The sequence below is a fragment of the Moschus berezovskii genome, chromosome 2 (assembly GCF_049115385.1).
Source record: "Moschus berezovskii isolate FMDL1 chromosome 2, NW_MosBer_1.0, whole genome shotgun sequence".
Lineage (NCBI taxonomy): Eukaryota > Metazoa > Chordata > Mammalia > Artiodactyla > Moschidae > Moschus > Moschus berezovskii.
In genome coordinates, this window is record NC_142461.1 from 9,208,710 (window position 1) to 9,264,648 (window position 55,939).

General features: G+C 52.2%; 3 protein-coding genes across 5 annotated transcripts; 1 reads left to right on the plus strand and 2 right to left on the minus strand.

Annotated features, from left to right (window-relative positions):
• The first annotated feature begins 230 nt into the window (after positions 1 to 230).
• Positions 231 to 21,789, plus strand: EXTL1 (exostosin like glycosyltransferase 1). 2 transcript variants are annotated; one of them, XM_088843665.1, is made up of 12 exons: positions 231 to 337; positions 4,170 to 6,520; positions 12,171 to 12,261; positions 12,551 to 12,658; positions 13,606 to 13,725; positions 14,262 to 14,394; positions 14,593 to 14,699; positions 15,683 to 15,772; positions 16,485 to 16,571; positions 17,161 to 17,321; positions 19,974 to 20,148; positions 20,303 to 21,789. In XM_088843665.1, the coding sequence occupies exons 2-12, from the start codon at positions 5,745 to 5,747 to the stop codon at positions 20,483 to 20,485; spliced, it is 2,031 nt and encodes a 676-aa protein (XP_088699791.1). In that variant the 5' UTR covers positions 231 to 337; positions 4,170 to 5,744; the 3' UTR covers positions 20,486 to 21,789. The 2 variants fall into 2 exon arrangements, with proteins under 2 accessions (XP_088699791.1, XP_055253179.1); XM_055397204.2 differs by having other exon boundaries at positions 20,792 to 21,789.
• Positions 21,790 to 23,601: 1,812 nt separating this feature from the next.
• SLC30A2 (solute carrier family 30 member 2) lies at positions 23,602 to 31,328 on the minus strand. Its single transcript, XM_088841703.1, has 8 exons — positions 31,109 to 31,328; positions 30,236 to 30,450; positions 28,876 to 29,022; positions 28,049 to 28,202; positions 27,095 to 27,269; positions 26,251 to 26,356; positions 24,817 to 24,951; positions 23,602 to 24,320 (listed from the first exon to the last, which is right to left on the minus strand). The coding sequence occupies exons 1-8, from the start codon at positions 31,138 to 31,140 to the stop codon at positions 24,175 to 24,177; spliced, it is 1,110 nt and encodes a 369-aa protein (XP_088697829.1). The 5' UTR covers positions 31,141 to 31,328; the 3' UTR covers positions 23,602 to 24,174.
• Positions 31,329 to 35,705: 4,377 nt separating this feature from the next.
• Positions 35,706 to 53,419, minus strand: TRIM63 (tripartite motif containing 63). 2 transcript variants are annotated; one of them, XM_088843670.1, is made up of 9 exons: positions 53,116 to 53,419; positions 51,825 to 52,000; positions 48,642 to 48,810; positions 47,534 to 47,629; positions 46,129 to 46,362; positions 45,115 to 45,137; positions 44,660 to 44,784; positions 40,449 to 40,520; positions 35,706 to 39,390 (listed from the first exon to the last, which is right to left on the minus strand). In XM_088843670.1, the coding sequence occupies exons 1-9, from the start codon at positions 53,272 to 53,274 to the stop codon at positions 39,380 to 39,382; spliced, it is 1,065 nt and encodes a 354-aa protein (XP_088699796.1). In that variant the 5' UTR covers positions 53,275 to 53,419; the 3' UTR covers positions 35,706 to 39,379. The 2 variants fall into 2 exon arrangements, with proteins under 2 accessions (XP_088699796.1, XP_088699798.1); XM_088843672.1 differs by having other exon boundaries at positions 36,080 to 39,390; positions 51,825 to 51,997.
• Between the last annotated feature and the right edge of the window lie 2,520 nt (positions 53,420 to 55,939).

A 55,939-nucleotide genomic window follows, 5' to 3' on the forward strand; every position in this document is an offset into this window, starting at 1 on the left:
AACATTCATGATCTCATCTAATTCTCTTCCCAGCAAGCCTTTGAGGAAGGAGCTATTAGCATTTTACAGGTGAAGAAGCAGAAGCACAGAGAGATGAAGCCACTTGCATGGAAACACAAGCTTGCTAAGTACTCTTGACCACAGCACTCTACAGGGCGCCAAGCCCTTCCCCCTGGGAGACTAGATATAATCTTTCTGGAAATTTCAGCCCAACCCAGAGAAGGAAGGCCCTAAGGGAGGCAGACTCAGGGTGCAAAGAGGGAACACTTCAGATCAAATACAAAGATGCCCATTTTCTACCTGGGCACCTTGGCCAACATGACCCCTGGCACCTCAGGTAAGAAGAAACCCCATGCTCAGGCAGCCCCCAGGCAGCGTGATGCCATGGAAATGAAACAAACAAGGTAGTGCTCAGAGCTCCCAGATGCCAGCGAGAGCACCTCCTTGTCCCCAGGTCCGAATAAAAGGCCTGCTGCAAACTTACCCTGCAGAAAACAAGACTTCTGCCTCCTCCCAGAAGCCTCCAGGCAGGAGCCAGACCCCAGGCCTTCTGTCCTTCTCTCCTTGCTTGTCTTCCTCCTCCTATTCACTGCTCTCCACTCCTTCCTGCCCTCTCCCTCTTCCCTCTCCCCGAAGTGTGACTTCTCTCCCACTGATCAGAGCCCAGGTATGGGACTGGAACTCCCGGAGGCTTCTATGAACCCTGAAGAGCCTTGGCAGAGCCCAGAGGTATAGTTGTAGAATGAGCCCAGGGCAGTCCTGCCTGGCAGGATGCCCTGCTTTCTCTTCCTCCATCCAGTCTCCAGACCAACTCCATGATTTGCTTCTGGACAAGTCCAGACCCCAGCTGGCCTGAGAGCCCCGCTGCAGAGATGGAAATAGGAGAGGCCTTGTGTACAGATGCAAGTGTGGGTGTGGGCACGAGCCAGCCAGTGTGCCCAGGGCTGGGGCTAGGGGAGCTGGAACAGGATCCGTACCCCACAAACCCCTCACCGGCTGGCCTTGGCCTCCTACCCTCCCAGCGTTGTCCATCATCCGTTCATTCACTCATCAACAAGCAGGCGCTGGTGGTGAGAAGGATGAATGGGGTACGACTCCTAGCCTCAGATCTGAAATCCTGACCTTCTCCCCCTAATCGGCTCCCCACTCAATTCATCTCAGTTGACAGCAGCTCCGTCCTGCCTGCGGCTTAGGCTCAGGCCAAACCTCACATCCGATCTATCAGCACATTTGTTGTTTCGCCCTGGCTCAAAATAGATCCAGGATCTGACTGCTTCTTACTCCTTTCACCCATGTCACCCTGGTCCAAACCACCATCACAGCTCACCTGCCTGACTGACCTGGCCCCACGGGTCTCCCTGCTTCTGTCTCTGCTGCCAAATCAGCCTCTTGCCGGAGTCCCAGTGGTGCTGGGAAAACAAGGTCAGACCAGGCACACAGCAGGCAGAGTCCCCACACCTTCCCCTAGAAACACCTTCCACTTATTCCCTCACCTCAAAGGTCAGCTTTTCCTGCCTTTTTTTTTTTTTCAATATTTATGTATTTATTTAACTGCATCATGCCTCACTTGCAGCACATGGAATCTCTTACTTGCGACATGGGAACACTTTAGTTGCGGCAAGTGAAATCTAGTTCCCCGACCAGGAATTGAACCCAGGCCCCCTGCATGGGGAGCACGGAGTCTTAGCCACTGAACCACCAGGGAAGGTCCCACGGAGGCCTGCCTTTAACATTTAACAGTGCAGGTCCTTCCCTTCTCCAGATCACTATTGCCAACTATCACATGGGGTATGTTACTTCTCTGTTTTGTTTATTGCTGATTTTCCCTCTCAGGAAGATCTTGTTTGCTTGGTTCACTCCCTGAGGGCCTGCCTGGCCCAGAGTAAGGGCTCATTAAGTAGCTGTAGAATGAGTGAGTGACTTGTGGGGTGACCCAGAAAAAAACTGTACCTGCCTCTACTTCTGCCATTTCCTGTCTGTCCCCACACATGCAACCACAGTGATGTCACTGCCTCAGACAGCTCTTCTGGCCCCCTGGGTTAGGCAGCCCCTCTGGGCCCTTCCACAGTCCCCTTCCCTTGTCCTGTAATTGCCTGGTAGCTGACCTCTCTTTCCCTAGGACAGTGAATTTCGGGGGAGGGAGTGCATAATGTTTGTCTCACTCAAGAGCTAGAATGGTCCAGAGGTGAAAGGAATGGACAGCCTGGGTCTAAGTCCAGGCTGAGGTGTGGAAATTGCGTCAAGTTACCTAAGCTGGGGCTTCCCTGGTTGCCCAGTGGTTAAGGTCCTCGCTTCCAACACAGGAAGTGCGGGTTCAGTCCCTGATCTGGGAACTCAGATCCCATATACCAAGGGGCAAGGCCCAAAAAAAGAAGTTACCTCAGCTCTCTGGGTTCATTTCCTTACCTGGAAAATGGGGATAATCAAAGCCCCCTCAGGAGAGGATTAAATAAACAGATATGCTGGCACATAGAGCTACAGATGGCACTGGGCATACTGTGAATATTAGCTACTGTTGTTCTTCAGAATTATATCTCCAGAGCCTGGCACAAAACCTAGCCTGTACTTAGTACTTATGAAGTGTTTGCTGGATGAGGGACTTCCCTGGTAGTTCGGTTAAGAACCCACCTTCCAATGCAGCAGACACAAATTCAACCCCTGGTCAGGGAACTAAGATCCCACATGCCGAGGGGCAACTACTGAGCCGGTGCTCTCTGGAGACCAAACACCGCAAATCCCGTGTGCTGCGACTACAACCAGAAGTAGCCAAAATAAATATGTATATATATTTTGCAAAAAAAAGTATTCGCTGGATGAATGAATGATGTATACAGGCACAGAGGAGAAGGAACGGCAGGAGAACCTAAAGGGGGGCCCTAGCCCAGCCGGAGGAGAGTCAGGGGAGCTTCCTGTCGGAAGGGAGATTTGGGCTAATCCCTGGAGGAGGAGGAGCTAGTGCAGGAAGGTGAAAGGCAGGAACCCCCTTTCTCCCGCTGCAGGAGAGAGCCTGATGCCTGTGGAAAGTCAGCGACTCACTTAGTGACTGACCCTGCAGTGTGAAGAGGCCAGAGTCCCCCTGTGTGGGCCATTTTGAGGACATTCTTGAGTGTGTGAATGGTGCCCCACCCCAGGCTGGCTGCCCCCTGAGGCCCTAACATTCCTGTGGTGGCTCCCTCATCGTATCAGCAGCCCTCTGAGATCAGGGGAAGGCAAGAAGGCAGGAGGCTAGGACTTCCCTGGTGGTCCAGGGGTTTAGAATCCACTTTCTAATGTGGGGTCACATCAGCAGCCCTCTGAGATCAGGAGAAGGCAAGAAGGCAGGGGGTAGGACTTCCCTGGTGGTCCAGGGGTTTAGAATCCACTTTCCAATGTGGGGTCACATCAGCAACCCTCTGAGATCAGGAGAAGGCAAGAAGGCAGGGAGTAGGACTTCCCTGGTGGTCCAAGGGTTTAGAATCCACCTTCCAACGTGGGGGACGCAGGGCCAGTCCCTTGTTGGGGAACTAGGGTCCCACTTGCCTTGGGGCCACTAAACCCGCATAGCAACTACTCGGCCCTCATGCCACCACAACAGAGAACCCATGTGCCGCAGCGAAGATCTGATGCAGCCAAATAAATAAGTAAATATTTTTAAATTAAAAAAGAAAGAAAGAAGCCGGGCAACTGCTACTTGTTGAGGGTCCCCCTCCACCGCACAGGGTAGGCCTGGCTTTTAACGAGGCTATGGTCTTAAAGTGGATATTATTACTCCCTCCCTGAGAAGCAGGGACAGAGGCCCAACATTGTCCAGCCAGTAAGAGACAGAAGCAGAGGCCACCCCAGGTCAGACTGGGGCTTCTGGCAGCCAGTCTGTCTCTCTGTCACTTCAGTGAGTCCCCAGTGGGTGACATCACGCATTCCTGACTCCCCCCGCAGAGCACAGACCCACGAACTGAGAGCTAGAGATATGGAGTGGCTGGGGGATCCCTCAGTGGGGTGTGCACTAATGGAGAGTCAGGAAATGGAGCCTTCAGGGAAAAGAAAGCTCTGGTCACTTAGTCATGTCAGACTGTTGGCAGCGCCTCTGTCCATGGAATTCCCCAGGCAAGAATCCTGGAGTGGGCTGCCATTTCCTTTCTCCATGGGATCTTCCCAACCCAGGGATCTAACCCAGGTCTCCTGCATTGCAGGCAGATTCTTTACCATCTGAGCCACCAGGGAAGCCCTTCACCCTCAGGAAGAACTCCACGTATGGACTGGAACAAGGATCCAGTACTACAGACCCTTCCAACAGAGCTCCAGGTAAGGGCTAACCCATGGGCCTGAGTGTAAGGTGTCAGGAAAGGTGCTGCAAAAGCTGGAGCTAGAGTTGGATTGGCAGAGGGTAAGGGTGGGGGACTGAAGGAAGAGAGACCAATCCTGGGAATAGCTGGAAGCACCTTATCCAATATCACACACACACCCTGAAGCCACTTGAAGCCTCACTTAAATCATCCGTTGATGGAAGGGGTTAAAACATGGAGAGCCGGTATCCCAGCTAGGAGCAAGTCCCCCAGCTGCAGTGACCAGTGGGAAGCTCTAAGGACTCTAGTCAGGAGCTCAAGGTTCAAATCCCACCCTGCCACTCCTTAGCAGGGTCTACTTAGAAGATACCATCCCCTCTCTGAGTTTCACTTTGCTCATCCATAGGAAATGGCAGTGATTAAACCTTGGCCTTGGAAGGCTGATGTGAGATAGAATAGTTCAAGGTCAACTACGAGCTGTGGGCCCTGCTGGTTATCATTATTAGCAATCCAGAAAACTGGTTTGGAAGGGGTTAAGTGGAAAGCTTGCCTCCCAGACAGAAGCCAATCAGAGCTGGCAGGGGAGGAGTCAGGCTGCTGCTGGGAAAGAGATCTAGATTGACCAAACGCTGCCCCGAGAAGGGAGGCGAGACACAGCAGGGCTGGGGAGCCATGGGGCGGGGGCTTGGCCGGGGGTTCCCGGCCTCTGCGCCCTGATAGCTCCAAGCCACAGGGTGCAGGACCAGCTGCTAGAGGTGGAGGGAGAAGGGACTGAGCTGCCTGGGCTGGGACAGCGGCAGGGTGGGAGAGGACCAGGATTTAGAGCCCTCCCAGCCCCCCAGGCAGGGGCCACCAGCTGCACACAGGCCTTGCCCTCAGCTGACCCTGAGAGCCCACACGGGATGTAGGGTCTAATTTTAGCTCCAGCCGCAGGGCCCTCAGCCCAGGAGTGCTTGCCAGTGGACACAGGGTGGCCGGGCTGCTCAGGGGCTGCTCAGAAAGGGGGCGGATTGGGGAAACCAGCCCTGCTTCCATCCAGCCCTGCACCCTGGCCAAACAGCCTCGTGTGGGAATCCTGACGGGTCCCCCATGGCCTGGCAGACCGCCCTCCTCTCCCTCAAGGCTAAGGTCAGGGTGTGCAGCCAGGAGGGCAGAAGGACACTGGCTTGCAGTCTGCACAGGGGTTGCATCAGCCTGAGCAACGCCCAGGGGCAGGGGGCCCTGCTGGGAAGGGCAAAAACTGGCTTGGTTGTCCAAAGGCCAAGGAAGCATAGTCCGGACCACAAGAAGGCAGGGCCAGAGAGTGGGGTTCTCCTGGCCCATGACTTGTGACTTGGTGTTGGATCTTGCCCTGCATAGGCCTCAGTCTTCCCATCTGTACAATGAGGGCGCTGACCTAGAAGGTGGATCCCCATCCCAGAGGCCCCCACTCTGAACCCCTGGCTTCCCCTGCTGCCTACAGCCCTGGCTGTGGGTGGCCACATGCAGTCATGGAGAAGAAAGTCCCTCTGGCTGGCCCTGTCAGTCTCCTGGCTCCTCATCCTGCTAAGAGTCTTCCCAGTTCTCCGCCTGGCAGAGCCCGCCAGACGCCAGGCAGGGGCCCCCCAAGGCTGGCCCCGCTGGCTGGACGCAGAGCTCCTGCAGAGTTTCTCCCAGCCTGGGGAGCTCCTGGAAGATGGCCCTCAACCTCCTCAAGCCCCCCGTGCCGGCAGCTGCACCCGGGGAGCTTGCTTTGATACCTCGAGGTGCAGAGGTGGTGGCCTCAAGGTGTTCGTGTACCCGGCGGTCGGACCCATCTCTGAGACTCGGCGCAAGGTCCTGACTTCCATCGAGGGCTCCCGCTACCACACGGCCAGTGCTGCGGAGGCCTGCCTCCTCGTCCTCGTCCTCAGCCCCGACACCCCCCCTGGGGAGTGCCACCCGGCGCTCCCGCAGTGGGCTGGGGGCAAGAACCATCTGGTCCTCGGTCTCCACCCTGCCCCTTGCCTCCGGATCTTCCAGCTGGGACAGGCGATGGTGGCCGAGGCCAGCCCCACAGTGGACACCTTCCGGCCTGGCTTTGACGTGGCCCTCCCGCTTCTCCCTGAAGCCCACCCTTTACGAGGGGGGGCCCTTGGCCGGCTGCAGCAGCACAGCCCCATCCCTGGGGTGGCCCTGATAGCCGTGGCAGGAGAGAGGGGCGGGTGGCACACAGCAGGCACCAACTTCTCTGCCTGCCCGTGGGATGGGCGCTGTGAGCAGGACCACGGACCCAAGCAGTAAGTGGACCGATCCCCTCGGGGGCTGGATGGGAGGGGTCTGGGGTGGGAGTGAGCCCAGGAGTCGGGGTAGGATTGAGATGGGCAAATTTAGACCTCAGCTACAGCAGGAGGGAATCGGGTTAGACTACAGACAGCACGCCCACCAAGGTGGTGATCTGCTGCAAGGGGTGCTCAAGTCAGATTTTGGAATTTTTTCTTGGGGATCTTTAAAAGTGTAAAATGTGACTCACTCCTATTTACTCTTCTGTTATGCCAATCTTTCCTTCCCTAACATTTTATTTAGCATACAAATCTATAGTGCTTACTATGTGCTCGTGTAGTCACTCAGTCGTGTCCAACTCTTTGCGACCCCATGGACTGTAGCCTGCCAGGCTCCTCTGTCCATGGAATTCTCCAGGCAAGAATACTGGAGTGGGCTGCCATTCCCTTCTCCAGGGGATCTTCCTGACCTAGGGATTGAACCTGGGTCTCTTCCTTGCAGTCAGATTCTTTACCATCTGAGCCACTGGGGAAGTCCCACTATGTGCTAAGCACCTTTTATAAATGATTATCATAAAATAATACTAATCTCTATCTTTTAAATATTGGTGTACCAGACACTAAAGCCCAGAGAGGTTAAGTAACTTTCCTGAGGCCACCCAGCCAGAAAGAGTACAGCCAGTATTTTAATCTAGGATTGCCTGGTTCCAAAGCCTTCAGCATTAGAGTTCTGGGTTTTAAGCAGGAATTTATGATCAGTTCTGTCACATGCCTCTGGGCCATGATCACAGATGGAAGCTGCTCCTATGTCTCATTTTGGGGATTAACCTCTAGCCTTTGGCTATAGCAAATATGGATTAAGTCAGACCTGCAAAAGAATTCGGAGAAGGCAATGGCAAGCCACTCCAGTACTCTTGCCTAGAAAATCCCATGAATGGAGGAGCCTGATAGGCTGCAGTCCGTGGGGTCGCTAAGGGTCGGACACGACTGAGCAAATCCACTTTCACTTTTCACTTTCATACATTGGAGAAGGAAATGGCAACCCACTCCAGTGTTCTTGCCTGGAGAATCCCAGGGATGGGGGAGCCTGGTGGGCTTCCGTCTATGGGGTCACACAGAGTCGGACACGACTGAAGTGACTTAGCAGCAGCAGTAGTAGCAGCAAAAGAATTCCCACCAGTGGGAGTGTCTGAATACATACAAGGGACATGGGAACATGGAGAACTCATTCAAAAATGTCTCTACCTGGGCTAGTTGGGGTGATACATTTCAGGTGGTAAAAGAGTTAACCCCTAACCACCCTAACCCCTCTGCACCCCCAGGAAGCCAGCAACATCCACAGGCTGGCTGGGCAGACTGGAGTTGGAACCTGTCACTCTAGAATCCTTCTCTTGTCCCCTGTGTCAGATATCTCCCTGTTCTTTGCTAGAACAACATGGCTTATTCTGAGTTCCACTACCCTCCCAGGAATTCTTCACGTGGCCAAGCTCCATTTTTGCCTCTGCCTGGGGCTTCTGGGGCTTCTCTCAGCCACACGGTTCTTGTGGGAATGGAATCTCTCTACCTCCCAAAGGCACGTGGCCTCCAGGGAGCCCCGCAGCCAGGTTAGGAACAGCAGACCTGCCCCTCAGTCCCCATGGCGCTTCTGCCAGGACCCATCACTAGCAGACATCTTCTGGACCTCGCCTGAAATGCTGGGGATCCCCCAAGGCACCTCAAGCTCCAAATTCAGATGGAGCTGACCTTTGGTGACAAGGTTCTCCACTCACTTGCCTGGCCTTACTTCTGATTAGACACTTAGCCATTCTTAGTTACAGGAAGTTCTTCTTTCATCTGACTTTAGTGACTGCTAAATGCTGTCGGTTACTGGTAAATCTGAAAGGTATTTTAGCCTGAACTTTGAGAAACTGAAACTTGAGGAATGCACATAGTAGGTAGGAGCTCACTAAATGTTTACTGATTGAATCCAAACTGGCCAAAACCGGCCAAGGTTTTCTAATAGCTGTGGGCCACCGTCTGAGTTGCCTTTTTGATAAGTTTATTTCCCAGGTGTCATGCCTGACAGCCTTTGTCCCCGAACTTCAAGCAGTTCTGTGTTTGGCCTCCACCCATTTGCAGGCATCAGGACTTGTAATCTCTGGAGTAGCTGGAGCCTCAGTTTCCCTGAAGTGCCAGGCAGCTGTCTGAACAGCTAGTTAAGTATAGGGACAGAGAGAGGGAGGCCGACAGCCATGTGTCGGCCCCCGGAAGGTGGCCTGAATAAACAAGTGCTGGCCAGAGAAAGAGGCAATTCACGTCCCTGCCATTGGCCCACATTCACTCCGCTGGGGGCTGGGGGAAGGGAGAAAAGGAGCATTTGGGGAGAGCCCGCTCTCTGGGGCCAGGTGCTGTGCCAGCCATGGCTAATCCTCTCAAGCACCTTTCAAGCGAGGTGTTACTATCCCCATTTCAGGGAACAGGAAACTGAGGCTCAGAGAGATGGAGGGAGCCAGCCAGGGCCTTTGGTGATAAGGCCTTGGTTCACCAGGGCCTCCCTCTCTGCACTGACCCAGCACTTACGAGCTGCAGAGCTTGAGATTAAACCGCACATTTCTGGCTCCAAAGCCCATATTTTTCCACCTTCGCTGAACAGCCTCCTGTTGCTTTGGAATAAGCCTCTAACAGTTTGAAATGTTATTTATTTACTTTTATGAATAGGGGATTCATTCACACAGTACAAAATTCCAAAGGCACAAAAGGGTATGCAGTAATAACTCCCTGCCATTCCTGTCTCCGGCCACCCAGTTTTCCTTCCTGGAGCCAAATACCGTTGCTAGTCTCTCTTGTGTCTTTTCTGAAGTACCCTGTGTGGATATAAATGTGCATAGGTTCTTCCCTGCTTTGGGTTTTTTTTTTTACATAAATTTAATGCATGTTTTAAAATACCCTGGCCTGTCGCCACTGCACCCAGGAGAAGTGCCTAGGGCCCATGATATTGTAGGAGCCCATGAAACTGTTTTCATTTCTTTGAAAATCAGAAGGTAAAAAGAAATGAACTTTTGAATAGAAGAAAATGCTTTAATATATTAGTATGTTCATTTTTATACCAACACAGTTGTCGAATATAATTTTTATAATATTTTTATGGTTGAGGGGCTGCAAAAGCCAGAGCCTAGGGCATTGCAAATTGCAATGCAGTCCTGCCTGAGGCCATGGGTGGAGTCACCTCGTCCCCAGACTTGGGCACTGAGGCGCCAAGTCAATGGCAAACACTTTACAAAGTCACAGATGATCAGCAGTCACCATGACATCCCTTCTACAACACACACACACACACACGCATGCATGCGCACACACACACACACACATGCCATGCAGTGCTCAACCAGCCTCTGCTAGGGAACTCGACACCTCCCAAGGCCACCCACTGTCTATGCTCAGCCAGCTCTATTACTAGAATTTGTGCCAAAACTGACCTTTCAGACATTTGGTCCATTGGTCCTGAGTCTCTCCTCTGTTGCACACTGAGCTCTCATTTGTCTAGCACCGCTGAGTGCCCATTCTCTGCCGGGTGCTCTGCTTGGCCCTGGAGATACTGGCTGAGGGAGGCACAGCCCCAACCCTCAAGCAGCTCAGTCTTATTAGAGAAACAGACAAGTCCCCGGTTATGACAGACATTGTTAAGCAGAGAGAGGCTGGGCAAGCTGCCTGCCTGGCTCCTCTACTTCAGAGCTGCTGAACCTCTTTAGGCCTCAGTTTCTTCATCTGTAAAATGGAGCATACACATACCTCTCATCTCATAGGGTTGCTGTGAGAATGAAGTGAGTCTAAGTACTTAAAGCACTTAGAACAAAGGACATGCTCAGTGAAGGTTAGCTTGGTTCATGACTACTTCAGGGCATGGAGAGGCTGTGGGAGCAGAGAGGAAGGTGCCATCTCTGGAGAGACCATGGAGGGCTTCCCAGAGGAGGTGATATTTGAACTTTAGACATTAAGACCGAGTAGGGGGAGCTCTTCAGGCTGCAAGGCAGGGAAGGGTGCTTCAGGCTGAGGAAGAAGGATGTGCAAACACACAGAGGGGACAGTGGGGGTTAACGAGGACTGACTGGTACAGTTTATTCTGTAAGTTCTCTGGCTCTGGTTTCTCTGTAGCCGTCAACTTAGGAGTTTTCAGTCCTTTAGGGGTTTACTGAGGGAGGAAGAGAGGACTGTGGCTGGCTGGCACTGTGGCTTTGAGTGAGATGGAGGGTGTGCTGTTTTTAACTTGCGGCTTCTTCCAGGAGAAGACTGATAGGCACCTGAGCATCAGACAAAGAAAGCAGGGTCTGCTGGGAGACCTCTGGGCAGCAGCTCCAGGGTGGCTCAGATAACCCAGGGTCAGGGTCAGCACACCTCGGTTCCAGTTCCAGCAGAGCCCCCACCCTTTCTGAGATGCTGAGCCAGTCCTCGGGCTCTCTGAGACTCAGTCTCCCCGTCTAGTCAAGGAAGGTTGGTCCAGGGGCTAAGTACTCCTAGGATTGCTTCCTGAAGGTTCAGACTCAGGACCAGACAGGCTGTAGGTGAGCAGGGTCCTGGGATCCTCTCGGCCCTACTCCTCAGTCCCACTCAGAGTAGGTCTATGGGCCCGGAGTCCTGTGCACACCCATGCATGCACACACACACACAGCCATAGCCTGGAGTCCTGTGCACACCCATGTGTGCACATACACACCCCCCACACCACACACACAAACACACACCCCATAGCCCGGAGTCCTGTGTACACGCATGCGTGCACACCCACACACACCACACACACACACACCCCATAGCCTGGAGTCCTGTGCACACACATGCACACACACACACCACACACACACACATACACACACCCCGTAGCCCAGAGTCCTGTGCACACCCATGCGTGCACACACACACCACACACACACACCCCATAGCCCAGAGTGCACACACCACATACCACACACACACATGCACATGTGCACACACACATACATGCACACACACCCCGTAGCCAGGTCATGGCACTCCTTCCCTGGCCGGGCAGTCCCAGGGTAGGTAGTGGCTCTGAGGAGGCTGTGGCTCCTACCCCGCCCCCACAGACACGCGGACTGAGGGTGACTCTGGGCCTGGGGGAGGGGAGGAGGAACAGAGGAGGCCTGTCCTCTGGGCGAGGGGGCCTCTCTGGGCAGCTGCTTCCTGTGCGGTTCCAGGCTGGGGGCCCAGCCCACCTTCGGACAGAAGAGCCTTTCACGGGCCTGGGCTCTGAGGATACGGGGAGGGCAGGGCATGGAGGCCACTCAGGTGAGGGGTGCCCAGAAGTCTGCGTGTGGCGAGTGGTGGGCGGGCAAACACGTGCGTGCCCAAGTCAGTGGAAACAGCAGCGCGGCTGCCTCCCATTTTGCAAATGAGCGAACCATGGTCCAGAGAAGAGAAGGGAGGTGCCTAATCCTGAGGGCAGCGACGGAGCTTGAGCTGGGGTTCCTGCCTGCTGCCTCAGTAGTGGGACAGGGACAGTGTGTGTCTGTACACGTGCAAGAATGTCAGCATACGAGGACATGATGGTGGGCTTGCACACTGGGAATCTGGGAGTGTTAGTGTGGAGGACTGGGGGGGCCATGGAGGGAGCTGGGGTGGGGGCAGCTGTCTTAGGCTTTCTATGTGCAGGACCCCTTCCTGTGCCTCTTAGGACCCACCCCGGGGTGACACTACCCAATGCCACCTTCTGCCTCATCCCTGGCCGCAGTCCTGATGCCGTGCACTTCCTTCAAGCCCTGCAGGTACAACCCCGATGGGGGAACCCCCCAGCCCTGTCCCCCCACACTCCTGAACTGGAAGGGTAGTCTAAGCCCAGGCTGATGGGAGGGACGGTGAACTGCCCAATCCCTTGCTCTGAGACTCAGGTGTGTCTCCAGCCGTGTTCATTGCACCCCGTGCTGAACAACACCCCATCCCCAGAAAAATCCCACTTTCCTCTCCTCTTTATGCCTTGCCCCCAGTGCAGCAGAGAGCAGGGGTGAGTGTGTGCAGGGTGGGACTGGGCTCCCCAGTGACCCCCCTACCCCCCAGGCTGGCTGCATTCCTGTGCTTCTCAGCCCTCGCTGGGAGCTGCCCTTCTCGGAGGTCATCGATTGGACCAAGGCGGCCATTGTAGCTGACGAGAGGCTCCCACTTCAGGTAGCTCAGGGCCCTGCCCGTGGGGCGGGGACTGGACTCGGGATGTGGGGGGACCCCGGGATCCTAGCTCTCACTGCTCTCCTCCATTTATGTATATTGATGACTTTACCCCCGGCCCTAAGCCTCTGGGGTTCTAAGAGCAAGTCCTCAGCCTCTTTCAGCCTCAGTTCCCCCATCTGTACAATGGGATAAGTTAGACTAGACGATCTCCATGGGCCCAATCCCACCAGTCCATGACTGCTTAAGTACCTAGTTTAAGGAAAATTCACAAAAAAAATCCAAAATCTGTGCGCCTACATGGAGCTTGGAGTGGGAAAGGAAAACGCTCAGTGATTTTCCCGTCTGATGAAACTAACTTTGCCCATCACTGAAAAATAAAAACGCAAGCCTCGAATCTCCTGAGAAGTGGAGAACAGGGCAAGAAGCTAGCTTCCTTTCACTGAGCCTCTACAATGTGCTAAACAATATATATCATCTAATTTAATCCCTGCAACCACCCTATGAGGCCAGTACTATCTGTCCACTTTACAGAGGAGGAAACAGACTCAGAGAGCTTAAGTGCTTCGTCCAGTCACACAGTTACTGCTGCTGCTGCTGCTGCTGCTAAGTCACTTCAGTCGTTTCCGACTCTGTGTGACCCCATAGACAGAAGCCCACCAGGCTCCCCCGTCCCTGGGATTCTCCAGGCAAGAACATTGGAGTGGGTTGCCATTTCCTTCTCCACACACAGTTACTAAGTGGCATTTAAACCCAGCTCTGTGTGACCCTTGAACACTTGATTGCTAAATTACCTGGGATTTTGCCAAGGATGACAGCTGCCAACCCATGTAGAGAACCGCGGGGAGCCAGTTTCTGGTTCCAGACCCCCACCCTAGGTTGTCCCCACACCAGGTGAGTCAGAGCCTACCAGGGCCCCATGCCTCCTCCTTTTCTCCCTCCGGCCCCAGGTCCTGGCTGCCCTCCAGGAGATGCCCCTCACACGGGTCCTTGCCCTGCGTCAGCAGGCCCAGTTTCTGTGGGACGCATACTTCTCCTCCGTGGAGAAAGTCATCCATACCACTCTGGAGGTGAGGGGGGACTCACCCGAGGGGGGCTCGGATGCCTGGCTCCACCCCATCCCTGTCCCCTCGCCATGCCCCTCTCTTCGAACATCTCCTATGCCCTGGTGCTTAGGCTTCCCCCTTGAAGATGCTTCTGGGAGGGATCTGAGACTTGGCTCCGAGCTCTTGAATGAGCTCCTTCTCTGGTCTTGGCCCAGTTTCCCCCTCTCTAGAGCGACATCTGTAGCAAACAGATTTCTAAGCATGCGCCAGCTCCAGCTGATGGGCTTGGTTGCCTGGGGCTTGTGTTGGGAGGGATTCTGGGTCTGGAAAGAAAGTCATGGCCTGTTCGTGGTGTCTGCCATGAGTGCAGACAGCATCAGGCAGTGACCCCTACTCTGGACTCTGAACCCTGCTGTCCCCAGCCATCTGGTGATGCAGATGCTGCCCTCCCTGGATTCCTGGAGTGGGAGGTGTGGGGCTGCACCGGGTCCTCGCTTCCTCAGGCCGCGCCCACCGCCACACTGGCCATGCCCCCTGCCCAGCCTTCTCTCCTTTCGCAGATTATTCAGGACCGAATCTCTGGAGCATCTGCTCACCCCTCACTCCTGTGGAACAGCCCCCCAGGGGCACTCTTGGCCCTGTCCACTTTCTCCACAAGCCCCTCGGACTTCCCCTTCTACCACCTACAACAGGGTGAGTGCCCGAGGGATAGGACAACTTGAAGTCCCCTCGTCAACTCGCCCCAAGTCTGCCCCGGCCTCGACCATAAAGTCCCACCAAGCCCCTCTCGAAATCCCCCACCTCTCCCGGCTCCCCAAGTTCCCAACTCAGGTCATTCTCCAGGGGGTTCTGTTCCCTCCCACCCTAACAGCCTGTGTCTCATTCCTCCAGGCTCTCGTCCTCTGGGCAGGTTCAGTGCCCTGATTTGGGTGGGGACTCCAGGCCAACCCCCTCTGAAGCTCATCCAGGCGGTGGCAGGCGCCCAGCACTGTGCCCAGGTCTGCCCCCTTGCCAGCTGGGGTGCTGGGATCCGGGGTGGGGGCAAGGAACAGGGCGGAGCCCTTGAAGACATCTGGACACCAAGGATAACAACACACTGTGGGAGAGCCATGGGAAGGATTTTCAAGTAGCATTGCTGCCTTCCTCTTTCAGTTCCAAGTTCCTCCCTAGGTCCTTTCCCGCACTTCCATCCCCTCTTCCCTCATGGAAACTGATGAAGCCCGCACTTCCATCCCCTCTTTCCCGCACTTCCATCCCCTCTCCCTCATGGAGACTGATGAAGCACGCACCTCCATCCCCTCTTCCCTCATGGAAACTGATGAAGCCCCCACTTCCATCCCCTCTTCCCTCATGGAAACTGATGAAGCCCCCTGAAAAACAGGCACCTCTTGGGAGGTTGAAGTAAACGTACATGCATTCATTTGCTCATCCAGCATTTTCTGGGCGCCCTGGGCTTGATGCTGAGGATGCAGAGAAAAAGCAGGAAAGGATTCTGCCCCAGATTCATATTTAGTTAGCATCTCCCTGCACACAGACTGAAATGTCACTTCCAGAGAAACCAGATAGGCTCTTGAGAGTACTTGGAAAGGAAACAAGCAGTTTGTTCAGCCAGAGCACAGATGGAGCAGCTTCAAAGATGGGACACTTGAGCTGGGCCGGGAATGATAGAAGAGCAAGAGGAAGAGAATGAAAACCTTCGAGAAAAGATGGGGATGGAATCAGGGTCCAGGCTAGGTGTGACCTGAGCTCTAACGCTACAGGTAGCTACCAGTGTGTCACTGGAATTCATGCCTTCCAGAAGCCCAGAGGCAAAAACAGGGTGGCCATGAACGCACCTTGGATCCAACTAAATTCCTTCCAAAGTCACATACAACAGTGGCTCCCTAAACTTCTTCCACCCTGAGGAAGAGTACTCCTGGGGCAACCCCACCACCACCTTCTGCCCCAGACTTCAGGACATCCTCCCACTCTTTCCTTCTAGATCTTGGTTCTCTGGAGCAGTAAGAAGCCACCCCCACCTAGGTGGCCTGAGACAGCAGTGCCCTTGACAGTCCTTGATGGGCACGGGAAGGTGAGGATGGCGAGGGAAGGGCAGAATGCTGGGATCTGGGGAACACACACATGGCAGGATTGACCTGGGCCTGAGCCACAGCTGGACTTCAAGTTGGGCCTGGAGAAATCAGACCGTGGGTTTCAGCTGGAGGCCTAATAGAAATGGTTCTCTTCCATCCTTGTGAATTGTACTGCCAGAGAACCGGGGTTTTGTGTGATGAGGGAAGGCAGAGGGACTACCTTGCTGTCTCAGGTAAGGGAGAGAGGGGAAACTTGGACAGGTGGCAGCATTTGGGGTGGGGGAAGGGATGGGACAGGTGGCTTCCAAGAATCTGGGTTGGTGTGACACAACTGCTTGCTGGGCCATCCTGGGCAAGCCCATCTCTCTGAACCTGTCTCTTTGAAACAAAGGATGTTTAATAACCCCTTCCAGGGTTGAGGTGAGCATCTGATGTGACACTAGAGGAATCCTGAAATGTCAAACCTGGAAGGAACCTAGACACCAATGGCCCCATTTAACCAAAGGACAAACTGAAATTCACAGAGGGAAAGCGAGGTCCTCGGGTCGGAGTTCCTTGCAGACTTGTTTTCACAGCTCTTCCTTTTACACCATGCCTGTGGAGGAGTGGGGCGGGGTGGGGGATCCTGCTTAGCAGATATTCAGATTCTCACCGTGGGAGCCTGGGGAGGGGTCCCACAGCTGAGTTGCCCTCCACCCCCTCCCCCTGCAGGCCAGTGACCGCTTCCTCCCATACAGCGCCATCAGCACCGATGCCATCCTGAGCCTGGATGCCCACAGCAGTCTTTCCACAAGTGAGGTGAGGACCCCCCAAGAGGACCCCTGTGTGGGTCCTGGCATCCCCTCAGAGTCCGGGATCTGGGATGATCAAAGATCAAGAAGTCCAGCCTTCTGCTTTAGACATCACCCGGGTGAGCCATCAGCCTCCTCCTTAGAAGTCTAGTAGAAGCTTTCCAGAGATTCTTTGGGCTTCCCTGGTGGCTCAGATGGTAAAGAATCTGCCTGCAATGCAGGAGACCCCGGTTCAACCCCTGAGTCAGGAAGATCCCCTGGAGAAGGGAATGGCTACCCACTCCAGTATTCTTGCCTGGAGAATTCTATGGACAGAGGAGCCTGGCAGGCTACAGTCCATGGGGTTGCAAAGGATCAGACACAACTGAGTGACTTTCACTTCACAGACTCTCTGAAAACATTTTCAGTTCCTAGCTGCAAAAGCACTGTTTCTATTTCCCAGTTGGGAAGTTCCTAAGCAACCCCTGGACATTTTCAGGCTCCCATCTCCTCTCCCCCGAGTCCCCTCAGCCGGGCTGGCCTTGACTCCATGTCTCGATGTTCCTGGCTGGGCAGAAAGTCCTTCCTCACACCTCACGCCTTAAATATCTCCCCAGGTGGACTTCGCTTTCATGGTATGGCAGAGCTTCCCGGAGCGGATGGTTGGCTTTCTCACATGGAGCCACTTCTGGGATGAGGCCCAGGGGCGCTGGGGCTACACTGGCGAGCGGGCCAATGAATTCTCCATGGTTCTCACCTCAGCTGCCTTCTACCACAGGTATCGATGGTAACGCTGGCACTGGACTCAGAGGGTCACAGAGACCCCCCTCCCCTGCCTTTGAACCAGGAGCAGGGTGGTATGGGAGTGGACACATGCAGCCAGCATATAGCCCAGAGATCCAGGTTCAGGGCCACTTCCCAGTGCTGTGATGGGCAAGTCTCCCCACCTCTCTTGAGGTTCAGTTTCCTCATTTGTAAAGTATATTCACCTCACAGAGCTGGTGTGACCATCAGATAAGAAAAGTACCTGAAGTCCTTCACACACAGTCAACCAAAGGCAGCTAGTGGTATTTTAAGCAGAGCCATGCAGAGGCCATGGACAGGGTTTGGATTTGGGGGAGGTGTGGTCAATCCACAGCCTCCCTGAAGCTGCTCTTTGGGCTGCCATCTTTGAAGGCCTGGGAACCAGCTGATCATTTCCTCCTTCTCACTCTGCCTGAGTTCAGACTCAGAGCCCAGGGGAGGGGGCCCCAAGGAACCTGAGGGAGAGGAGAGTTCAGTTCAGTCACTCAGTTATGTCTGACTCTTTGTGACCCCATGGACTGCAGTACGCCAGGCCTCCCTGTCTATCACCATCTTCCAGAGTTTGCTCAAACTCATGTCCATTGAGTCGGTGATGCCATCCAACCATCTCATCCTCTGTCGTCCCCTTCTCCTCCTGCTCTCAAACTTTCCCAGCATCAGGGTCTTTTCTAATGAGTCAGCTGTTCACATCAGGTGGCCAAAGTATTGGAGTTTCAGCTTCAGCATCAGTCCTTCCAATGAATATTCAGGACTGATCTCCTTTAGGATTGACTGGTTGGATCTCCTTGCTGTCCAAGGGACTCTCAAGAGTCTACTCCAACACCACAGTTCAAAAGCATCAATTCTTTGGTGCTCAGCTTTCTTTATAGTCCAACTCTCACATCTATAATTGACTACTGGAAAAACCAAAGCTTTGACTAGATGGACTTTGTCGGCAAAGTAAAGTCTCTGCTTTTTAGTATGCTGTCTAGGTTGGTCATAAGTTTTTTTCCAAGGAGAAAGCATCTTTTAATTTCATGGCTGCAGTCACCATCTACAGTGATTTTGGAGCCCAAGAAAATAGTCTAACTGTTTGCATTGTTTCCCCATCTATTTGCCATGAAGTGATGGGACCGGATGCCATGATCTTAGTTTTTGGAATATTGACTTTTAAGCCAGATTTTTCACTCTCCTCTTTCACTTTCATCAAGAGGCCCTTTAGTTCTTCTTTGCTTTCTGCCATAACGGTGGTGTCATCTGCATATCTGAGGTTATTGATATTTCTCCCGGCAATCTTGATTCCAGCTTGTGCTTCATCCAGCCTGGCATTTTGCATGAAGTACTCTGCATATAAGTTAAATAAGCAGGTAACAATATACAGCCTTGACATACTTCTTTCCCAATTTGGAACCAATCCGTTGTCCCATGTCCAGTTATAACTGTTGCTTCTTGACCTGGAAACCTCCTGAGGTTTCTCAGGAGGCAGGTAAGGTGGTCTGGTATTCCCATCTCTTTAAGAATTTCCCACAGTTTGTTGTGATCAACACAGTCAAAGGCTTTGGCATAGTCAATAAAGCAGAACTAGATGTTTTTCTGGAACTCTCTTGCTTTTTCTATGAGCCAATAGATGTTGGCAATTTGATCTCTGGTTCCTCTGCCTTTTCTAAATCCAGCTTGAACATCTGGAAATTCTTGGTTCACATACTGTTGAAGCCTGGCTTGGAGAATTTGGTGCATTACTTTGCTAGTGTATGAGATGAGTGCAATTATGCGATAGTTGGAGCATCTTTGGCATTGCCTTTCTTTGGGATTGGAATGAAAACTGACCTTTTCCAGTCCTGTGGTCACTGCTGAGTTTTCCAAATTTGCTGGCATATTGAGTGCAGCACTTTCACAGCATCATCTTTTAGGATTTGAAATAGCTCAACTGGAATTCCATCACCTCCACTAGCTTTGTTCATAGTGATGCTTCCTAAGGCCAGCTTCACTTTAGACCCCAGGATGTTTGGCTCTAGGTGAGTGATCACACCATTGTGATTATCTGGGTCATGAAGATCTTTTTTGTATAGTTCTGCTGTGTATTCTTGCCACCTTTTCTTAATACCTTCTATTTCTGTTAGGTCCATACCATTTCTGTCCCTCATTGTGCCCATCTTTGCATGAAATGTTCCCTTGGTATCTCTAATTTTCTTGAAGAGATCTCTACCCTTTCCCATTCTATTGTTTTCTCTATTTCTTTGCACTGATCACTGAGGAAGGCTTTCTTATCTCTCCTTGCTATTCTTTGGAACTCTGCATTCAAGAGGGGTATAGCTTTCCTTTTCTCCTTTGCCTTTAGCTTCTCTTCTTTTCTCAGCTATTTGTAAGGCCTCCTCAGACAACCATTTTGCCTTTCTGCATTTCTTTTTTCTTTTGCATTTTATTTCACTATTGGCTGCAGAGAAGCCACAGGGCACAGAGCAGTGGAGAGCAGAGCATACTCGGGATGGGAACTCCTGGAGGCGGCCAGGGCTCTAAAAAGGGTCCAGGACTTTCACAAGAAGCTTAGAAATTGGGGTCAATGGGAGAGTGAGGCCAGGAGGGAGAAGAATTCTGCCTTGGGGGGAAATCGGGCTGCAGCCTCTCCTGTTCCTCTCCTCTCACCCAGGTATTACCACACCCTCTTCACCCACTCCCTGCCCAAGGCTCTGAGGACCCTGGCAGATGAGTCACCCCCCTGCGTGGATGTCCTGATGAACTTTCTAATAGCAGCCGTCACCAAGTTGCCGCCTATCAAGGTGCCCTATGGGCCGTGGCATCAGGAGGCCAGACCTCCTCCACTGGTGAGGACCCAGGGGCGTGGTCGGCACTGGGAGGGTCCTGGCTAGGGAAGCCTTGCTCTGTCTAACCCAAATTCTTTGGGCTGCACGGGTCGGGCGGGGTTCCAAGTAAGAGAAGCAACGCCCCACCCAACACATTCCTCCGCCCCCCTCTTAGGCGCCTGGGGGTCCGCGGCTCAGAGCGGAGCCTCAGCCGGCCGCCCAGGACTGCATCAGCCAGATGGCGGCAGGGTTCGGCCACATGCCCCTAGTGTCCTCGCGTCTCCGTCTAGACCCAGTACTCTTCAAGGACCCGGTGTCCGTGCTGCGTAAGAAGTATCGCAGCCTGGAGAAGCCCTAGGAGGAACCCACCGGCTGAGGCCCTGGCCCCGCCCCCAGGCGCGCGGCAACCTGCCCGGGGGTTGGGGGCGGGGATGGAGCCGCAGCCCCCGCCCCTGGGATATCTGGAGACCCAATCCAGGCTGCCGGTGAGCCCAACACGGCCGATCCCGATTGGCCAGCAACAGCCTCGCCCCACCCTCCAGCCCAGGGCCAGTTCCCACGTGTTCGGCGCTACCTCTGCCGCCTGACCTCCGCCTTCGCAGACCGTTTACCTCGAATGACTTTCTCGGCTTCTCTGCCGAGTCAACATCTGCTTCTCTTTCAGGTCCTTGCCTCCTCCACGAACCTACCTGACCCCCGCCCTCGCCCCGATCCTCAGCGCTTTCACAGCTGGTGTGTCCCGTAGTCCCCTTATTCATGCTGCCTTGCAAAGGTACTGTTAGGCCCCCAGAACTGACCCGGGAGCCCCGGGAGGGCAGGGCCATGGCCTCTGATCTCTAGCCTGGCAGGTGCGCCACAAATATTTGACGATCAGATAGACATCAGCTACGTGCCTGGGCCCTGTGCGGACAGTGGGCGGGGGCGTGGACAAGGCGTGCACAAGGAGTGAACTCTTTGTCTACTCCTTGGGGATCTTAGTCCGGCCGGAAGGCATTTTGCCGCAGGTTCCTGGCTTGTCGGGTGCAATCCTCGAGCCCCAGGGATGGAGTAAAGACTCGCCGGGAAGCCAGTTTCAGGGCTTCCTTCTCGACCGGGCGGAGCAGAGTTGGGAGGGGAGGGTATGGGTGCGTTGCTGGCCCCGCGGGGCCGCTCGGCTCAGGCACTGCTGTCGTCCCGCACTACCAGGCTCGTCCATTAGAGGTCAGCACCGAGCCGCCCTCCCTCCTCCGGACCCGAGAGTGAAAGTCACTGTCTTGTCCCACTCCTTGCGACCCCATGGACCGTGTCCATTGGGTTCTCCAGGCCAGAATACTGGAGTTGGTAGCCTTTCCCTTCTCCAGGGGAATCTTCCCAACCCAGGGATCGAACCCAGGTCTCCCGCATTGCAGGCGGATCCAGGACCGAGAAGGGAGTTCTAAACGCCGGGCGGGGTCTTGGAGGTTGGTGGTGCCCAGTTTGACGTCTGAAAACTGGTTTGGCCCAAACACTTGGGACTAAGAAGGGGGTCGTTTCTAGGTGGGCTGAGTGGTAGCAGGGGCGGACCCTAGGGCCCTGGTAGTGAGAACAGAGTTGGGGAGGGGATGTTGGGTCCTCCTGGGCTGGGTCCTCCTGGGTTCACCCACCTGGAACTGGAATTATCACTTCCGAAATAAAAACGCGTGTCCTTGCCGCCTCACGCTCAGGCTATAAATACCTCCACAGCAGCTGCGCGGGGGAGGGGCACTCAGGTCTCGTCTGGGATCTGGGGTCACTCCGACAGAGAGGGACAGGGATGGTGGGTCCAAACCAGGTCCAGGGTATCGTGTGTTTTTCTGCTTTGATGGCCTCGCAGCTCTGGAAACTCCCGTGACTAGTGACTAGCTCGCTGGCCAGAACATGCTGTCCCCAAGGCCACTCCAAGGCCTCCCACCTCCATCCTCCAGTTTGACCTCTGGCCCCTGGATGACTCAAGTCATCCCTGGAGCAGCTTACAGCGTGGGGTGCCGAGAAGGCTCTCTCTCTGGGGAAGAGGCATGGGGCTGCTAGATTCTTGAGGTGAAGAGGGGACTGGGAGTTAAAGGGGAGGGGAGACAGTCTGGCCCTGAGTCAAGGACAGTGGGTGAGGAAGCACACAGCTGCAGCCCAGGCAGCCTTCCCAGGATGGGGAGGACTCCAAGTGCCAGGCCCAGATGGGGAAAGAGGCACCTTCCTTCCCACCCCCACTCCTAGCTGCTGCACCCAGAACGCTGAACTGCCTTGGCAAGGCCTCACCTGTGGGCTGCCAAGCCAAAAGGCTCATACTGTACCAACATGCAGCCCACAGCAGGTCCCCAGCCCCTGCTGTAGGGGGAGGCCTAGGGGAACGAGGCAGAAATCCCAGACCTGCCTCACACCAGCTGTGTGACTCTGGGCAAGTGACTCAACCTCTCTGAGCCTTGGTTTTTCTCATCTGTAAAAAGGGAGGACAGCAATGGCTGTCCCTTGAGAGGGGTGTACAGACTTGGCATACAGCACAGCCTAGGATCTGGGTTCTTGTGGCCTGCGATGGCTGGAGTAGGAAGACTGGGGTGGAATGGAGCTCTCTCAGTCAGAAGTCTCTCACACACACACACATATCCAAGCCAACACAACTTCCCACCAATTTTAAGGGGCTGAAGAACCTGTAGACAGACTGAGATCACAGGCAACCCCAGATGGGAGTGCTGAGAAGGCACAAAGTGGTCATTTCACAGATGGGAAGAGAGAGGCTCAGAGGGGAAGGCAAGAGTGACCGGCCCCTTCTGCTCCCACCGTAGGTCAGGACAGGGTCAAGACAAACCCAGTGCTGCCCCGGAGGCTGGGAGCTCACGTGGCTCCTCTGGCCATTCTTCCAGAATGATGAGAAAAGGAGCCACTCTTCCACAACCACCACGTGCTCAGCCCACTTTGGCTCCAGGCCTCACAACAACCCTGTGAGGTGGGTGTCCGCGTTCTTAGTCCACCGATGAGACAGGCTGTGACCCGCCCGAGGGCAGAGACAGACCATCAGATCAGGGCCACCTGCCGGCTGGGCGCGCTGCCTCCTCTGCCACACAACTGGGGACAGGTCCCTCCACTTCACTGCGGAAGCGCAATCCACCTCCTAATTCAGGAAGCCGGGGGCTCCTGTTTGGGTTGTACCAGCTTTGTCGTCCATCCCCAAGTTCTGAGCAGGCCAGGACATACTGGCAATGGAGCCAGCCCAACCGTATCTGACGTCAGGCTCCTTGACCCCAGGACACAATCAGAGCAAGAGAGGTGGCCGGGGAGCTCTGGGGCTCCTGGGGCAGAACCCAAGCTGAAATCTCTGCCCACCTCCACCTCTCCTGCCAGGGCACCTTTGCATTGGCACAGCTTCCTGGGTGAGGGAGGGATAAAGAAAGAGGAACCCAGCAGGTCCTTACCTAGTCAGAAGCCCCCTCCCTCCGGGAAAAGGAAATGTGAAATGAAATCATAGTGAAATGACTCAGGCACAGATCAGCCTCAGGTGCCCCCTCGATCCCGATTTCTGGGGTCCGCGGCCTCCTTAAAGCATATTGTCAGAGGCAGAGGAAGGGGGCTCGGATCGCAGAGCTGCTTTGCGGATGCATAAAGCAGAGGCCGGACAGACCGAAAATGGGGAATTAGGCAGGCAGGTGAGCAGACAACGCGGCTGGTCTCCCCTCTGTCACCCCTCTCTGTGCCTCACTGCCTTTCCAGAGGCTGGTGTTTGGGTGGCATTAGCTGAGGACTAGGCCTGAACTCTGCCCCTCCGGAAGCTGGAGGAGCGCGGTCACACCAGCTCCATACCTGCCGGGTTCCCCTCCTGGGGCTGGCGCCGGGTTCCCCTCCTGGGGCTGGCGGTAGTCAGATGAGGGAGGCAAGGGAGGAGTCTGTTCCCAGACAAGGCCCCTCGACACTGAACATGGAGCAGCGGTCAGGAGAAGGACCTGGTTCATAACCCAGCCAGGGCAGGCAGAGACCTGGCTGAGCCTGGGGGTGGGGTTGGGGGGACACTCAGTCCAGCCATCGGCAGGCCTGTCCCCGCCCCGTTGATGCCTGGTCGGGTGGTCAGTCCGAGGGGCCCCGGCATGACTGACATTCCTTCATGTCCTCAGAGTAGTCCTCGATCTGGATGGTCATGGTGTGGAAGTGGAACGTCCCCTGCAGGCGGTCGCTGGCTGCCTTCAGCACAGCCTGGGCATCTGCATTCTCAGCTGGGGGCCGAGAAGACAGGTGGGGGGAGAGGGGAGGCACCAGAGAACCGATCACTCACTCTGGAGCCCTTAGGTGTGAGTAGGAGGCAAGTCTCAAGTCCTAGCCCCAGCAGAACAAGATAGGGGGCCGTGAACATAAAGAAACCCCCAGACACACTCCTGTACCGGGCAACCGTCTAGTTCCCGCACCTGGCGCACAACCCTGAAAGGGCCGGAAAAGCTCTGGCTTTAAGGCTCGGAGTCTTTCCTCTGCCACTTACTACTAGCTGGAAAAGTCTGGGCGAGTGCCTTTACCACCTCCCACCCCTATAGTTGCTTCATCTATAAATGGGACCTTGATGATCAAATAATAACATGTGCCCAGTACTCAGCATGGGGTCAGATCCAAAGCATCGGCGCCGTGAGCACCCGGCATCATCTGGGCCGGTCGGGCAGGGGTGGTCCCGGGTTCCCGGCTGCCTCCCTCGCACCCATCCTGAGTGCTCCCATCACTCACCGATGGCAATGTGGACAGACAGGATAGGCTGGGCCACGGTCAGTGCCCAGATGTGCAGGCTGTGCAAGGCTTCCACGCCTTCCACGGACAGCAGCAGATTCCGCACGGCTGTGAAGTCCACACCCTTGGGGGTCCCTGAGGACGACAGGGACAGGGGCTAAAGGACAGGGCTCCCTCCCACCCACACTGCTTCCTGCTCCTCACACAGCACCTCATGCAGACCTCCTTGGCCAGCAGAGCTGAGGTTGCCCCTACCCCCCAAAACGAGCCCCATCATGTCACCCTGTTGTATTTTCTTCTTCACACTTGACACTGTCAGAAATGATCTTTGTTAGTTTCTTGCTATCTCCCTGTCTCAGATGGAAACTCTCTATGCGAGCAGGACAACGCTTCGGTTTATCATCCTATTCTCAGTGCCTAGAACAGTGCCTCTTCCCCTAGTATGCTCGATTTGAAAAATTTTTTAAGGCAGAGAAGGGAACCCAGGGCTCCCTGCACCCCCATGTGGCATCCCTGTCATCACTTTTATCTGGGTCCGTCACATTCTTGGAGAAAATGCTCTGACCTGCAGCTGAACACTCAGGCTGACCCCAAACCAGGATCCAGACTGATTTCGACCACAGAGACGTATGGTCCCAGACCCCGAGCGCCAGAAAGCCGGGTGAGTAGGTGTGGTAACTCAGGGCAGGCCATTCCCTACCGCTGAGCACCCTCAAAGCCCTGCCAGGTCCTCCCGAGGCGGGGGAGTCTCAGGAAAGACCTGAGCTGGAGTGGATTCAGTAGTCTTTCTTGTCCAACTTCGACTATCTTTTTCTCATCCTCAGTCTGGCCCCCCAACACTGTGCAATGAGAAGCATAATCCCCACCCCAAAAGGGAAGGCAAGTGGAGACTTAGGAAGCATATGAGGAAGGGCAGGAGGGCCAGGTGCTAAGGACATACCTGGAAGCCCCCAGACTTGGCAGGGAGGACACGTCCCAGAAGGGAGGAGGCACCCTTGGGGGTAGGGGGACGGAAAGGATGATCCAGGGGACATTTCCAGAACAACCACACCTGAGGACCCTGCTCAATGTCAAGATTAGTCTGGGCCCCAGGAGGTTCTCCAGACCTTGCCCACCCACCATGTGCTGTGATGCACCTCCACACCCAACACACACACAGTGCATGCTCAGTCGTGTCCGACTCTTGGTGACCCCATTGACTGTAGCCCGCCAGCCTCCTCTGTCCGCGGGATTTCCCAGGCAAGAATACTGGAGTGGGTTGCCAGTTCCTCCTCCCGGGAATCTTCCCAACCCAGGGATCGAACCGGTGTCTGCTCGATTTGCAGGCAGATGCTTTGCCCCTGAGCCACCTGGGAAGCCCACATATACACAGACTCAAACTCATCTTAGTGCTGGAAAGTAAAGAGCAAAAAGGGAGCCCCAAGCTCAGGTTACCTTCCATTAGCACCAGGATCACATCTCTCAGGATGGTCAAAGTTGTCCCCAGGACGAGGATAGAGAACAGGAAGGTGCAGATGGGGTCTATAAACTTGTACTCTGGCTACAAGGTAAAAGGGAAGGCAGAGCTGCAGGTCACCAGCCAATACCTCAGCCTTCCTTCTCCCCTCCCACCCAGCAGTGAGTCAGGAAGAAGGGCTTTTTCTGCAGGGTGGGCACGAACTTCACCCTGACCCTGCCTCCCAGTTCTCTACCTTTTATTCTTTGTCCAGAAAGACAGGCAGGATGTATCACAGTTCAGGATAAGACACCATACCTTTCCACCCCTCCCTGCCCAAGGGGTTAAGCCATAGATAGAGCTAAATGGAATCTTAGGCGCCATCTGGCCCAACATCCCAGCTTTATAGGTGGGGTAACAGAGGCTCAATTAGAGCAAGGGACTCCTTTACATCATGCAGCTAGCAAGGGGTGATCTAGGCTTCAAACCCAACGCTGGGCTCTTTCCATTACTCCCCACTGCCTCTATGTAATGGGCAATGCCCAGGCTTCAGCAGCCTATAGTCTTGGATTTGAATCTGACTCTACAACTTACCATCTAAGTGATGCTGTGCAAGTCACTGAGCCTTTCTGGGCTGCAGAAAACCCCACCACCTCCCTTCAGGATTCTCATCAAGATCAGATGCGCTAATGCTTAGTGGGTGTTGGGGAAATGTTTCTTCCTTCTCCCACCCTTCTGCCCGGAGCTGGAAGGGAGCGAGAAACTGGAAAGGGTCCTGTGCAGCAAGAAGCCCCCAGGTGACCTACACTCCCTCCCCCACTTCCGCCTGTCCCCAGCTCTAACCTTGAAGTATAAAATAATGGCTGCCACCAAAACGCCCAAGCTCTGTAGAAAGTCTCCAATGACGTGGATAAAGGCAGCTCGGACACTGGGGCTTCCCTGCTCCTGGCTGGCGTTGTGGCCGTGCTCGGGGTTGTGGCTGTGTCCATGGCCAGACTGGTGAAGAATCAACCCCATTCTATGGGAGTGGAGACAAAGTCAATGGGCTCTCTGAGGGAGTAGATGGAAGCTTCAAATTCGGCCAGGCAGAGGCCCCCATCAGGACTGACCTCCCTGTGGGGGTCAAAATCCTAACCCCCGCCCAAGACTGCATGATCCCTTTGGCCACGGAAGGAACCCAGTGAACATGGCCTTGGTTCAGAGTGCCAACGGGAGGAGGGGCTCAGCTCCATCCAATGCCAGGCTGAACCTGAGCACAAAGCTGCCCCAGTGCCAAACCTCAGAGCAGAAGGGCACTACAGAGGAGATTGAGTTCCCCCCAGCATGTCCCAGAGGGTGAAGCTGAGGCCCAGAGAGGGAAGTGGCTTGCCCAAGGCCACTGGGCAAGGGGGAGAGAACCCAAAATAGACACCCCCACTCTATATAACTTACATCTCGATGAGGCCAACTTCAGGCACTTCAGATTGAAAAGGGCTTTGAGATTCTGTCCCTAGGGTCCCCTGCTCCTGTAAGCACTAGACTCACCCCGCCCCATAACAGGTAGGAAGCCTGTCTCTGGTTATTCGCTGACACGTCTAGGGTGGGGACCTGATGCCGCCCCAGGTTTACAGTTCCTGATGGCCTGGCCCTAGGCCTCAGGCAGGACCCAGGTGTTCCAGTGCCAGAGCTCAGACCACGAGGGAGGTTCTGATCCTGCAGCCATCCTGGTGTGAGGCACGGCCCCCTCCTAACAAGAGCAGGCATGTAGGTATGCCTGTGAGGAGGGGAGGGTTCGCAGGGACCCCAGGCCACACTCACATGATGTTCACGACCACAGCACAGCCCGATGTGATCAGCATGGTCTCCTCCTCGATCTCATAGTCTCCAGAGGTCAGCCGTTCCGCCGCCAAGTACACCAGCACCCCCGTCACGACCCAGATGGACAGCACAGAGAGCAGGGCCCCCAGGATCTCTGCGGAAGAACCCGGCCCCAGTACCAACCTTAGCACGGGGCCCTGAGGATGAGGAGCCCCCTCCCTCCCCACAAAATCTGAGCCTGGGTCCAACTGGAGGTATGGCTCTGCTGGAGGTGCTGTGGCTGGCACCTCACCCCACCACTCATACATCTGAAAAGGTCGGAGCTAGAAGACACTCAGGAAATCATCTGGGGCAGCCTTTTTGGTGGACACTGCCTCATTAAATATATGTGCATTGCTCAGCTGGCAAACTGAGACTCTGAGGAACAGAGGCATGGCCATCTCCCACCAAGAAGAGAATGACAGTGCAGTCCAGAGATGAACTTCAGAAGGTTTTGCTGACCTCTCCCTCCCGCCTAGAGCCAATCCATGGTGCTATGTGCAAAGTGAACACCAATGTTGTTTATTCTTAAATAAATAAAGCTTCCCATCTTAGGAATGTGGACTCTCCTTCCCTGCAGGGTGGGAACTCCCAGAGGACAGGGGACCAGGGTTCCCCCATCAGACTGGGAGCTCCCAAAGGACAAAAGTCATGGTTGACATCCTCTTCCCCCACCCAAGTCACCCTCCTGGCTTTACTCAGGGACCCAATGCACTCACCTAAGAACTTACATCTTAACCCACCCTGTCCTCCCCCAACTCCACCCCCATCCCAACCAGGGTCCTCACCAGCTCGATGCCAACCGAAGTTCATGGTCTTGGTGGCTGGCCGGGAAGACATCCACAGGGAGAAGAGGCTGATAAGCATGCTAGCAAAGTCAGTGAGCAGGTGGGCTGCATCTGTCATGATCGCCAAGCTATGTGCCAGGTATCCACCTGCAGGGCCAAGAGGAGGGAGGATCCTTATCGGCGCCCCAAGGAGCCAGTTTCCCAGAGTGTGTGTGTAGCAGGGAAACCATGAGCTCTGGAGAAAGACAAGGGATTCCAGACCTCTCCACCATTAGCTGTGTAATCATGAACAAGTGACTTCCTTTCTCTGAGCCTCGACTTCTAGCATCTGTGAAATGGGATTAGCAAAATCTACTTAGAGGATGAATGTGAAAATTGAGTTCAAATTGGGCCTGGAGGGAAATATCGCTGCGGTCCAGTGGTTCAGACTCCCCATATTGATGGCACCCTTGGCTCGGGTTCAATCTCTGGTCAGGGAACTAAGATTCCACAAGCCATGCAGCGCGGCCAAAACAACCCTAAACAAAAAAACAAAATGGGCTTGGAAGGCATAGTAGGTACTCAATAAATGTTCTTTTCTTCCAGCATTCAGGTCTTTCCTGACCTACTAGCTTTGTGCAATCTCGGGCAAGTTACTGAATCTTACGATGCCTCAGTTTCATCATAAAAATGAGACTATCAGGACCCATGACAGCACGAGGTTGTTGTGAGGATTGCATGAGATAGTGTGCGTGTAAGAGGTTCAGCATGGTGTGAGTGAGCGAGTCTCTCAGTCGTGTCTGACTCTTTGCGACCCCATGGGCTGTAGTTCGCCAGGCTCCTCTGTCCATGGGATTCTCAGGCAAGAATACTGGAGTGGGTTGCCATTTCCTTCTCCAGGGGATCTTCCCCACCCAGAGATGGAACCCTGGTCTCCCGCACTGCAGCCTCTTTACCCTCTGAGCCACCAGGGAAGCCTACTATTAGTGTGGCAAGCATACAGTAAATGGGGCTGCTACTGCTACTGCTAAGTCACTTCAGTCGTGTCCGACTCTGTGCGACCCCATAGACGGAAGCCCACCAGGCTCCCCCATCCCTGGGATTCTCCAGGCAAGAACACTGGAGTGGGTTGCCATTTCCTTCTCCAATGTGTGAAAGTGAAAAGTGAAAGTGAAGTCGCTCAGTCGTGTCCGACCCTTAGCGACCCCACAGACTACAGCCAACCAGGCTCCTCCATCCATGGGATTTTCTAGGCAATAGTACTGGAGTGGCTTGCCATTGCTGTTAGTATTAATACTACAGGAACATTCAGGAGAAAAGCCTTTTGGATCATCCAGACTACCCATGTGCCAATTTCATTGAATTAGCCCAGAGTTCTTACCGATGACTTCCCCAATCATGAACAACAGGCAGAAGGCAGAAGCCACACAGAGCTGGCGCCAGGCCCTCTTCTTGGGGTCACCGTGACTGCCAGGACCCTTCTGGGAATGGCAGTAATGGCTGCTCTGGGGAGCCAGCTCAGTGGGCTGCAAGGCCAGGCCAGGTGAAGACGGAGGGATGCCTCTGGTCCCATCCTCCCACAGAGTTGTGTAAGTCCTGTCCAGAGAGGAAGGGTGAGGGGAGATTCAGCTGAGATTAGAGCAAACAGGGCTGACTCTAGTCTTACCTCTCTGCGGGGCCTGCACGTTCCCCTGTGCCCGTTTGGAAAAAGAGTTAAGGACAGACTAAGGAGTGACCAGAAGCCCCTCATTGAAGGAGGGTGCTGGAGAATGACCAGTCCTGAAGTCTTGGCTCCCTGTGTTTCCTCCTCCTCCATCCCTCCCAGGGCTTGAAGGCGGTAAAGACCTTGGGAACTAGCCGGGCCGGGGGGCGGGGGCGGGGGGCGGGTGGTGGGGACTGGGCCGGGCCGGTCCAGTGGAGTGCGGAGAAGGATCACAGCTCATGCTCAGGGAAGACAGCAGCTCGCCCCTTCGCAAGGACTTGGAGACACCAGGCTTCCCAGGGCTGGGCGGTCCCCGGGCTAACTGCCAACCCCGGGGCGGAGTTCCAGGCACGCATTCCCCTGCGAATCCGCAGGGGTCAGGATCTGTGCTCAGCGGCGAGGAAGGACTGGTTCCTGTGCTCAGCCTCAATTTCCCCTTTCCTCCCCCTCCCCCCACCCCTCCAGTCGGCGAAACCAACCGCTGCCAGGATGGCGACGGGGAGGTGGGGCTGAGGCCACTGAAATTCCCGCCCCTCCCCAGGTTCTCCTTACCCGACTGCAAGCCTGGCGTCCAGCAGATGCATCCTCTCGCCCGCTTTCGCGCGGCCCGCGCGCCCTGCCACGCGCTCCCTGGAGCCGCGCGCTGGGCTCTCCAGCGGCGAGCGCTCACCTGCCACCAGCGCCGTGCGCGCAGCTCCGGCCGCCCGCCCTGCCGCGGGTCCGCTCCCGCCTAGACCGCGCCGGGGCCGCCGAGGGGCCGTCCCGCTGTCGCTCCCGCTGCTGCCCCCGCGACGCCGGCCGCTGCGCCCCGCGCCCGCTGGCTTTATCAAGTCCCCGCTTCCCCGTGTGAAGCGGCGCGTCGTGCGCAAAAGCCCGCAGGGAAGGGGGAGGGTGTCGCCGGCTGCAAAGGGCCCCGGCGCTGACCCCAGCACCCGGTCCCGGAGCCCGAGGAGCCCACCTGGCCTGCGTCGGAAAGCCTAACCGCCTCCGCCCAGCCCTGCTGCTGCTTGCTGTTTCTGCCCCCCGCGCGGGCCTGGCTGCCTCCTGCCGGGAAGTTCTCGGGACACCAGCTTGTTGAAATCGGCTTTGAGTCGCCTGAGAGCAGGCATGTGGCTCCTAGACGCAGAATAAAGGGATCCTGAGGCTGGGGTTGTTGTCTTCCTCCTCGGGAAACCCGTGATCGGTTTCCACCCTCCGGCTGCAGACGTCCGAGGCCCCCCAAGTTCTGCGCAGGCTAGGGGGCTCCCGGGGGCGGGGTGTGCCTGCCTTCCTGACTGACCCATCCTCGTCGCTCTAGCAGCACCAGTTCCTCCCCTTCTAGGGCTCCGATTAAAATCTGCGGTGACCGGCTGTATCTCCACCGCTACATAGAACAGGGTCGCACTTCAGCCCCAGTCGCCATCTGGGCTGAGCTGACACCGCCACCAGCACACCAGCTATTCTCCACTGCCCCGCGGCAGTTCCCAGGAGCCATGCGTGGTGTTCGGCCGAGAAAAGCCAGCTAGCTCTTCCTGCCGGGATCCAGTGGGGTTGGATGTGTGTTTTGTGCCGGTCTCTGCTTATCGATCCAGTTGAAGTTTCAAACTGCCCCAGGCTCAGCTCAGATTAATCTTATAATTTACTTGAGGGCAAAATGTGTATGCTTTAAAAAAAGAAATGTGTCTTCTATGTCCCTCTTGTTCCCTTAAATGCAAAGTACATTGTAAATTCTCAGTGTATGAAGATTTACAAATTGGATCCAGACACATTTATTCATTTTATAAAAATTTTATGCCAGATTTCCCTTAAATTAATACTTTTCTAGTACTCATTTTAATTTATTTGCAAGAGTTTAATTAGTTAAGACTGTGATATACTGAAAAACTGCTTCTTTTGTATTCTGTACCTGTCTCCTTCAGAGATCCCCAGAAGTCCTATGCAAATGACCCAGCAGTTCGGACACCTCAGCAATTTTATTCTAAAAATGTTGATATCCCTATAAAGAAGGCTTCCCAGGTGGCGCTAGAGGTAAACCACCCACCTGCCAATGCAGGAGAGAGACGAGATTTAGGTTTGATCCCTGGTTGGGGAAGAGCCCCTGGAGGGGGTCATGGCAACCCACTCCAGTATTCTTGCCTGGAGAATCTCATGGAGAGAGAAGTCTGGTGGGCTATAGTCCTTGGGATTGCAAAGAGTCAAACACCACTGAAGCGACTTAGCACAGCACAGGTGGTTAAAATACACATGTAATGAAAATTTGTTAATGACCTCAGATTCTTGTTTTTCCCAGCAAAAAAATAGCTCATATATATTCTGGCTCCTCCCTCACCTCTTCGGAGCAGTTCCTTTGTAAGGTCACCAAATAAAATAAAACTTAACTCACACCTTTTCTGTCATGCATTTTTTTTCTGTCAACACCTATGTGTGTGTGTTAGTCACTCAGTCATGTCTGACTCTTTGCGACCCCGTGGACTGTATTCTACCAGGCTCCTCTGTCCTCAGAATTCTCCAGGAGATCTTACCAACCCAGGGATCAAACCTGGGTCTCCTGCATTGCGGGCAGATGCTTTACCATCTAAGCCACCAGGGAAGCCCCTCAACATTCCACAAGGAATCTGATTCTGTAGGTCTGGGAAGGGGGTCTGGGAATCTATATTTTTAAACTCCTGTGTTTAATTCTATCATGAAATTATTGTTCTTTTTAAAAATATGTTCTTGTTGTTCAGTCGCCCAGTCGTGTCCAACTCTTTGTGACCCCATGGACTGCAGCACACCAGGTCTCCTTGTCCCTCAACATCTCCCGAAGTTTGCCCAAGTTCATGTCCATTGCATCGGTGATGCCGTCCAGCCTTATCATCCTCTGATGCCCTCTTCTCCTTCTGCCCTCAATCTTTCCCAGCATCAGGAACTTTTCCAGTGAGTCAGCTGTTCACATCAGATGCCCAAAATACTGGAGCTTCAGCTTCAGTTCTTCCAATGAATATTCGGGTTGATTTCCCTTAAGATTGACTGATTTGATCTCCTTGCTGTCCAGGGGATTTTCAGGAGCCTTCTCCAACACCACAGTTAGAAGGCATCAATTCTTTGGCACTCTGCCTTCTTTACGGTCCAGCTCTCTCACAACTATACATGACACTGGGAAGACCATAGCCTTGACTATACAGACCTTTGTCAGCAGAGTAATGTCTCTGCTTTACAGCACAGTCTAAGTTTGTCATAGCTTTCCTGCCAACAAGCAATCGTCTTCTGATTTCATGGCTGCAGTCATGAAATCCACAGTAATCTTAAAGCCCATGAAGAGGAAATCTGTCACTACTTCCACTTTTTCCTCTTCTATTTGCCTTGAAGTAATGGGGCCAGATGCCATGATCTTAGTTTTTTTTTAATATTTAATTTTAAGCCAGCTCTTTCACCCTCCTTCACCCTTATCAAGAGGCTCTTTAGTTCCTCTTCGATATCTGCCATTAGAGTGGTCTTATGCACGTGTCTGAGGTTGTGGATGTTTCTCCCCCATCTTGACTCCAGCTTGTAGCTCATCCAGCCCGGCATTTCTCATGATGTGCTCAGCGTACAGGTTAAACAAACAGGGTGACAGCAGACAGCCCTGTCGTACCCCTTTCTCAATCTGGAACCAGTCAGGTGTTCCATACAGAGTTCTAAATGTTGCTTCTTGACCCGCATACAGGTTTCTTAGGAAACAGGTGAGATGGTCTAGTATTCCGATCACTCAAACAGCTTTCCACAGTTTATTATGATCCACACAGTCAAAGGCTTTAGTGTGACTGATGAAACAGAGGTAGATGTTTTCCTGGAATTCCCTAGCTTTCTCTGTGACCCAGTGAATGTTGGTAATTTGGCCTCTGGTTCCTCTTCCTTTTCTAAAGCCAGCTTGGACATCTGGAAGTTGTTGGTTCACATAATGCTGAAGCCTAGCATGCAAGATTTTAAGCATGACCTTACTAGCATGGGAGAGGAGTGTGATTGTCCGATGGCTAGCACATTCTTTTACTACCCTTCTTGGGAACTGGGGGGAGGTTTGACCTTTTCCAGTCCTGTGGCCACTGCTGGGTCTTCCAGATTTGCTGCCATATTGGATACAACACCTTGATGGCATCATCCTTTAGGGTTTTGAATAGTTCTACTGGAATTCCATTGCATCCACTAGCTTTATTAACAGCAGTGTTTCCTAAGGCCCACTTGACTTTGCTGTCCAGAATGTCTGGCTCTGGATGACTGACCACACCATCGTAGAAATCCGGTTCATTAAGATCTTTTGTGCACAGTTCTTCTGTGTATTCTTTCCATCTCCTCTTGTTCTCTTCAGCGTCTGCTGGGTCTCTACCGTTTCTGTCCTTTATTGTGCCCGTCTTGAGCGAAATATTCCTTGATATCTCCAATTTTCCTCAAGAGATCTCTAGTCTTTCCCCTTCTGTTGTTTTCTTCTAGTTTTATACACTGTTCAGTAAAGAAGGCCATCTTGTCTGTCCGTGCTGTTCTTTGGAACTCTGTGTTTAGTTGGCTATCCGTTCTCAGTCGTGTCCGACTCTATGCGACCCCGTGGACTGTAGCCTACCAGGCTTCTCCATCCATGGGATTCTCCAGGCAAGAATACTGGCGTGGGTTACCGTTTCCTTCTCCAGGGGATCTTCCTGACCCAGGGATCGAACCCAGGTCTTCCTGCATTGGAGGCAGACGCTTTAACCTCTGAGCCACCAGGGAAGCCCTTAGTTGGCTATACCTTTCCCTTTCTTCCCTGCTTTTTGCTTCACTTCTTTCTTTAGCTATTTTTATGGTATATTTTTAATGGTATAATGATTATGATTTTGAAAAGAACTTTTATCTAATGGGTCACATGATACCTGGAATTTGCCCTAAAATAATCACAGGGAGGAGAAGGAATAACGATAGAGAAGAAACAAGTATGTCAGTAACTGCTGAAACTGAGCAGTGAGTAAGGAAGGTATGTTACACTAGTCCCTGTACTTTTCTGTACATTTGAAATTTCCCAGAATTAAAGGTTTAGAGAAAAATAAACCTCTGGTGATTCTAATGCAGTCGCCAAAACTGTATTCAAGATTTATGGAATAACCCCTCTGAAGCCAATTTCTTTGCAGCATAATCTTAAACTTGTTTATTAGGAAGACTTCATACCACCTTTGGGTGTTCCGGTTTGCAAATGCCCTTTGTGTGGCAACTAGAGATTCCCTTGTCTGCAATATCAGATATCTCCCTGGAATTCACATTTCTGATTACAGAGCCTTGACTGCCCTCCCCCTGTCCCTCTGGTAAGTGACAAGGTAGTGGATAGATATACTTATCTCACACAGGATGTATGTGAGAACTCTGGGGAACTCTGGAGGTAGAATGTGGACTGGTTGTAACACTGATTTTTGTGATTTCAAGGAGATGAAAACTTCTCTCCTTCTGGCCTCAAATTCCTTCAGGCTTCTATAGGAGGATATTTTAGGACTATGAAAAATAAGTGTGGGATTGTCAAAAAAGGGTAGTAGCTACATCCAAGCAGGAGGAGGCAGACACACGAAGAGTCCCTAGGGGTTGGTAATGTTTCTTTTTTTTCTTTTATTCTATTTTTTTTTCTTTAATTGAAGTGCAATTGATTTACAGTGTTTCAGACATATAGCAAAGTGATTCAGTTAAACATACAATGTTCTATTTCCTGATCTGCTAAGTAACAGCAGCAGATTTCAGTATATAATAGTTTACATAACACTGAAATTAGTTATGTGCACTTCCGTGTGGTTTTTCTTATTGTTGTTATTAAGTATTTTATTTATTTGGCAGGACCGGGTCTTAGCTGTGGAACACGGGATCTTCAGTAGAGTGTGGGATATAGTTCCCCAACCAGGGATTGAACCGTGGTCCCCTGCATTGGGAACACAGAGTCTTAGCCACAGGACCAGCAGGGAATCCCTTTGTATGTAATATGTTACGCTTTTCTTAAAAACCTCTTGCTTCAGAACTTGAGAAAGGACTGGAAATGAAAGCAAAATTTGATTCCCTGAAATTCACAGGGATCAAGTTAGCCTTGGAAATAGTCCCAGAAGTGAAAATGGGCAGAGGTGTGAGGGTTTAAAGCATTTTCATAGGTTGAATTACACAGAAGGGCTAGTTCTGGAGGATGCCACATGAACGAGCAAGTTGGGAAATGCTGGGATCAACGTTCAATCCACCAAACAACATTCAGATCAGTTCAGTTCAGTTCAGTCATTCAGTCATGTCTGACTCTTTGCAACCCCACGGACTGCAGCACGCCAGACATCCCTGTCCATCACCAGCTCCTGGAGTTTACTCAAACTCCATTGAGTCGGTGATGCCATCCAACCATCTCATCCTCTGTCGTCCCCTTCTCCTCCCACCCCAAATCCCTTCCAGCATCAGGGTCTTTACAAATGAGTCAATTCTTTGCATCAGGTGGCCAAAGTGTTGGAGTTTCAGCTTCAACATCAGCCCTTCCAATGAATATTCAGGACTGATTTCCTCTAGGCTGGAACATCTTAAAATATAAGAGCTTTAAAGATCAGGTGGTATTCCAAACACCATGAACTTTATGGCATGACTGCACAGAGCCCTTAAGTTGCTACTGAGTTCTGAATGTCAAAAAGGGTAGGACGGACTCTGCAGCGTTCCTCAAATTCCTAAATCTTAAGGGCCTCAGACCCAGTTGACGCTCCTCCATCAGGCTGACTCAGCCTCACCTCTCTCCTAGCCCCTTGTTCCTGGAGAGCCTGATGTTGCTTCAGCCACAGTCATCATCTCATGCCCTAGCATAGGCGGCTGGCTTGGCCTTCCCTGGAGTAAATCTGGGCTCCAGCAGAGCCTCCGTGGTGACCACCATGGTGGGGGCAGCAGAAGCTCTAGCCCTCTAACCATAAGCCCTGTCAGATTTTGTTTTATTTTCTTTTTTGTAAAGCGAGTGCCTGACTTAAGCTCTGATTGCCATCCATTTTAAAAGAGGCAACCACTTTAAGGGGCCTATGTCTAGCAAACACCTTGGGCGCCTCTCCCCATTGAGATTCCTCTGTTTTCGCAATCTTAGTTGATTTAGCTAACTGACAATTTGGGTCACTCACTTTTTTTTTTTCTCTCTTCCCACACTTTAAAATCCCACGCTGATACTTTAAATTCATCAATAAAGAGTGAGCCTTCAAAACTCAAGGCCCCCACCCTCGACCCCAACAGAAGCCACAGACAGGCCCATGATTAATCCCTCCCTGTCTCCACCTGTGAACTCACGGCGTGGTATGCTGTGTAATGTCCAGATCTCGTAAGTAATAAACCTTTATTTTTTTAACTTTCCTGTTGCTTAGTACTTAAAAGTATCTTGAAATTAACAAGAATTACGAGGGCCAGTCTAACCACATTAGTCATTAATAAACTGAGACCAGCATAAAACCTACGCCCAACCCCACAAGACCTGGAGGCTCCTCTCACCACCTGCAGAGTCAGTCAGCTGACAGCCCTTGGGCATCTCCCACAGCTGCCCAAAAGGTCAAGTGACACAAGGGACCCTCGGGGCATTGACGCTCTGGGAGGCAAACTCCAATCCTAAGAGATGAGAGGTGAAAGAAGCCAGTAGACAAGTCTCCCCCTTCTTCCTACTGATGAACTGTTCAAGGCACATTGTTCTTTCTGCCCTGCTAGAAGCATCTCACATGCTTGAGCAAGCAGCCAGCTCTCTTGGTGAAGCTGTGGCCAGCTCGGTAATGTGATACTTTACATATTTGCTTTCCTCCCTAGTGGCTCAGCTGGTAAAGAATCTGCCTGCAGTGTGGGAGACCTGGGTTCAATCCCTGCGTTGGGAAGATCCCCTGGAGAAGGGAAAAGCTACCCACTCCAGTATTCTGGCCTGGAGAATTCCATGGACTGTATAGCCCACGGGGTCGCAAAGAGTCGGACACAACTGAGCGACTTCCACTTCCCTTCACTTTCTTGGCTTCCACTTCCCTTCACTCTGGCTGTCCTGGGAATGGAGCTGAACTGCTCACTCTTTGCCGCAGGCTGTGTTTTCTACAGAACCAGAGAACAAGGCATTGAATGAAATCTTTTCTGAAGGGTCCTGTCAGGGCCAGTTTTCCAAGGAGCTCTCACTGGGAAATGCCAGTTTGAAGGACAACTTGTTTGGTGGGATAGAAACTGGATTTTTGCCATTACTGTCTATTTCCTGCCCTACACTTCCTAGCATGCCTTCTGTCCATTTGCCCTTAACTCTCCTCACTGAAAAAAAAGGTTGAATGAAACCCCAGCTCTTTTAGTAATAATTAGAAGAAAGCGCTGTGCATTTATTAAAACAACATATAACACAAACTCGGTCGCCGTCCCTTATGTGGGGTATAGACACTGAAATACAGTACATTATCCTTTCCTGGACCTGTGAGTGCTACGAAGTCCTCCCACCAAGGAGAGGAAGTGGGCAACTGTATCAACCTGACTTCCTTCCCTTCTTTATAACAATCGCCAGTCACACAATGACCAGGCATTATCATACAAAAGTTCCTTTACAAAAAGCACCAAATTGGCATACATATACAAGTATACAAAAATCACATTTAAAAAATGTACAAAATATTCCATTTTGCACCAACGTAGAAAAGAATCCAGTGTGGTTATTTCAAGCACGTTTCCAATTCTGGTTTGCAACGCTGGACACAGCGGTGGGGTCCTACTCCTAGTTTCTGCTCTCTGAGCAGACAGAAGACACACCTCCCCATTGCCCCGCCAGGGGCCCTGACCCCTCCCACCCTGGGCCTGTCACTAAGGCAGCTGGGCCCATCCCCACCCTCCCCGGTCTCTCTGCATCTAGAGGGTCTCTCCCTTATCGTCTCCTTACTGGTGTCCTGAAAGAAAAAGACAAAGAAAAACAATGTGAGATGGGAACGCAGGAGGATCCAGGGCTTACCAAGCTGCGGGGAAAAAATGATCAAACCCCAACTCCTGCCTGGGCTTCCCTGGTGGCTCAGACGGTAAAGCGTCTGCCTACAATGTGGGAGACCTGGGTTCAGTCCCTGGGTTAGGAAGATCCCCTGGAGAAGGAAATGGCAACCCACTCCAGTACTCTTGCCTGGAAAATCCCATGGACAGAGAAGCCTGGCGGGCTACAGTCCACGGCGTTGCAAAGAATCAGACATGACTGAGTGACCGCTAATTCCTGCCTGACCTCTTCCTTTTAAAATGAAGATAGAATTTAGCTGCCTGAATGCTATGGATTGCAGATCCAATGCAAAAAAACTATAGACGGCTGAAAAATGAAAGTGTTAGTTGCTCAGTTATGTCCAACTCTTTTGTGACCTCATGGACTAGAGCCCAGCAGGCTCTGCTGTCCATGGGATTATCCAGGCAAGAATACTGGAATGGGTTGCCATTTCCTTCTCCCGGGGATCTTCCCGACCCAGGGATCGAACCCGGGTCTCCTGCTTACAGGCAGATTCTTTATCACTGAGCCACCAGGGAAGCCCCAGCATTGTTCACTCTTTCCAAATTTTCACAAGGTGGAAATCCAAATTCTTTATTGAAATCTTCTTTTAAAAAACAAAAGCTCCTTTTTAAAAAAAATCTACTAATTTAAAAAATGCTGACAACTAATTTTTAAAATTTTGAATATTGAGCCAAGCCTGCTTCATGAGTGCTCTCTCTGACTTCTGTTATACTGTGTCACTTTCCGTTTAGGAAGGTCATTTAGAGGCAAAGTGAGAACTCTTTATTATGAATAGTTGGGGGTACTTCTCTGAGAGAAAAGGGAACGGGATTTTACCTTAAAATCTCTTTGTAATTTTACCTTAAAAACTCTTTAAAAGGGTTTAAAACCCCAACTGGGGACCGGAAGCACCATCGCAGTGTCAGTAGGGGTCTCAAGTTGTCACTGAACAAATGAGTAAGTGGAGGTAGGGCATCTCACCTTCTTCCTTCCCCTCCGTGGACTCTTCCTCCTCATGATCTTCTTCTTCAATGAACTCCTCCTCATCCTCATCTGTGTGTGACGAAGAACAATTGCCTTAGGTTGGGGCTGGTGTCTCAAAGGAGAGGTTCAAGGGAGATCCAGGCTGGAGACACCCAGTTCAGTTCAGTTGATCAGTCGTGTCCAACTCTTTGCGACCTCATGGATTGTAGCACACCAGGCTTCCCTGTCCATCACCAACTCTCAGAATTTACTCAAACTCATGTCCATGGAGCCTGTGATGCCATCCAACCATCTCCCTCTCTGTCGGCCCCTTCTCCTCCTGCCTTCAATCTTTCCCAGCATTAGGGTCTTTTTCAAATGAGTCAGTTCTTTGCATCAGGTGGCCAAAGTATTGGAGTTTCCACTTCAGCATCAGTCCTTCCAATGAATATTCAGGGTGGATTTCCTTTAGGATTGACTGGTTGGATCTCCTCTCTGTCCACAGGACGCTCAAGAGTCTTCTCCAACACTGCAGTTCAAAAGCATCAATTCTTCGGCGCTCAGCTTTCTTTGTGGTCCAACTCTCACATTCACACATGACTACTGGAAAAACCATGGCTTTGACTAGATGGACCTTTGTTGGCAAAGTAGTATCTCTGCTTTTTAATATGCTGTCTAGGTTGGTCATAGCTTTTCTTCCCAGGAGCAAGCATCTTTTAATTTCATGGCTACAGTCACCATCTGCAGTGATTTTGGAGCCCCCCCAAAATAAAGCCTCTCACTGTCCAGTCAGGATCAAAGGGCCATGTGGTGACCTCAGGGGCCCGGGAGGTGATGGGCTTGTTCCTCCTTCCCGGCCCTCCTCCCGCCCCCGACACGCTCCAAGGCAGGGAGGCTCAAGACCTCCTTTGCTCCAGTAGCAGCAGCATCTCTTCCCTGATCTGCCTGTGACCAGAGGAGACCCTGGGAATGCATACCCAGACTGTGTGCCTCTGCACGCAGAGCATCATTAACTGGGAAAATACAGGGAAGTGTACTCCGGAAGGAATTTGCTCAGTCTTTGAAATCTGCTTGCCTCACACTCCTTGTCCAGTTTTCCCGCATTCCTTAGCCTACAGGGCCGTGAATACAGGGTGGGGAGCCCTTCAGGGGCCATCAGCTCACTAGTTGTCTGAAACTGAGCTCCAGATGGTGACTCTGGTGCAAGCTGTGTGCTCACTTTCCCGTCCTGGGGCCTTGCCTTCAAGCTCTACTCACAGGGGACAGGCCCCTTCCCCACCCCCTCTCTCAAGCCCCTTCTTTAAGCCTTTGGGTGCCCTGAAGGGGTCAGGACAGACTCACAGTATTTGTCAAGAGTATCTGGAGAGGGGCTTGAAAGAGTTAATTTCTCCTAACTGACAACTGGAATCTATGCATAACCAGAGGAATTGTGGTGTGGTGGTGGTTTAAACCATTATTACAATTAACTACTTATAGCAGCATTTGCTAAGAATTTACTATGTGCCAAGTGCTAACTTGTATTAAGGACTGTACACACATTGCCTCATACAATCCCCAGATGACCCTTGGTGGAACCTGCACTTACTGTCCATGTGGCCTCTGCAAGTCACTCATCTTTCCTTGGTTTCATTTTTTTAACTTTTTATTTTATATTGGAGTATAGCCAATTAACAACACTGTGATAGTTTCAGGTGGACAGCAAAGGGACTCAGTCGTATGTGGTCATGGATCCATTCTCCCACCTTTCCTTGGTTTTATTGCCTTGACTACAAAACGGAGATGACAAAAGAACCTCTTAAAGTTAGTGTATTAGACAACAGAATTCACATCCAGGGCTCAGTGGCCAGGACACAGAAAGTTCTCAATGAATGGTAGCCATGGGTATTCTCCCCGTTTACCCGTGAGGACACGGAGAGGCTCAGGGAGATTACTGAAGGCAGTGCAGGTATTCACAGCATCAGACTGCTCACACAGTGTGATCCAGTCTTGAATATCTTAGTTTAGGGAGGGTGGCTCCAGGGGATCTTCCCAACCCAGGGATTGAACCAGCATCTCCTGTACTAGTAGCCGAGTTCTTTACCACTAGCACCACCTGGGAAGCCCAGATGATCTACAGCCATGGATTTACCCAAGCCCATTGACACCTCCCTGGTGACTGGCAACTACCCTGGTGGCTCAGACAGTAGAGAATCTGTCTGCAATGCCAGAGACCCAGATTCTCCGGGTCGGGAAGATCCCCTGGAGAAGGAAATGGCAACCCACTCCAGTATTCTTGCCTGGATAATCCCATGGACAGCAGAGCCTGCTGGGCTATAGTTCTTGGGGTTGCAAAGAGTCGGACACGACTGAGCATCTAACACTTTCATTGACATCTCAGCTTTGGGAGGTGTGTCATCCTTACCCAAGAATAGAGTATATTTGGGCTTCTGAGAATGGATTTAACACTCCAGATTCTGAAAGCTTGCAGGCGAGCAGACGCAGGAGGTGCCAAGCTTTTCTTTCTCTTACAAGCCCATTCACAGCTCTTCCCTGCCCCTACACGACCCCTACCCCTCTTTCTTACTCTCAGCAGACCACTGGAGCATCACCTCTCACACAAAGGCAACAGTCAACAGAACTGGATCTGCCCTCACTCTCTTTGTTGCTAACTGTGAAACCTTGAGCGAACTATCAACATCTTCGTTCTTCATCTGGTTCCTCATGCTTTCTTATTATTTTTCCTTTATTATTGTTATAGCTATATTGTTACAGTTATTATAGGTATTCTGTGGAAAGTAATCACAGACAGAAGCAAGGACAGAATATAGATAAATTAAGGTGACTGAGTATCCAAGTTTACAGCAGTAGGAAGCCGAAGCTAAGACTAGATTTAGGCAATCACTAGTAGAAGGAAATGGCAACCCACTCCAGTGTTCTTGCCTGGAGAATCCCAGGGACGGGGGAGCCTGGTGGGCTTCCGTCTGTGGGGTCACACAGAGTCGGACACGACTGAAGTGACTTAGCAGCAGCAGCAGCAGTATATGTCGAGTACCTTACAGAGGCCTCTGAATCAACGTCTTATTTGATGCACAGCATCATTCGGTGGTCATTATCAGTAGGCCCATTTGTAACCTAAGTTTAAAGTGAGGAAATGAAGCTCAGAGAGGTGGAGGGAACCATCAAAATGCCACATAAGATAAGAAATGGGAGAACTGGGTGGTTCAGTGGTAAAGAATCCACCTGCCAATGCATGGAACACCGGTTCCATTCCTGGTCTGGAAAGAGTCCACCTGCAGGAGGATAACTAAGCCTGTGCACCTCAACTACTGCCGCCAGCGTGCCCTGGAGCCAGTGCTCCAAAACAAGAAAAGTCCGTGCACTGTAACTCGAGAAAGCTCGCACACAGCAACAAAGACCCAGTGAAGCCAAAAGTAAATTAAAAAAATAGAAGTAGCAGAACCAGATTTGATCTTAGGTCTGCCTGATTTTATGAAGTTAAAAGACGCTTGCTCCTTGGAAGAAAAGCTGTGACAAACCTAGACAGCATACTAAAAAGCAGAAACATTACTTTACCAACAAAGGTCCATCTAATCAAAGCTATGGTTTTTCTAGTAGTCATGTATGGGTGTGAGAGTTGGACCATAAAGAAGGTTGAGTGCTGAAGAATTGATGCTTTTGAACTGTGGTTTTGGAGAAGACTCTTGAGAGTCCCTTGGACTGCAAGGAGATCCAACCAGTCCATCCTAAAGGAGATCAGTCCTGAATATTCATTGGAAGGACTGATGCTGAAGCTGAAACTCCAATACTTTGGCCACTTGATGTGAAGAACTGACTCATTAGAAAAGACCCAGATGCTGGGAAAGACTGAAGGCAGGAGGAGAAGGGGACGATAGAGGATGAGATGGTTGGATGGTATCACCAACTTGATGGATGTGAGTTTGAGCAGGCTCTGGGATTTGGTGATGGTCAGGGAAGCCTGGTGTGCTGCAGTCCATGGGGTTGCAAAGAGTCGGACACGACTGAGTGACTGAACTGAACTGAACTGACCTGCCTGATTCCAAGTTGCCTTGTTATTTCTATCACCCCAAGTTCCTCCCTGTAGCAGACCCATATATAATTTATTGAGCTGGGCTCATCCTGAAGTTGACTGTACAAGTTTGATGGATGTCTGGGTATGTTTGGCAGTGTATCTTCCTCCACGTGGGGCTCAGTGGGAGGGAGACTGACTTCCAGGGGAAATAACCCCTTACCTGTCCCAAAGTCGATGGTCCTCAGGGTGTCAGCTATGTGCTCCAAGTCCAAAGTAAAGTAGTCCATGTTTTCAAAGCCCTGCTCTATCTTCCCCAGCTGGCAACCCTTGGAAGCTTCCACAATGCTGTGGGGGAGAGAGAACACCAGGGAGGGGCACAGTGAGATTTCTGGTCCCAGAGAAGGAAGGAGGTGTTTTAGCTCCAACTTACACCAGGGCACATGCTTGTGTCCACACCCAGACCTTGCACCCAGAGGCTTCCCTGGAGGGTGGAGTATTTCCCTCGGGTCACAAGCAGAATAGATGTCTAAGACAGCAGGGATGCAAAGGCTTGGAACACTAGCCCAGGGGAAGACTCTCCCATCAGAACTAATGCAAAGGAGGAGGCCTTCTGAATATGTCAGAGGCCCTGAGGGGAACTGGAGCCTTGACTCATAGCCCTGGGGAGACACTGACCTTCTGATGAGCTGCTTAGCACTCTGTGGGGGAAGAGAAAGAGCAAAGGGTTAGAACTAGAGAAAGGGGAGCCTCAGGAAATCAGCAAAACTGGTGACCAGGCACTGCGGATGCGCACTTGGTGTCATCCCCTTGCCCAGTTTGACCTGTTCATTGGCTTCAGCCAAACAGAACTTGGATTTTCCCTCTGTCCATGGTCTGCTCAGGCCTTGGTCATTATCCTAGGACCCTCCCGTTGTGGCAGAAAGCTTGGATTCTAGGATTATTCATCTAAGCACTCTTAAACACGGAAATCCCCAAGATGAGAATCATATTCTAATCACCTGTTTATACCCTATGTCTAGCACAAAGCCCGGCCCACAGTATGTGCTTAGGAAATTTTTATTGAACTTAACTCTTCCTTACAAAATCTTACAGCTGATCCCTTCACATTTCCCCCAACAAGCTCTTCTAGAGTAGGGCTGTCTTTTTCATCTGTCTCTCCATCTCAGCAGCTGGCCTACAGCAGGTGCTCAGTTAATAGCCTCCACATGGGCACTGTATTTTGCAGCTTGCAAAGTCATTTCACAAGCATCCTTTTATTTGATCCTTATAAAATCAGTCGAGAGGAAGGGAGAGAGGAATTGTTACATGCTCACTATGCAGATAGGGGCTTCCTGGGTAGCTCAACTGGTAAAGAATCTGCCTGCAATGCAGGAGACCCGGTTCGAATCCTGGTTGTGAAAATCCCTTGGAGGAGGGCATGGCAATCCACTCCAGTACTCTTGCCTGGAGAATCCCTATGGACAGAGGAGCCTGGCGGGCTACAGTCCATGGGGTCACAAAGAGTTGGACACGACTGAGAAACTCAGCACAGCACCTACAGATGAGGAGATTGAGTCTTTAAATATGAATGAGCTTAAAATAACTTCCACAAAGGCATAGTCTTTGGTGATCAGTGATGGAGCCCAACTTGCCCCTTGGAGCTGCTGAGTTGAAGTGCCCACACCCCCACACCCTCCCAGGACTGCTCACCAAGAGGAAGATGGCGCCACCGGGCTCGTCCAGAGACTGGATGGCTGTCTCCACCAGCTTGGTGGACTTCTCCAGTTGCTCCCGGTACTGCTGGATGAGGGCCTCGAGGAAGCCGAGCTTCTCCTCCTGCTCCCGCGTGATCTGCTGCAGCAGCTCGCTCTTCTTCTCGTCCAGGATAGAGTACAGCACATCAAACTTCTGGCTGAGTTCTTCTTTGACCTGGTGACTGTTTTCCTGGGGACACAGATCTCCGAGTCACGTCCTGCAGTTCCTCCTTCCTATCCCCCACCCTTCCTTCCTGGGATGGGTGTGCTAGGAATGAAGAGTCTAAAGCTGGAAGAGATTTACCACACCCCCATTTTGCAGAACACGAAACAAAGCCTTAGCCAGGAGAAAGCATTTGCTAGGGTTTGCCATCAACGTTGGGAGACTGGCGTTGTAGAGAAAGCTACACCTTTTCTCAAAAGTGGGTCAGGCGGGATGACATATGTGGGCCTCCTGTGTGCCCCCAAGTCACACTCTTTCTCCACTTTAGGACCAAGACCAGATTTAGGAAACTCTGCATCATTTGGTCCCCAGAGAAGTGGAGAAGCAGCCCCCCCACCGCCCGCAATGGTATCCACATTGAGGCTCCCTGCTGTCCAACACTGACTCTACATTTTCATTTTCTTACCTGTAAACTGGATATAATAGTAGCATCTCATTAGACTGGGGGCCCCTCGTGGATAATAACAAGGTCCTTCTTCCTTCTCTGAACCTATACTCACACAACTCTATCCATCAGAAATACACTGATCACTCCCACCCCTCCATGTCATTCCCAGGTCTCCACCTCAAGGGGAGATGAAAAATCATGGATGCTTCTGCAGGAATAGAAAAGAGTCCTCTGACTCTACAGTCCTGCTCCTCAGAGTGTGGTCCATGGACAAGCAACTTGGGCAAATCCTGGGAGCTTGTTAGAAAAGCACAATCTCGTGCCTCCTTCTAGACCTACTGAATCAGAACTTGAATTCTAACAAAATCTCAGGGTGATTTCAAGTTTCCCATTAAAGTCTGAGAAGCTTTAGTGTACAGCACACTGGAGAACAATGCTCTAAGAGCTACTAGTTCTTAGGATTACTAGTTCCCTGAATAAACGCTGGGAATGATTGAAGGGGACACTGCCTGAAGTCAGGGAGCCGGTCTGTCTTCCTCGCCACCCCATCCTCAGCATCTTTGGCAGAGCCTGGTACCCAGCTGTCCTCAGGAAGCTTTGGTGAGTGAATGGATAAATGGATTAGTCATTCCCTCCCCAACCATCCCTGTGTGAACACTCCAGGCTCCAGCCTCCACGGGGAAGCCAACCCGGTGACCAGGTTGCCCTGGGAGGCTTCAAACCCCCAGGCCCAGCTATGCTTCCCCTCACCTTGGTCACTCGACAGGAGTCCTCCAGCTGAGTGATGATGGTCTGCACCCGGTCGTTCCCTGCCACCAGCATGGAGATACAGTTACTCAGCTCAGTCTAGATGGGGGGTGGGGAACAGGAGAGGAGAGACAAAAATAGTCTCAGGGCCTACCTTCATGGGAGTGGCAGCAACACAGCACCCTCACTCCCTTCTCTGCTAGAAAGAGCCTCTTTCTGGGGTGCAGCTCAGGTCCAGAGCAGAGAACACCAGAGGGACACTGCATCCCTCATATCACAGTGGGGGCACAGAGAGGGGAAGTGAGCGGCCCCAAATGCACAGCAATGTGCTCAAGGAGGGGCTTGTTTCTAGGAATGAAGGGGTCCAGGAAAACAAAATAGTTGGAGAATTCTAGAAGAGAAAGATCAAGAGAGGAGAGGAAGGAGGGGAGGAAAGAGTACAGAAAGGGGCTGTTGTTGTTGCTTAGTCAGTAAGTCATGTCCCACTCTTTTGCAATCCTAAGTCGTGTCTGACTCTTTTCCGTTTCTAAGGACTGTAACCCACCAGGCTCCTCTGTCCATAGGATTTCCCAGGCAAGAATACTGGAGTGGGTTGCCATTTCCTTCTCCAGGAGATCTTCCCAGTCCAGGGATTGAATCTGTGCCTCCTGCATTGGTGGGTGAATTCTTTACCACTGAGTCAGCTGGGAAGCCACAGCTTATTGCATGTACAGGGTGGTGGGGCTCTCACAGGCCCAGGGACCCAGGGAGAAGGCTGCCTCTTGCTGCAGGGGGATCTGGGGAGAGGTGACCAGCAGAGGAAGAGGCAGCAGGGGCCCAAACTACACTAGGTTATAAAAGTCATGGCTGAGAGGACCCAGGTGACCTGGCCCTGGGATCTGGTCTCTCCCTTGGGGCCGCACCCAGGTGACCTCAAGTGGCTCTAAGTATAACTCATGAGCTCATCCATCTCCCAAGGAAGGCAAGGGTGGTTCTCCCTGAGGCCTGGGACGTCCCTCCGGGGGACTATTCCTGAAAGGCCGGCTCAGCAGATCTACGGGGATCAAGTCCGCATCCTGAATCATCTGTCCAGCGGGCTTGGGCTGGGGGTGGGAGTCGCTCAGGCCAGTACCTTCTGTCCCTGGAAGACACTCTGCAGCGGGGCCACCTCGCAGGCCTTGTGGGCTCCAAACACCTTGCACATGGAGCACGTGGGCACCTCACACGTGAGGCAGTAGATGTTGATTTTCTCATCTTCATGCTCCTTGCACATGGGGTGGCTGCCCTTCTGCAGCGGCCGGCTGAAATGGAGAAGAGTCATCAGTCACGAGGTGGGGTCTCAAATCCCTGTCTTCCCCTGCAGTCCAAGGAGCCCCCCACCCCACCTCATATCTACAACCCGAGCTCTCAGAGGTTGGCTGTCCTGAATCCTTTTCTTTTCATTCTCTGAGGGCCCAGAACCAGGGAAGCCAATGACACCAAGACTAGGATTCAAACTCCAGTGATGGAGTTGGCCCAGGCCTGGCCAGTGCAGGACATGGAAAAAGTTGTAGGATCCCAGAGTCATTTTGAGATGTTCTGGAAAAGAGGAAACTGGGTCCCAGAAAGGTGAATGGACTTGCCCAAGGTCGCCCAGCAAGTCAGGGCAGGGGAGGCTAAGGTTCATTTGTTCTAATTATAGTCCCCAGGCTCTTGGTTACAGCAGGTTGGGCTTCCAACAAAGCAATTTATATTCATGGCCTCACTGAATTCTATATTTAATCCACCAGACTGTAATCTCCATCGAAACAGGGAAACTTGCCTGTTGTCTTCAGCCCTAAATCTGCAGTGTACAGTGCCTGACATGGAGAAGGTGGTGATTAAATACAGGTGGAAAGAATACATCAGTAAGCATGCCATGAAGATGTACCAAGGCTCTGAGAAGGAGGTGGTATGTGTGCCCCAAGTCACTCAGCTAAAGCAGAGGCAGCCCAGGGCCATCCAATGGCCCAGCACAAGCCTCAATTTCCAACCTGAGAGTCTTTTCAGGATCCAGACTTGCTTCTTTCTCTTTCTTCGCAAACACACACTCTTAGGATGACTTTCTCCCTTTGTCTCTCTCCTCTTAGGGCCTCTGGCATTTATCTATGGTTCTCTCAGGGTCACTTCCTCCCTGGGATTTAATTTTTTAGTCTAGGTTTTACCGCCCCGGCTAACTCTACACTCATCTAGAGTCAACAGTGTGTCTACGTCATCTCTGATTTCCCAGCCCCTAACACAGCAGTGTGTGTGTGCTCGGTCACTTAGTCATGTCTGACTCTTTGCGACCCCATGGACTGTAGCCCACCAGGCTCCGCTGTCCGTGGATTTCTCCAGTCAAGAATACTGAAGTGGGTTGCCATTTCCTTTTCCAGGGGATCTTTCCAACCCAGGGATTGAACCCGTATCTCCTGTGTCTCCTGCATCGACAAGCAGATTCTCGACCACTGAGCGATGGCAGGCAGGTCATCAATGGTGACTACTTCCCATCAGGCCAGTGCCTCACCTCCAAACAGCCATGCACAACTGACCACACCCAGGGCATTACTGTCCCCTCAAGATCGTTAAATAAGCTCCTTTTCAGACTTGTCTTCCCGGGGTCCCCCATGTTGGCAGGGCTCTCCCTTTGCCACCTGTCTCTGCCCTCTGGGAAGGGAGCTCTGAGGTGACAGCAGGTGCAGAGGTGAGGCACGATCCTGCGGTCTGGTGCCTGTGTCCCCCCTCATCCCAGATGCCCGTCCTCCCAGCCCCGGGCACCAGCATCAGGGTTCAAGTCCACACTATTCTGTCGCTTCCTCATGGTGACCTTGGACAAGTGATTTCACCTCTCTGAGCCCTGGTTTCACCCCCAAGCTACTGGGATCATGGCAGGAGTTCTCTGTGATGAATGTGCAGTGCCTGGCATGGAGCAGACCCTCAATAACTATCGTCATCATTCAGTTCTGGGAAAAGGCCTGGAAGGGTTCAAACACAACTTCCTCTTCCTAGGTTGACTCTGGGTGGGCTGTTATTTTGGTGCAGTATTGATTTTATTATGATCATTATCATGATCATGATCAACAACAAAATTGCACTTTTGTAGTGTGGAACTCCGGCAACATGAGAGGCAGGAGCAGTTAAAAATGTTCACCATGGAGTCAGTCAGGCTCCCTCTCAGCTTCACCACTTGCTAGCTGAGTGGCCTCGGACAAACCTCTGAGTCTCCATTTTCTCATCAGAAAATGCGGGTAAAAATGGCTTAAAGGATTACTGTGGGAATTAAAATGGGGATAATGCATGGAAAATGCTTAGTGCAGCACTGCACACGGTGGAAGCTCAATAAATACTTGCCATCTTTAACACTTCCCATCAGCATCCTGTTTGATAGTCACAATAACGAATCTTACTGTCCGTTTCTAGAGACAGAGGAAATAGAGGGCCAGAGACTGATCCAAGACCCTACAGTGCCTGAGTAACAGAGCCAGAGTAGCAGACACAGTTCTCTGGTTAGAGCTTTCTCAAACAAGGACTAGTCTGTTGACTTTTGGGGCACAGGACACTGCCTGCAAGCACGTATTTGGTGAGGGTTTGGGACCGCAAGGGCCATGAGGTCAGCAGCCTCTTGTCAGGACATGCTGATCAGTAAAGATCTCCTTGGTAGCTGTCTCTCTCCCCAACATGGCACAGCCTCCACCAGGCACAAATTCTGCCCAAGAATGAGTGGCTGTTTCACAAACAGGGAGACTTGGAGCTAGATGGGCTGGGCTGGGTCCCAGCAATTCTCCTTCTCAGCTGCGAAACTCTGGGTAAGTGATTTTACCTCTTTGAGCCTCAGCTTCCCCCTCCATGAAATAGGGATGATGAAAGCCATGCTAATCCACAGAACTGCTGTGAAGCAGCAGCAGGAAGCATTCCTGGTGTTTGGCACTGTTGTTATCAATATAGAGAAACTGGCTTTGTTCTCACTGGGCGCTTTCTCTGCTCATCAGGGACACTTAACTGGCCCCAGTGGCTCCCTCTCCCTCACTCTCCCCCTCACATCTCATCTGTCCCCTGATTTTGGTCTCAGTATCTTTCAGGAGGACAGCCTGATGTCTGGGTCCTCTACCGTTCACTGGATGACGCCGAGAGCCAGGGCTGGGGATAAGATGAGCCTCTGTTCATGTCTAAGGGAGATGGCTGTCTGGACTAACTGGCATATCTCTTCCAGCTAGGGAACTGGATCCAGAGCAGGTGAAGGAGGATGGGGCCCCAAAGCGCTGGACTCTGAGGATGGGCCGAGGCAGGGGGATGACCTCCCCGTGAAGGGAGCACTGACCTGGAGCACTCCTGTTTGTAGATGTCAATGATGTTCTCCACCAGCAGATTCCGCTGCAGGCCGTACACTCCGTGGCGATCCATGATCACCTCGTGGCGGCAGGAGGGGCAGCGGAAACGGCCTCCAGACATGGCTGCGGAGCCAACCCGGCCGGTCCAGTAGGGATTGGCAGCCTGCTGGCAACAGGGGCGGAGGTGAGTCCTGGGCTCCCTCCTTGGCTCCTTCCCTTGCTGACCTCCAACTGTCTTCCCCATTGATCACCACCACCATTCTCATCAAACCACATGACTTAAAGCTTCCCCTCGGCTCAGACCGGTAAAGTTTCTGCCTGTAGCGCTGGAGACCTGGGTTCAATCCCTGGGTTGGGAAGATCCCCTGGAGAAGGAAATGGCAACCCACTCCAGTACTCTTGCCTGGAAAATCCCATGGATGGAGGAGCCTGGCAGGCTACCGTTAATGGGGTTGCAAGGAGTTGGCCACAACTGAGCAACTTCACTTTCTTTCTTTATATGAGGGAGCCAGCCCACTTACACAGGGAGCATCTGAGAAGCAACTAAGGAATCAACAGGTTTGGAGGTCAGCAGACTGAGGCTCAAGTCACAGTAATTCTCGGAATGACTTTGGGTGAGCAACCTTTTCTCACCAAGCCTCGGTTTGTCCATTCATGAAATGGGTGTGTAATTAGAGCCAGCTCCTAGAGTTGCTGCTTTAAAGAAAAAATAGAGAACATTCTATAAAGTGCTTCTGGGGAACTTTGAGGCCTTTCTCCCAGCCAGGATGGACACCCACTCCCATTCTTTTCTTAAGGAGATGAAGCTCCTCCTGCCCCCCGTTATAGGAAACAGTTTCACGGGGAAGATGCTTCTACTGTCCAGTGCCTCTCAGCCACCCTCCTCCTAAAGATCCGGGCCCCCTGCCACCACGGAGCTGGCTCCAGCCCCTGGGGTCTGGTTTCTCTCTCCTTTCTGCCTGCCTCTCCCACTTATCACTTGAGGCATTTGACTCCTGACTGGAGAATCAACTGCGGCGCTCAGGATGGGGTGGGGTAGCTGCAGGCAGGGTGGGGAGGGGACGAGTGCGTCATGGCGAAGGAATGGGTCCGCCAGAGCCGCCTCCCCAGCCCCGTCAACCCCTTCCAGAGACTTCGGCAGGGGTTCACTTCAGAGGGGGAAGAAAACAAGCCCAGTTTGGAAGGGTTCTGGATTAAGAGAGAAGTTTTCTTTTAGCTTTCATCACAGGAAGACTGAGTAGCTGCCCGGAGCCCCAGTTCTATGCCAGGCCCAGCACTGACCTGGAAGATGTCGTTGGCACATTTCCGGCAGAGGTTGTGCTGGCACGGCAAGATGACCACCGGTTTGGTAAACATCTCCAGGCAGATGGGGCAGATCAGCTGCTTCTCCAGGTTCTCCATGGGGTTTCCATCTTGGATCAGGCTCGACTTATAATCCATGTTGTCTTGGGGACAGACGTGGGACCCACCTGGCTGCCTCCTTCTCCTGCCTTTCTCTAAGCAGACCTGGGGGTCTTTGTCACAGAATACCTGCCGAGAGCCTCTTTGCCTTCCTCTCCTGGCGCCCAAATTCTGCCTTGGTCTGAGGCCCCTCTGATATTTATAGCTGCGCCCTGGTCACATGAGCCCCAGGAGGAGACCAGCTGAGCATTCCGGTGCCAAGTGGCTGGTGAAGCTTGAGTTTCCTCCAGGCCTGAAAGACCAACCCTCTCAGATCACATGTAAGGATGAGCAGTCGCTGTTCCCTTGGGACGGGGGTCGTAAACAAGAACAGCTTGTTCGTGGGCAGGCTTGGGGCAGGACTGGTACCCAGAGTTTCCTCCAAAACTTAGTCTCCTCCTACAGCAGGCTGGTAAGGAGTGAGGGGGCCACTGGGATTTGTGGGATTAACAGCCACTGCGCTCTCACTATCCTAAATAAATCCATCCCCTCCTCTGGAGTCCTGGGCAACTCCCCAGATAAGGCCTACCCCTGAGCAGAGCATGTTGCTAAAGACCCTGAGATGTCCCCAACCAGAGCTAGCCCATCCCTCCATCTCTTGGCCACTAATTCCATTTTTTTTTCTTTTTCTTTCTGGATCGCATGTAGGCTCTTAGTTCCTCAACCAGGGATCGAACCCACACCCCTTGCAGTGGAAGCTAGATTCTTAACCACTGGACCTCCAGGGAAGTCCCTAATTCCATTTTAATACAAGGGTTCCTTCCCTTGATACAGAGTCTGTTTCCTCATTTTATAGATTTTGACACTGAGGTTTAAGAAGAAAAGGATCTTATTCAAAGTGATTTGGGGAGTAAGTGGCAAAGCCACGAATCTTATTCATTCATCAGATACTGAGCAAACAACAGTGACAATCTATACATCAGGCAACAAAGAGAGAGATAAATGAGTAATCCTTTTCCCTGCCCTAGGAAACTCACAGGCTAGGAAGGGAGACAGACACAAATAACTATCATGTAGTGCCCCGAAGCACTATGTACCCACTTAGACATTATCCAGATGTTCCCCTGTGCTTTCTGCACAAATTAAAATTTTTCTCCACATCCTTCTGGACCATCTTCCATGTTGGCTGGTAGAAGTCATTGTTGTTCAGTGGCAAAGTCAAGTCTACTCTTTGTGATCCCATGCACTGCAGCACGTCAGGCTTCCCTGGCCTTCACTATCTCCCAGAGTTTGCTTAAACTCATGTCCATTGAGTCAGTGATACCATCCAACCATCTCATCCTCTGTCATCCACTTCTTCTCCTGCCCTCAATCTTTCCCAACATTAAGGTCTTTTCCAATGAGTCAGTTCTTCGCATCAGGTGGCCAAAGTATTGGAGCTTTGGCATCAGTCCTTCCAATGAATATTCAGGACTGATTTCCTTTAGGATGGACTGGTTTGATCTCCTTGCAGTCCAAGGGACTCTCAAGAGTCTTCTCCAGCACCACAGTTTGAAGTCATTAGAGCAACTCTAATGTCTTTAAGGTAGAATGTCATGCAAAGGGGCATGGGTTTAAGGTGCTGGTATGAGAGTGGGAGCACTATCACTGGGCCCCAGGATGAGCCTAAAAGTCTATAGAACCTACAAGAGGAGTATCCAGGATCCCACGAAGAAGGGGCAGCAGGAGAACAAGTTTGATGACCTCAGCCTAGAGAGGAGTGGATGGTTGAAGCCCTGAGATAAGGCCTAGTGAGTAGCAAGGACAGAGAAGCCAACCTTGTGATGGGAGGGAATGGGAAGGAGAATAAGAGGGGCAATCTCTCACAGAAAGAGGAGGAGTCTTAGAGGACAAGGAGTGGGAGATTTTTTTATTTGGCTGTGCTAAGCCACAGTTGCAGCATGCAGGATCTTTAGCTGTTGCACATGGGATCTAGGTCCCTGATCAGGGATTGAACCCGGGGCCCATGCATTTGGAGTGTGGAACCATAGCCACCGGACCACCAGGCAAGTCCCAGGAATGGGCACCTTCAAGGAGAAGATGGTCCCCCCCGAATGTCAATGGTTAGCTTTTTGATGAGCACTTATGTGCTGGGCACAGAGCTAAGCAGTTCATGATCATTATTTCATTTCATCATCTCAACAGCCAACAGGTACAACAATGTAAGAGCTATTGTACCCCATTCCTCAGATGAGAACACTCAGGCACAGAGAAGTCAAATAACTTGTATGAAGTCACACAGCCTGCATGAAGGGGCCCTAGGACAAAACCCAGATACGTTTGACTCAGGTGCCCAAGCTCCTCATGTCTCTACTTGAACTGCAGGTCAACCCTGCTAGGCCAGCCAAGAAGAGAATGAGAGTTGAAAAGAGTCTGTCCTTTCCTCCTTGACTGGTTTTGTTCAGACTTAAACTACCACAGTTTTCTGGGAAGGAGGGCCTTTCCACGGCCGCAGGAGACAAAGGCTTCAGCCTGCCGTGGCATCCCATTCTCCTTTGTCTAAGTGCCTTGGTTATGGCCAGGGAGACCCGAAGGCTAGTGGAGGTGGGTTAAAGATAAAGGATTTCCTCCCTGATAAAAAGTGCAAGAAGAAGGCTTCATGCCTGCCTTTGAATGAGGTTATAAAGGGACAAGTCTGAGAAGGAAGTCAGTCCCCTGAGTATGGCAGTGAGGAACTGCAGAAAGC

Excerpts from the sequence above, each read along its gene's own strand:
- EXTL1 (XM_088843665.1), top strand. The coding sequence starts at position 5,745 with ATGCAGTCATGGAGAAGAAAGTCCCTCTGGCTGGCCCTGTCAGTCTCC. Across the intron at positions 12,659-13,605 it reads ACGAGAGGCTCCCACTTCAG|GTCCTGGCTGCCCTCCAGGA; the intron begins GTAGCTCAGGGC and ends CTCCGGCCCCAG. Across the intron at positions 13,726-14,261 it reads TCATCCATACCACTCTGGAG|ATTATTCAGGACCGAATCTC; the intron begins GTGAGGGGGGAC and ends CTCCTTTCGCAG.
- SLC30A2 (XM_088841703.1), bottom strand. The coding sequence starts at position 31,140 with ATGCATCTGCTGGACGCCAGGCTTGCAGTCGG. Across the intron at positions 30,451-31,108 it reads GACGCCAGGCTTGCAGTCGG|GACTTACACAACTCTGTGGG; the intron begins GTAAGGAGAACC and ends CTCTCTGGACAG. Across the intron at positions 24,952-26,250 it reads GATCCTGGTGCTAATGGAAG|GGACCCCCAAGGGTGTGGAC; the intron begins GTAACCTGAGCT and ends TGTCGTCCTCAG.
- TRIM63 (XM_088843670.1), bottom strand. The coding sequence starts at position 53,274 with ATGGATTATAAGTCGAGCCTGATCCAAGATGGAAACCCCATGGAGAAC. Across the intron at positions 52,001-53,115 it reads GTGCCAACGACATCTTCCAG|CAGGCTGCCAATCCCTACTG; the intron begins GTCAGTGCTGGG and ends CCCTGTTGCCAG. Across the intron at positions 46,363-47,533 it reads ACTCCTGTCGAGTGACCAAG|GAAAACAGTCACCAGGTCAA; the intron begins GTGAGGGGAAGC and ends CTGTGTCCCCAG.